This window comes from Mixophyes fleayi, chromosome 4 (genome assembly GCF_038048845.1).
Source record: "Mixophyes fleayi isolate aMixFle1 chromosome 4, aMixFle1.hap1, whole genome shotgun sequence".
Taxonomy (NCBI): Eukaryota; Metazoa; Chordata; class Amphibia; order Anura; family Limnodynastidae; genus Mixophyes; species Mixophyes fleayi.
Window position 1 is genome coordinate 79,244,491 of NC_134405.1, and position 69,820 is coordinate 79,314,310.

At 43.1% G+C, this 69,820-nt stretch overlaps 1 protein-coding gene across 9 annotated transcripts; it reads right to left on the reverse strand.

The window, feature by feature from the left end:
- Positions 1-15,543: 15,543 nt before the first annotated feature.
- Positions 15,544-39,461, reverse strand: KIF23 (kinesin family member 23). Of its 9 annotated transcripts, none has more exons than XM_075207535.1 (24): positions 39,357-39,461; positions 35,362-35,425; positions 34,719-34,847; positions 33,646-33,751; positions 33,427-33,563; positions 32,998-33,113; positions 32,749-32,919; positions 32,426-32,458; positions 32,101-32,213; positions 31,234-31,355; positions 28,137-28,239; positions 27,436-27,515; positions 26,868-26,987; positions 26,614-26,773; positions 26,362-26,529; positions 23,100-23,257; positions 22,838-23,011; positions 22,296-22,484; positions 21,579-21,833; positions 19,436-19,669; positions 19,032-19,120; positions 18,761-18,842; positions 18,441-18,511; positions 15,544-17,044 (listed from the first exon to the last, which is right to left on the reverse strand). In XM_075207535.1, exons 1-24 carry the CDS (start codon positions 39,368-39,370, stop codon positions 17,029-17,031), a joined length of 2,904 nt encoding a protein of 967 aa, XP_075063636.1. In that variant the 5' UTR covers positions 39,371-39,461; the 3' UTR covers positions 15,544-17,028. The 9 variants fall into 9 exon arrangements, with proteins under 9 accessions (XP_075063636.1, XP_075063638.1, XP_075063635.1 ...); XM_075207537.1 differs by having other exon boundaries at positions 22,332-22,484; positions 35,362-35,428; XM_075207534.1 differs by having other exon boundaries at positions 35,362-35,428.
- Between the last annotated feature and the right edge of the window lie 30,359 nt (positions 39,462-69,820).

Here is a 69,820-nt window from a genome sequence, read left to right on the forward strand (position 1 = left end):
ATGGACAGAAAGTGAACAATGTATACAGTTTATGTACAATTCTTGTCTGCTTACAATTAGTTTGTGCTATTAGAGTTATAGGGTGTTACAGGTTACAGAATGTAGCATGTTATATAAAGCTAAATATCTTTACATTTTTACAGACTATTGTTAGAAAATTTTTGCCATTGTTTTTGGACTGCTTGTTCACACAACCATAAAATAAATGACGCTGTATTGAAATGCCTTGGTTTATTATATTTACACAGTACAGATAAGATGCTTAATAGAAGCTTTGCCACCTGACTGAAACATGAGCATAGAGAAATGTTAGTGTAAACACTGCTCAATATGTATAGCCTGGTGTATGTCTCTAATGCAGAAGTTGGCTGTGTCAAGCCTGTGTAAATAACTGTGCTATCTACAGACGTTCCCAACCAGACTGGAGACCGGCCTTATAATTAGCTAATACTCATTATAACACAGAGCAGACAGTGGTATGAGCAGTATCTGACCTGTGGGCCTTGTTGTATATCTAGTAGCAGTAATTAGCTGGCCTCAGCTCATCTAGAGGTCGGGAATAAGCTATTTCTTAGCACAGTAACTAGTATATGCAAGGCTATATTGTTGGCTTGGCATTAATGTTTCCAGTATTTAGGGTGTCTGACCTAATACTAAATAGTGCTTGATCGGGATGGGGGCACTTCCTCAGCTCTGAAATCTCTACTGAAGAGCGATCAAGGTTCTTAAATCATTGTCCACACCTGGCTACGATGGATTTTCTGCCCAGTATTGTAAGAAATTTTAGATGTGCTGGAGGCTAAGCTCACTTCAACCTTTTAATAAACCGTTTGAAGGAGCACACTGAGCCAGCCACCACAATGGCCAAGCTAATTGTTATCCATATAACAGGTAAACATACCAGCCAGTGACCTCCCTATCTTGTTGTTAAATGTTGATCTTCAACTTTTTGCAAGTCTTGGTGACCAAGCTTGATCAGGGTATATAAAGCCAACCTGGGCTGAGTGAGCTGCTACTATTCCCTTAAAGCTGCTGACAAAATGAGAACAGTTGATCTAATCCACTTGGCCAATAGAAACAAAATCCCTTTGCTAAACCTTACCTTGGATGATGAGAAAGCATTACATAGAGTGTGATAAAAATTCTTACAAAAACCCAGCCTGCAATGGGTTTTAATGGTGTAATTGTCTATATCACAATCCATCAGAGATCAACATCTTATCTACAGCTCGATTTCTAATTTTTAACGTTAGCTGGTAAAACTGTCTGCTCTACCTGTTAATTTTCAACCTCCTCATACAGCCTTTAATGACTACAATAACAGAATTTCCTGCCTGGTATGCAGTCATAATCCAGTTCCTGATCTTTTACATTCCCTCTCTGGTTTCAGAGATGTTCACTCACGAAAAGTGAAGATTCTATCAATATCTCCAAAAACAGCATTTCACTCAACCTCATATGGATGTGACCTCAATGGGCTGGATTCATTAAGGAAAGTCAGGCAAAAAAGGTGCAAATTAGTTTATTATTTTGCACATAAGGAAAATACTGGCTGTTTTTTTTTTTTAATGTAGCACACAAATACTTGATAGCTTATTTGTACACTGACATTAAAGTTTATCTAGGACATGCCCAACCCCAACTATAAATCTGCCATCACATTTTAAATTTAGCTCCTCCAATGCAACATGGTTTTGCATTACTTACCTTTGCTTAACTTTCCTTAATGAATCAAGCCCAATATGAGAGAAGAAAGGAGGCAAGGGGCTGCAGAGCCATAAACATTTAAGAGTCATATGTTTAGTGGTACAAATGGCTTTCACTTCAATTCAATCTGTGGGTCAAGATTAAAAAAAAAAAAAGAGGATTTTTGTACTTATGTTAAATCCGTTTCTCTGATTCCGTCTAGGGGACACTGCTTACCATGGGTTGTGGAGGGGAGCTCGGGAGTTGGCACCTAGCTAGTTAACTTTAGCACTGCTGACAGACCCCTCCCCTCTACAATCCCCCTGCCTCTTCCCCTTAGTTAATTAAAAAGCCCCAAGGAGAAAAGGCCAATCAACCAAGAGCACACAGAAGAAAAGCAGAAGGGAGGGATCGCAGTGTCCCCCAGACGGAATCAGAGAAACGGATTTAACGTAAGTACAAAAATCCTCTTTTCTCTTTCATCCAATCTGGGGGGACACTGCTTACCATGGGGACGTTCTAAAGCAGCCCCCTAAGGTTGGGTCCACTCTGAAAGCCCGGCCCGTAGAGCAGTACGGGCAAAATTTGCATCCGAAGACGCAAATACATTAAACTGATAGAACTTTGTAAAAGTATGGACAGAAGACCAGGTGGCTGGTTTGCACAGTTGGTCCGCAGCAGCCCCATTTCTCGCTGCCCAAGACGCCCCCACCGATCGGGTGGAATGGGCCGTAAGTCTCTCTAGCACAGGACGGTTAGCCTTGATATAGCCTGTGTAATTGTTACCCTAATCCATCTCGCAATTCACTGCTTAGAGGCTGGGCAGCCTCTATGAGAATCCTTAAAGGACAAACAGAAAATCGGTACTCCGAATTTTGGAAAGCTCTCTTAACATAAATGCGGAGAATCCTATCAAACATCTAATTTCTCCATATACACCCGATCAGACTGAGAAGCTGTCTGAAAGACCGGAATCACAATTTCCTGGTTCAAATGAAAAGCTGAATACCCTTCGGAACAAAGGGAGAGTTCTCAATACCACTCTGTCCTCGTGGAACAACAATTATGGTTGTCGACAGGACAGAGCTCCCAACTCTGAAACTCTATGAGCAGATGGATAGGGAGGACTCCTGGGCTGACCAAAGACCCTGGAGCCTGAGGTGAAGGGCTACCGCCCCCCCCAACCTTTTAGGCTGGCGTCTGTTGTGACTATGATCCCTGACCATGGAGCAAAAGACCTGCCCACTGCTTGTGATCCGGAATCAGCCACCCCTGAAGCAACTTTCTCCCATCTGGAGACAGAGAGATCTTCAGGCGGTTCAAATGTAGGTGGGATCCCGACCATTCTGTCAAGAGGTTCCAGTGAAATACCGGGAATGAGCACAACCAAAGGGGATCGTCCTGAAGGAGGTCACCATCTTCCCATGAAGATGCATGCACAAGTGAATTGAAGTAGTGGGAGAAGACGACATGAGATGTTATCCTCTGAACTGACCTGATTTTCTCTTTTGGCAGAAACACCCTCTGTTGTTTGGTGTCCATGATAAGTTCCAGGAAGATCATGCGTTGGCTCAGAACCACCTGGGATTTCTTTAAGTTTATTAACCACCCATGGCTCTCGAGAAAAACTGGTGAGGGACAAATGCTGTTGCAAGCAAACCTCCGAGGTGGATTTTATGAGAAGATCGTCTAAGTAGGCCACAACCTGAACTCCCACTGAGTGAAGACAAGTTGCCATAACCGACATGATCTTTGTGAAAACCCCTGGAGCCCTGGAGAGGCCGAAGGGAAGAGCCCAAAACTAATAGTGTAAGGTCCCCACCCTGAATCTCGGGAGAGACTGATGACGGCTCCAGATAAGAACGTGAAAGTATGCGTTTTTTATGACTATGGAAGCTATAAACTAATTCTTTTGCAATCCAAATATTACTGACCTCAGGGACTCCATCCGAATTTTGTCCGCTGTTAAGTGCACATTTAGTTTCTTTATATTTAGGATGGGTTAAAAGGAACCGTCCAGCTTCCTGACAAGAAAATATTTGAATAAAACCTTTCCCTTTCTGGTTTTCTGGGACTCTGCAAATAATTTCTTGCTGAAAGAAGAGAGGCGACACAAATCTATATTGCCTGTCTTCTCTGATGATCTCGGGTAGCGGGGTTACAAGAACTTTGTGGAGCAGGACCCAAAAGATCTATCATTTACCCCCTTGTTATAATGCCCCGAATCCCAGGGTCCTGAGAGGACGCTGTCCATTGTTAGGACCTACCTCTGTCTGAGAAGCCTCTAGAATATGTTTGTTTGTCTGTCCCTGGATGACTGGCCCCTAGGAAGGAGGTCCCCCGAAAGGACTGCCTTAAGGAGCTGAAACACGTGGGGCGGCTCTGCCTACTTTCACTGGCAAAAAGGTGTCTTTGCCACCCTTTGCCTGAGAATGATACTGTTTAATTCCGGCCCGAACAAACCTGATGGTGAAAAAGGAATGGTTTCTAGGGATTCCAAAACAGCCTCCCAGGATTTCAGCCATAAGGTTTTTTTTCTTGCTGAAATTGCCGAAGCCTGAATTAGAGGAAGACACAGACGCTGTGTTCTGAGCTCCCTCATAAGGATAACCAGATGTCTCTTTTAAATGTAAAGCTAGGAAAAGCAATTCTGAATACTGCAAGGCCTCAGCCAGCTGCTTTGCCCATGTTTCCATGGCTCTAGCGAACCAAGGCAAAACAAATGTGGGTCTGAATGAAGACCCCCTGCTACCAAATTAGACTTTAGCTGAGATTCAATTTTGCGGTCAGTGGTGTCCTGCATAGTTGCAGTGCCCGGGACCAGCAGGCTAATGGGCTATAGGAGTATCCACCCTAGGGATTCCTTTCCAGCGAGCCAGATCCTCTTCTTGTAATGTATCTACGTAGGACCTAGGTTCCCAAACTGTGCGCCGCGGCTCCCAGGGGTGCCGCGGCGCTGTCACAGGGGTGCCGTGGATAGGAAGAAGAGGAAGGAAAAAAAACAAACAAACCCAAAAAACTACTTACCAATCCGGCGGCGCCCGGGACCCAGCATCCTCCTCCTTCCTCGCTTCTCACTGAATGCCGGGTGTGATGTCACGCCCGGCATTCAGTGAGAAGCGAGGAAGGAGGAGGATGCTGGGTCCCGGGCGCCGCCAGATTGGTAAGTAGTTTTTTTGGGGTTTTTTTTCTTCTTCCTGTCCACGGCGGGGGCACAGCAGGGGGCAGAGGGGGCAGAGGCTGAGGGGGGCAGAGCGTGAGGATGCAGGGAGCACAGAGTGCGTTAGCTGTAAATTATTCTTTGACAGAAATATAATTGAAAAAAATATACATAAATAAATTATTTTCCCTTGGATTTATGTGTATTATTTTTGTATACAACTAAAAAAGTATTTCTGTTCTGACCTAAATACTTATTACGTCTTTTTGACTACTTATAAAACGGGACTGCTTGGTAATTATTTTGGAGGGGTGCCTTTAAAAAATTATGGAGACTCTAAGGGTGCCGTAAGCTGCAAAAGTTTGGGAACCACTGACGTAGGAGAATCTTTTTGGTATAGAAAACTTTTAATCAGGTTGTTTCTATATTCCCTCAGCAATAACTCTCCATTCCACCAAAGGAGGAAAACTAATAACCTTTCTTCTGGCTTTTTTTAACGAGACTTCGGTTTATAGGACTAGGATCCTCTGTCTCTGGGAGGTCCAAGGCCTGCCTCACCGCTAATACCAAATCATCAATGGCCTGATATCTGGCAGTTTCTTCCTGATTAGATACGTGAACCTGGTCAGGATCAAAATTTGCTTCCCCTTCTTCATAAAAGGATTAGTGGATCTAAACCGCTTTCTTTTAGTAGGGCCCAAATATGGGGATTCAAGTAACTGGTTTAGCCTGTCTAAACCCTTTATTAATGATGAGAACCATGCTGGTTCTGCCAAGACAGGGGTCTGATCGGTTATCAAAGAAGAAGGGCCTACTATAGCCGTCCCAGTAGAAGCAGCCACAGCAGGACCCCCCCACAGTTGTGACAACCTTGTGCAATACAGAAGAAAACGCTGCCGAGCTTGTCAATAACTAAGTAGATTTAGTGAGAAGCTGGTTCCTCCGACAGAGGCTAAAATCTGCTGTGTTTGCGCAGATGGGGGGCCCCTTCGCAATCAGAAGACAGCGCCAACGGGTGCCTCTGCCCATATGTTAATTTAACCTTACCTCTATAACAACAGGTAAAATATTTTTCAATAGAACCTTTTCCTTTATCTAACATTTTACAAAGGAAAGAATCACCAAGCACACCAGACTTGAGGGAGACGGAGAGAAAAACAAGTAATCAACTAATCTACAGTAAAAGTTGCACTTGTCTCTTTAAGTAAACAATGTGATTTTAGGCAAGTAAAGAGTACAATAATAATACCCCTACTAGCCCCATTTTGTCAGTAAACAATATACAGTTTTTATAAATGCTTAATAACAATAGAATACTTAACCAAAAGGCTAAACAAAGGAGAGAAGTCCATCAGCGATGGCTGCCTGCCTGCCTGCCTGCTCCCACAAGGCTGTCTCTGTTCCCGGGCTTCTTCTTTAGCTCGAGAAGACCATAATACTGCCAATAAATTGAAGTGCAGGGGAGCTCTATATGATATTCTGTCTCCATTTTATTTTTTTTTTAACAGAAAAATAAATAGTTAGCAGAGTAATGGAGACCTTGAAAAGCTTAAGGTCTCCTGCAGCGGTTGGACCCCGATGCCCCCTCCTATTTCTGATGGGGGATCTTGGTCTGCCCCCTTCTATGGCTGTTTCTGGCCGGGTCCGATTTCCAAAATGGCCACCGGCTGATGCTCTGATAACCGGCACTCTATGTCTGCAGTGGCAGCGCCAGTCAGTTATCGGGGAGGCTGAGTGAAAGCGGTCCGGAGAGACCGCTTGTCACTCTGATGTAAACCCTGCAAAAAAAACTCAGTCAGTGAGAGCCCTCGGCTCTCATCTGACAGAGCAGGGTCTATGCTACGGTCTTTTGGGAGTGTGATCTCTATGATAGAACACACTCCCAAATCTGCTGTCAAAATAAAAATGTCTAAACTAAAAATTAAAAGTTAAATACCTGAAAAAATAAATAAATTAAATTAATAATTTCACTAGCTAAAGATCTACAGCCCAACCTATTTGGGCACCTAGAAAAAACAGAGGAAGAGGAAGAGGAAGAGGCAGGGGGATTGTAGAGGGGAGGGGTCTGTCAGCAGTGCTAAAGTTAACTAGCTAGGTGCCAACTCCCGAGCTCCCCTCCACAACCCATGGTAAAAAGTGTCCCCCAGACTGGATGAAAGAGAAATCATATTAATTCTTCACATTTCATCATCACCATTTATTTATATAGTGCCACTAATTGCGCGGCGCTGTACAGAACACTCACATCAGTCCCTGCCCCCATTGGAGCTTACAGTCTAAATTCCCTAACATACACACACAGACAATTGTCAATTTGTTAACAGCCAATTAACCTACCAGTATTTTTTGGGAGAGTGGGAGAAAACCGGAGCACCCGGAGGAAACCCACGCAAACACGGGGAGAATATACACATTTGTATCAACTTTGAAAAAAGACGATTTTTACTCACCGTAAAATCAATTTCTCTTGCTCCACTGGGGGACACTGCGACACATTGGGGTATAGTAGTGGGTATGGGAGTTCAGGCACTAAAACTCTATGGTTTTTACTCCCCTCCTCTACTATGTCCCTCCTCTCCTGGAGAACGCAGTTTTGACTAACCAAGTGTACTATAAGGAGAAGCCCTAAAAGGGCAAAGAATAGAGGCATAACATAACCAACTATTTACAGAGCAAAGGAGGGAGCGCAGTGTCCCCCAGTGGAGCAAGAGAAATCGATTTTACGGTGAGTAAAAATCTTCTTTTCTCTTTCCTACCACTGAGGGACACTGTGACACATTGGGGACATACCAAAGCTGCCCCTAAGGGAGGGAACGCTCTGGAACTGCTGCGCATAAAACTTTTCGGCCAAAACTCGCATCTGAGGATGCGAATGCTTGCAATCTGTAGAACTTAGCAAAGGTATGAACAGATGACCAAGTGGCCGCTTTGCAAAGCTGTTCAGCCGAAGTACCATGACGCGTTGCCCAAGAAGCACCAACCGCCCTGGTAGAGTGCGCTCTCAACAAATGAGGAATAGGCTCGAACATATGCAAGACTGATGGTGTCACGAGCCGCGGCGGTACTCTCAGCCACCGCGGCTCGCTTCCTGTCGGTCCCAACATCCCGGCCGTCACCATGACGACCGAGACGTCACTTCCCTCCAACTCCCGACCGTTGCCAAGGCAACGGTCGGACGCCTCCTCAGCGCCACGTCCCGGCAGCCAGGCGCGCATGCGCCCTAGGGACAATCAGTCAGATTGAGCCTGTGGCTGAATTAGCAGGCATTAGCCTGCAAGTGTGGCTATGTCTAGGGGCAGGTTCTGATTGGTTGTGGGTTGTATTTAAGGCAATGAGGTCTGCTGCCTCATTGCCGGTTATAGTCTCTGTATCCAGTCTGCTGTACCTGCTCTCTGCCTTGTTCCTGTCTATTGGACTTGCTGTTGTTTACCCGTGTCTGACCCTTGGCTTGGATTTGGACTTTGCTTGTGTATCTCGTGACCCTGACCTCTGGCTTGAATACCGACCTCCCTGTCTGCTCGTGACCGTTTGACCTCAGCTTGTATACTGGTACGGTTGTCTGCTGCCGGCCCCTGACCTCTGCTTGGATTCCACTCCACTTGCTTGGGTTCTCCCCAGCTGGTACACACTTCACGACCCTCTGCCAGTCTGCAGCCCAGCCTGTCCCCACCATCAGGGGCTCCAGTGAACACCTGACTGGCAGAGTAGATTCCGGGTTGTGTTGTGCCGGCTGGAGGGGTTCCTAACATTATAACCAGCCAAAAAACAGACGTTCCGGAGACAAAGTTTAGAGGGAAGGAAGTGGAACTTCACCGTCTCCGGCGCAAGCCCTAGCTGGTCATGTGGAATCCCTGTACCAAATGATCCAGGGATTGTCTGAGCGTTTGTCCACTCAAGAAGAAGCTGCGAAATCTTCACAACCCACTCCGAGTTTCGTCTGCGAACCTAAGATGAATTTACCGGATCGCTTCACCGGAAATAGATCCCTGTTCCGGAATTTCAGGGAGAGCTGCAAGCTTTATTTCCGGTTGAGACCCCGCTCCTCCAGTTCAGAGCAACAAAGAGTCGGGATTATCATTTCCCTCTTACAGGGTGACCCCCAGTCTTGGGCCTTTTCCTTGCCGCAGACCAGTCCTGCCATGCAGTCAGTAGATGCTTTCTTCAAGGCGTTGGGTCTACTGTATGACGAGCCGGATCGAATGGCCTCCGCTGAAGCTCATCTACGGGCCTTGAAACAAGGCCGGCAGAGGAATATTGCGCGGAATTTCGTAGATGGTCACCTGATAGTGGATGGAATGACCCTGCCTTACGCAGTCAGTTTCGTTTAGGCCTGTCAGAATAAATCAAAGACTCTTTGGTGCAATATCCGTCTCCTACCTCATTGGAGGATCTGATGCACCTCTCCATTAAAATTGACAGGAGAATTAAAGAGCGAAAAACTGAAAAAGAGGCATCTTCTCCTCCATCTGTTCTGATTCCTGTTTCCACAGATGAGGAGCCTATGCAATTAGGAGCATATCGTCTCTCTTCTGGAAAGAGACAGGAGACGTTCGCAAGGTCTGTCTCTACTGTGGCACAAAAGGCCACTTCTCCCGTTCCTGCCCAAATAAGAAGTCGGGAAAAGACCATGCCTAGGGAATGAGGGGAAAGTTCACCTAGGTCTGCAAATTATCTCCCCGAAAAAATGCTGTATTAATCCCTGCACAGCTCACCTTCAGTGCTCACTCTGTGGACCTGTCGGCCTTCATTGATAGCGGAGCTGCAGGCAACTTCCTTGATATCAGGTTTGCCCGCTCTGCCGGAATTCCGATGGTAAAACTCAAATCTGCTTTTACAGTCTGTGGCTTAGACGGAAGTCCGTTGCCTGGTGGCAAGATTTCCTGGGAGACCCCGCCACTACAGTTGAAGATCGGAGCTCTCCATTCTGAGTCAATCACCTTCTTCCTGATCGATTGTTCGTCGGTTCCCTTGATCCTGGGCCACCCATGGCTCTCCCGTCATAACCCTGTCATGGACTGGATGAAAGGAGAGATTGTTCAGTGGAGTTCTTATTGCACACAGTCTTGCTTGTCACTGCCTCTGGGTATGATTCAGTCTATTCCGGAGCAGCTTCCCTCACAATATCATGAATTCTGGGATGTGTTCTCCAAGAAGGCTGCTGATACCTTACCACCGCACCGTGACTTTGACTGTGCCATCGAGCTTATTCCTGGTTCCAAGTTACCTAAGGGTCGTCTGTATTCCCTCTCTGTTCCCGAGACCAAATCCATGCAGGAATACATAGATGAAAATCTGGAGAAAGGCTTTATCAGGCCATCGAAATCTCCCGTAGGAGCAGGATGCTTCTTTGTATCCAAAAAGGATGGAGGGCTAAGACCCTGTATAGATTACCAGGGATTGAATCTTATCACAATTAAGAACACCTATCCTCTCCCGCTCATTTCCGTACTTTTTGATCAATTGTGAGGGGCTACTGTCTTCACAAAAATCGACCTTCGTGGAGCGTATAATCTCATCCGTATCAAGGAAGGAGATGAGTGGAAGACGGCATTCAATACGCACTCTGGCCACTACGAGTATCTGGACATGCCATTTGGCCTTAGCAATGCACCTGCAGTGTTCCAGGACTTGATCAATGAAGTTCTTCGGGAATTCCTTGGTTGTTTCGTGGTCGTCTATTTAGATGATATCCTCATCTATTCCAGATCTTTGCCCGCCCATCAGACTCACGTCAAACAAGTTCTACAAAAATTGCGAGAGAACCACCTTTACGCTAAGCTGGAAAAGTGTGAGTTTGAGGTGCAGAGGGTATCCTTTTTAGGCTATGTAATCTCTTCTGAGGGATTCTCCATGGATCCAGCTAAGGTCCAGGCTATTTTGGATTGGGTGCAACCCAACAATCTTAAGGCGGTGCAGAGGTTCTTGGGCTTCTCCAATTATTATAGGAGATTCATTCACAACTTTGCTGACATTGTGGCTCCCATTGTCGCTCTGACCCGTAAAGGAATGGATCCAACTAATTGGTCGTCCCAAGCAGTAGCCTCATTCGAAAGCCTGAAAAAGGCCTTTGTTTCCGCTCAAGTCCTTAGACATCCGGATCCAGCTAGGAAATTTGTTCTGGAGGTCGACGCCTCGGACATCGGTGCCGGTGCCATCCTATCGCAGAAGGATCCTCATATTAATCGTCTGCACCCATGTGCTTATTTCTCCCGTCAGTTCTCTTCAGCGGAAGCCAACTATGATGTCGGTAATCCTTTCCCGTACAGTCTGGTGGCCATCTATGTCTGCTGACGTCAAGAGTCATGTCCTCTCATGTGAGGTTTGTGCCAGAAACAAAGTTCCTAGGATCCGCCCAGTAGGCCAGTTAGTTCCTTTGGCACCACCTGCAAAACCATGGACCCACTTGTCCATGGACTTTATAGTGGATCTACCACCTTCTGCAGGACACAATACCATTTGGGTCGTGGTAGACCGGTTCAGCAAGATGTCACATTTCGTTCCCTTAACCAGACTGCCTACTGCTCGGGATTTGGCTGTCTTATTTATTCAACATATTTTCCGGCTCCATGGACTCCCTACTGACATCGTTTCCGATCGGGGTTCTCAGTTCATAGCGCAATTCTGGAGATCTTTCTGTACCCTTCTCGGAATCAAGGTTAGTTTATCATCCGCATACCACCCTCAGTCAAATGGGCAAACCGAAAGGGTTAACCAGTCCTTAGAGAAGTTTTTACGATGCTACACATCGGAGTTCCATGGTAATTGGTCTTCCTTGTTACCCTGGGCGGAATTTGCCTGTAACAATTCCTGTCATTCATCTACTAAAACTTCTCAGTTTTTCTGCAATTATGGTTTTCACCCCAGATCTAACTCCTTGTATTCGCTCAACCCAGTTGGTGTCCAGGAGATCCGTTCCACTGCAAGAGATCTCAGAGTTATCTGGAGGAAAGTACAGGCATCTCTGAAACAAGCTTCATTTGTCGCAAAAAAAATAAAAAATAAAAAAAAAATAAAAAAAATAAAATCGGATCAGATCGCCACCGTAACATCTGCTCCTTCAGGGTGGGCCAGAGAGTGTGGCTGTCTACATAAAACATTAAGCTCAGACAGCCTTGAAAAAAGTTAAGCCCTAAGTTTATCGGTCCGTTCCTTATCATCAAGCAGGTGAATTCTGTCGCATTTAGGTTAAGAATTCCGGGCTCGTTGAGAATTCCCAACACATTTCACTGTTTTCTATTGAAGCCGGTATTATATCCTACTCAAATCCAGTCTTCAAATTTGCCTGAGAGAAATTCAAACAGATCACCAAGATACGTTGTTCAGAAGATCTTGGATTCCCAAAAAAGTGCAAGGTCAGGTGCACTTCCTAGTGCAGTGGAGGAATCGTGGGTTAGAAGAACGGTCTTGGATTCCACGGAGACAACTCCATGCTCCTAAACAGCTGAAGGAGTTCTTCAAAAAATTTCCAAGGAAACCTGGATGTCGGGGTTCCTTAACCCCTCCTCAAGGGGGGGGTACTGTCACGAGCCGCGGCGGTACTCACAGCCGCGGCGGCTCGCTTCCTGTCAGTCCCAACGTCCCGGCCGTCACCATGACGTCACTTCCCTCCAAGGCAACGGTCGGACGCCTTCTCAGCGCCACGTCCCGGCAGCCAGGCGCACATGTGCCCTAGGGACAATCAGTCAGATTTAGCCTGTGGCTGAATTAGCAGGCATTAGCCTGCAAGTGTGGATTTCAGGGCTAAGCCCTGATTGGTCTTGCTAGGTGCTGGCAATTAGCCTGCAAGTGTGGCTATGTCTAGGGGCAGGTTCTGATTGGTTGTGGGTTGTATTTAAGGCAATGAGGTCTGCTGCCTCATTGCCGGTTATAGTCTCTGTATCCAGTCTGCTGTACCTGCTCTCTGCCTTGTTCCTGTCTATTGGACTTGCTGTTTACCCGTGTATGACCCTTGGCTTGGATTTGGACTTTGCTTGTGTATCTCGTGACCCTGACCTCTGGCTTGAATACCGACCTCCCTGTCTGCTCGTGACCCTTCGACCTCAGCTTGTATACTTGTACTGTTGTCTGCCGCCGGCCCCTGACCTCTGCTTGCATTCCACTCCGCTTGCTTGGGTTCTTCCCAGCCGGTACACACTTCACGACCCTCTGTCAGTCTGCAACCCAGTCTGTCCCCACCATCAGGGGCTCCAGTGAACACCTGCCTGGCAGAGTAGATTCCGGGTTGTGTTGTGCCGGCTGGAGGGGTTCCTAACAGATGGTAGAAGTGATCCACCGCGCAATAAGCTGTTTAGACGCTGGCCAGCCGCGCTTTTTTTGCATTATACAAGACAGAGATCCTTTGTCTTGCGAACCGAAGCTGTACGGTCTATATAATACCGTAGAGCCCGAACTACATCCAGCAACTGTAGTCATAATCCAAGGACTCAGAAGACGTGGAAGGAGAAGGTGAACTAGGCTGGAATGCCAGAACTACAATCTCCTGATTTAAATGGAACCTAGAGATGACCTTTGGAACAAAGGGGGGTTTTGTGCAAAGCACCGCCCTATCCTAGTGGAACACCAGGAAGGGAGAAGAACAAAGAGCTGCCAGCTCCGACACTCTCCTAGCAGATGAAATAGCTAGGAGAAAAACCATCTTCCAAGTTAGATGGTGTAACTCTGCCGTCTGAAGAGGCTCAAATGGCGGAAGGCAAAGAGCCCTGAGCACTAAATTTAAGTCCCAGGGTTCCACCGGATGAGTAAACGGTGGCTGAATATGAAGAACCCTCTGCAAGAAGGTCTGGGGGGTGCTTGCCGGCTAGTCCGTTGGCGGGGAGAGATGGATCCCTTATCTCCCCCACGCAACTGAATTATACAGTGCCCCAAGCTATATAACTGTATGGGCACCTAAAGCCCTAATGGCTGCCAAAAATACTAAAATATCTTTAAGCTCGTGTCTATGGGATTGAACTGCCGGCAGGAAGGTGCAAGGAAGACATAGGGCACAGCCACTTCTTACCTTGTGCGGGGATCAGAGTGAAGAAGTCCAGGACTGTTCACTCCCTCTGGGTCTTGGGATCGATCCCCACGGGCATCCTGATAAGAAAAAATTAAATAAAAACATGTACAAATCTAACTAAACTGGGTATAGGCAGGAGCCTATACCCCAATGACCTGACTCCTAAGGCACTAAAAAAAACCCCTAAGTTCTCCAGGAGAGGAGGGCATAGCAGAGGAGGGGAGTAAAAACCATAGGGGCCGATTCAATTAACATTTGACCGGGTAAAACAAATCCAATGCTATTTTGGAGGACGATAATGCTCCCCGCAATTCAATTGTCCTTCAAACATTTTTTTTTTTTTTTTTCCCTGAAAACTGTATCGCTGCGAGTTGGATCCCGATACAAATGTATAGGCTAAAGTACAATTGAGCAATTCAATTGTATGTTAACCCGGCGATGGAAACTGTCAAATAGGCAGTTTCATCTCGCACCTCTCCTGGCCGGGAAAAAAAAATTGTAAACCCCAGAAAATGAATGAAATACCCCAGTATGTATTAGAAATGAGACAATTGATTATTTTCTTTAATAAAATTACAAAGAACTGTAAAAAAAAATAAAAAAATAAAAAAACCATGATAAAGCAAATATTTTTTTTTTTTTAAAAAAAAAAAATGCAAATTTACCCTATTATGTATATGTTTGTAGTAATTTGTTGAGGTACTTTGGTATAAATATAACTGGACATTAGTGTAATGTAATTAAAATATAATAAAAAATGGGTAGTGTAATGCAATTTACATTTTAACTGCAAAAATTGCTAGAGCCTTATGAAATCACCAGAAATCCCAGAGATGACAGTGATGTTGCTGGAGATTTGTGTGTGTGTGTATATATATATATATATATATATATATATATATATATATATATATATATATATATATATATCTAGCTTTAATCCACTTGCATAAATAATTTACTAATCAGTTACAGGATTCTACTGCTCCGTTTAGGAACACTGGATGACTGCGGCTGGTTCTTTTTTCCTACTAAGGAAAAATATAAAGAAAATAACCTTGTTTTGTACAAAAAAAACTAGACCTGTATCCCATGTATCCCACTGCTCTGTCCTGTTACAAAGTATGCTCCATACTAATGCAGTGTGACCATTGGTCTCCGCAGCCAGGCCTGTGCAGTAGCAGCACTTGGAAGAAAACGCTGAATTTACTGAAGAGTATATTTAAGGCAGTGGCAGACTATCAGACAGCAGAGGGTCGGCATCCCCTGAACCTGAATTTGGGCTTGTCTGGGAAGCAATTCTATTTTTAGCAGTTACAAAGTGCTGTGTTCAGCTCAAAATACTCTCCTTTGATCATAAACCAATTTAACAACTTCAGCCTATTCCTACCCTCTGGTAATCCGACCACCCATGTAGCAACAATTTGCCGTTTAAACCCCGCTGGGAATATTTGTGTCACTGGTGACAACTTTGTCACTTCAGCTACTGCCTGGTGCCACTGAAGTACATTCCAGGATAGAATATCAGCACAGAATAGCCTGGTGGTCACAGTCAGCGGCTCTGTCAGACAGTGTTTGTGACAGTGAAGAAACATGGTTTATGATGCTCAGAGTATATTTATTCATATGTATTGTGTTAAACACACACAATAGAGCAAAGAACTAAGGGAACAAAAAATAAAGTCCAATACACATAAAAGGGCTTACAAAGACAATTTATTATTGCTCCATTATAGCAGTCTAGGCTAGCATGATTTACAGACCTTGATTGTGCTTTTTGCATTATAAAGTGTGGATCAGCCTCATAGGCAATAACTAAAAATTAATTCATAATGATGGGAAGTCCGGCATAGCATGTGTCATACAAATATCTTACAAAACGTTGTCAATGTCTTAATGTTACGGGGTAGACATCCCAAAGTGTCCATTCTAAAAAAAATTCAGTCTTGAACTCCACCAACTGGAGTGTTTCGAATATCTTCCGAAGCGTTTCACACCTTGTGAGTAAATCTGGTGGACAGTCTGTTGCTGTAGAGCCTTTGTAAGTAGTTCCGGACTGGTAGAAAAGACAGAGTGCAGCATATGGTGTGTTACAACAGGTCTTTACGGGCACTTAAGTCATCGCTCTTCTCCATTTCTAAGATAGGTTCCCCAAAATGTGCAAATCCATATAAGTTTGTACAATTTGTTTGTTTAAAAACACGGCAACACCACTAGGACTGCAGGACTCAACATGGGAAAGCATATGTAGGAATATCACAGTCTACAAGGCTTCACAGAATCATCCATTTACACAGTGTATGTTTAAAACACCCCAAGTAATTGCAGCGATGACCACAATCCCATATCCCTGTGGAGGGAATCTCATCACATCTGTAGTGTAACCTCTCACCCCCATGAAATGTGGTGTGATGGGGTATTTCATAATGTTCAGTTACTTAACTCTTCCATACACCATTACCTGCATCACCTACATGTGGCCAAAAAGTCCCATTTTTCAAATGAAACGCCGAACAGAGTTTTAGATCAATATGAATGAAACACACAAGGTCTTGGTCTGGTTTTTCCTCAGCTACAAAATTCACAAGCAAACCTATGAAGGCCATAATTGATCATGAAAGCTTTTGTAAGTTTATTAAAGTCCTAAAACCAGCCTGTACAGTGCAAACTGGTTGCTAGCTCTCAATGTCTCTATAGACACATGTACAATATCTGGGACACATTAAATAAACAGTGTTTCTTGTTGAAAACTTTGGTAAAGTGCATTCTTGCTACTTGAGGAATAGCAGCAGTTTTTGTTTTTTTCTAGACAGTAAACAAAAAAAATAATTCCCAAAACAAAAAACAAAATATGTATAATAAAAAACCCTTTCATGTTCGTTTAGAAAAAATGATACAGTTTAGGTCAATACCCAGAGCCACTGGTGCTAGGATAAAAAAAAACAAAACCCATTGACCTCATGAAAGGATGCATAAAATACACGCAGCGAAACTGTAAAACAAAGGATAAAGTCTGCCAGGTAGTATACAAAGGGTGGGCAGGCAGCGTAACAGCTTAAAGTCTCACTCAGACCGGATATCACATCTAAAAGGGTGCTCTTCTTGCTTCATATACATAATACACACAAGTCCGTCTACCCAGAAGTCTTGGAGATGAAGAGTGCCCAGGATCAGTGAAAGATCTTCAAGGTTTTCTGCGCCTGGGGGAAAAAAATAAATAAAAAAAAATAAATGATAAGCATCAACTTGCAGCTTCCACGGGCAAAAAGATATACATCGGCTATTTCCTCAAGGATAACAATATGTCAGTCACTGCATATTTATTAAAAGGTCTTCAAGAATGTCATTCTAATTCAGTAACTAAAAGTACATGTTATACCAGTGATGCACAGATCTGTGTGATGGCCATAATGTGAGATAACTGTGTGGGAGTGTTGCATTACAAACACTTTTACAATTCGCCCCAAACAGTAATCTTGAGGGCAAGTTGTGGACATAAAAGGAGGAAGGGACATGGCCAAAGAGCACAAGGTGGGTAAAAGGATCACATCACCTTTCAAACCACTACTCTGGGCTCAACAACTTCTTCAAAATCAGCCAACTCCTTAAGTTAAGAGCAAAGACGACACTTACAGTGGGGACGAATTGTGGTTTTACCAAATAGCAGGCCGGAGTTACCCAAAAAAGGGGTATTACAATAATACTCCTCCTCCTATGCTAGCTTAACCTCCCCACTTCTAGGCAGGGCCAGATAACATAGCAAATAGAAGAGGGGGGACACATTTAGAAACAGAAATCTGTTTCTTTTGTGCTTTAACTGCTCAGGTTTCCTAAGGATCAGGCCACTTGTTACCTTTGTGTAAAACAATACTGTAAAGCAAGTACTGTAGGACAGGTGTGTGTATTCTTAAGAGAAGGAACCCAAGAGAGACCAAAAGGTGACAATGTTGGCAGTGTACAAAATACTACTGATTCTATAACAAAATGAGGTAAAGCCAGACTATAGCCATCCCAGAACCTCTCCTTGTCAAATCACCTGCCAAGAGGAAGACGCAGTCCAGGACAACATAGGTAGATAAGCTATGGTAGATCCAACGGCCTTTGGGAAGTATTACAGCGCTCAACCAATTAAAAGTAATGCCTATATTTTCAAGATAAGCTCTACGGGCAATGTAAGATGCTCCAACCATATAGAGTCAATGACAGCCTGGCCACTATCAGGTGCAGACTGGGATTACTATACACAAGGGAACGCGGCTTAACATCAACAAGGAGACAACAGGAGTTCAATCACAATAATCAAAGACAAAAAAAATAATTCTGAAGGGCTTTTTTTTTTTTTTTTTTATTACACCCTGAAGTGATCAGTTATAACATTGAAGTGCAGTAATGTATTATATTTAGGACAGGATATTTCAATGAGACATACCAAATGAAGGTGACCCTGCCAGGAGAGAAGAGTCAGATCTTTTACTCCACTAGATTTTCAAATGTTAGTTAATGCAGGTGATCTTTATCTGGATTACCATGAAATTTGTTTGAATAACATCCGTCGGGGTAAAATACAATAAAAATAAATGAAGAGCGGTGACGTACTTTGGAAGAGCATGATGTTGGTAACTGGGTCCCAAGTTAGATCCAGGTCTCATTTCCACAGCAACAGAACACTGTAAAACAAAGGAAAAAATGCCAGCAAATAACCTATATTGTCACAGAACACACACTTCATTTGGACACCATTGTTTCACACAAGTCTTTGCTTTTGCCTTAACTCAACTAGATATTTCCAAATAAGCAAACAAGAAATGCATGAGAATTTAATTTATGTTTAATGTGTAATATATGTTATGGCATCAGTGTATAATTGAGGGTGATGGGAACAAAACAAAAATCAAACAACCCTGTATCATACTCACCCTGGTTTCAACATCTGTCCACTCAGATTCTGTGGCGTCGGGCTGTGGAGGCTGATTAGATCCAGAGGACCTGCGCTTGCGGCTATAGAACAGGAAATGATCGCGTTATGTGTCACCAACATAGGAAGGGGATCTTTATTGTAATGGAAGCTACAGAAAGGAATGCCCCCTGCCCTCCTCTCCATGGCAGGGGGCATTTATCAATTCCTAGTGGGATTTTCCATGTGTAGATTTTCAAAATGAAAGCCTTTAAAGAGAGACAGCAACTTACCCACTACCGGGAGGGGATTCTTGCCGGAGTGTTTCAATGTCTGTGAACTGTACAGACTGTCCACCTCCTCGAGTCCGGAACACGTCCCCCTGAAAAATGGATGTACAAGTATTTACCCACAAGTTGAAGAGGAGTCATTCACATACACCACACGGTGCTCACCAAAATGTGACAAACAGAAGAGGGCAGCAAAGGAGCTCCTACATCTTTATCTTGTATAATGTAATCTGGACAGATGCAGCAGAGTCATTTATAGAATTGTCTGCAGGGCTACCATAATTGTGCATGGTACATCTGAACAAAGGGGACACTTTTTGGAACCATTATAAATTCTGCCTCATCTCCCCCCCGACAATGAAGGATAAATGCCCACAGTGCCCCGCCCCCAACCTTTACTCTGTTACCTTAATAAGTTTAGTCTCAATCTCCCCATCCGAGGCCAGCTGCTGGTGTGTCAGCATGTACTTGTCACACTTTGCCAGCGCCTTTTCACTGGCAACCATTACTTTGATGGCGTTGGGGACATGAGGCTGCATGACAGTGTCCGTCTCCACATTACCGGGCGGCTTATGGTCTACCCATCTCTCCGCCCCTGCCGAGCGAGAGCGACGGTGCTTGGCATGCACCGGGGGAACGTTCTAAGCAGGACCAGAAATCAAGTCAAGACAAACAAGAAAAATCAGTCACCAAATTACTCAAAGACAGACAGGAGCAGTCAACAGGCCTGGTATGTTCACTACAAGTTACAGAGCAAATCACTAAAGGAGCTGAACTAATAAACAAGGAGTCCCTAAACCGCTACATATTAGCAGGTTCATGAATCACACAGACTGGAAGTGGTCAGCCCTCATACTTAAGGGAAAAACGGAACAAGTTTTAATATAACCTTACTGCTGTAGTAAGAACATACACCAGTCGGGGCGCTTAGTTTATGGGGGTTTTTTTTTTTGTTTTTAAAGTGCGCCTGTCATCTACACATGGTGGAAGCAGACATTTTTTGGTAGGCCGAGTCCCACGAATTCACTAGAAATCAGCTCCTTAACAAATACTGACCATGAAGTGCCTCACCGCATCTTAGTGAGCAGGTAGCAATATCATGAAATATCGGTTCAGCCCATAAAATGGCTGCCTCTATGATGTGTAGGTCACCAGCATTCTTTAAAAAAAAAAAAAAAAAAGGTAATCTGTTAAATTTAGTCTATGGCTACCAGGCCTATTGAGCAGCACTGTCCAACTAGGATTCATATTTATTGTAATAAAACTGAATTGGCATGCAGCATTTCATTCATTGAAGCAAAGCAATAGATGGCGTAGCTCTACATTTAAAGCCACCACAGCCCAATTCCCATAATTGAAAGATGGTCAAAGTCAGAACCCAATGCAAAGCAACATGCACAAAGCAGAACCATTCCCAAATGATTCTCCCTGTGCACCAATGTGGAGAGGAATTAGGGCAATTATACCAGGAACTGGATGGGCAACTACAAGTTTCCAGGATAAAACACACTTTGGTATATACAAAGGGTTCCTTACACAGCAAATGTTCTAATTCAGTTATGGCAGTCCGACAGCAGGTGTGTAAACCCCCGTTACATCACAAGATGGGAAGAAAAACTACCACGGCAGAGGATGGTTTCATACTACAAGTTTAGGGTCTTTAATTGCCTCACTGCTGGAGGGCACACGGCTGGATGCAAAGTTTCCATGGAATGCCCCAAAAAGCCCTGTGCTGTGTTAAAGGCCACTCCAACTACAGGGCAGTGTGCTAGAGCCCTCTGCAGGACCTGCAACCATCTACAGCGCACTAGACTTACATAGCAAACAAGACAAACAGAACTAGGATACTGCAGGGCAGTGTGCCCAGCCACAACACTCCAAGCAGCAGCATATGGAGGCTCAATAGAGAACATGATGTAACATGCACAGAAGTGTCACAACCTGTAGGTGCCAATAAGTTTCGTCTGTAATTTTCTAGACTTCCAAAAATGAAAGTAAACATTTGATTGTGGCGCATTACAACACAGCTCTGCACATAACACCATGCTATTAAATAGTCTCCATGTGTTAAGTTTGGTAGAAGTGTAATATAGTACAAACTACTATATTAAAAGATTAGGATTGAAATGGATTTATGAACAGCAAGTAAATCTATCCGGGGATTTCGAGCAATAGGTAGAAACATTGTTTGGTGGTTTTACTCTACAGATTGCACTGATATAATTAACAACTTTGGCAAGTCGTAGATATTTTATGCACTGGGCTCGGACCATGCCTTTCGAAGAATTGAGCTTTCCATATACCGACTGCAATTTCAAAAATCCATTTCAGCAGCAAGGCAGACCTTGATGACTGCTGCTTCCTGTGACTTAGTCACAGGACAAGGCCAGTTACATCATGCTTAGTACTGCTGTGTACTATACGAGCATGATGAAAGCAGAGCTGCAGCCATCAGCGCGGTCCGTTTTAAAAAGCAAATGTTCCTCATCTGCAAGCTTTTGCCACTTTTCCAGAGAAAACGTTGGACTCACTAAACCTGAGATGCTGTACCTCTTCTAGCTCTGTCTGTACGTTGGATGCATGATAACCTGGCCTGTTCTCTGCTGCATTATATTTTCTAGCTGCCTCTGGCTCCCACCGCCTGCGGTTAGGGCCCATCCTGCTGTCTGGGTTGCGCTGTGGAGTCTTCTGCTCCCACTGTGAAACGCAGGAGGCCACAGATAGGCTGCTGCAGGAGTTTGAGCGCCTGTGCAGTTGAAGAGGAGCAGGGGTGGGAATGTTGTGGTGTGGCTGGGAAACAGGGAACTAAAGAAATCAAACAGAATAAATCAACATCTGAAAGGAAAATCCACTTAAAGGCTGATGACAATGCATCCAGCACTGAACTGTATTGACCGGCTGAGAGATTGTGCTATGTAATGATAGAGACATCAAGACAGCAGTACATAAGGCACGCACCATTTAAGACTAATGTTCTTGTACATATAAAGGACTCACTAATTAAAAAAACTACTACGTGCGTAAGATAACTGAATGCTCACTGCTTTATTTGGCAGTATCTGCTAACACCTAGTTTTCTATTAAAGGAAGAAACGAATATGGAAGCAGTACAACAGTATGTACAAATGTTGATCAGTAGAGACCCTGTGTCCTGCACCACCACCCAGACACAATGTGACAACCTGCCCACATGCTGAAGACTCCCAGGTAAGACGCATGCTCATAACTCCACCACCCAACAACTTAGAAACTCCACGTGACACATACAGATACAGGTGATGGAGAGGCTGATCTGATGTGAACCTTCGGCTCACGTTCCCGGTCCTTTTCTCTAGATGGTCTTTGTGGCTTATCGACTTTGGTCTCCGTTACAATTGCTTTCAGCTGTTTTAGCTTTTCATCTTTCACCCACAGCTTGTTTTGCATCTCCAGCTGTTTGGCCGCCACACGCCTCTCCTATAAAGGAGCAGAATACAGAAGCTTGGAACACGAGAAATCTGGACATTATCACTAGGAACAATACAATAATATAATGAAATTATTAAACTACATCGCAGTGGATCTGAAATTGAAAGATATAAACACCCAGTGTTTCCAGGATAGTGACACCTGGAACACATTTTGACAAGATATATATATTTTTTTTTTTAGACATTAGTCAAATACAGATGAACACAGTAAAATCAGTGAAGGTAATCACTTCAACTCTATAATCGGCCAATGCTAAAGAAGGAAAGTATCCTATTCTATACCAGTTGACTGCAGACAAGTCAACGGAACACGGGTCATATTTAGATATAGTCACTTACACATTCTTTCTCCCATTTCATGGCGTTCTCATTCACCGCACCCTGTAACCGCGCTTCTATCCGTCTCTTGTCTGACAGCTGCCGCTGTAGTTTTTGGCACTGGTTCTCCAGGTCATTTTGCAAAGTGCGCTTTTCCTCCTCATAAATAGTAGTTGTCTTCTCTAGAATATCAATCTATGAAAGGCGCAAACAAAATGATTGTCAGGATTCCTTTGCAAAGTAACTGCTGAAGGCCAAAACGGGAAGTAGACGGATTATTCACCTTGTATTCAAGAGTTTTTATTTTCTTCTCCATGCGCTCTATTTCAGACTTCTGAGACATTATTGTCCTCTCCTTCTCAGACATCCTCCCCTGGGCAATGGTCTCTTTGGCGCTTACTACACCATTGAGGTCTTGTAGCGTGGCTCTGAATGAGGTGGCTGTAGATACAGGGACATGTTAGTGTCTTACAGGAATATAACCACTTCTATGTAAATGGCAGGTTTGAAGAAATACAAAGTTGGGGTTAAAAGAAACCAGTGAGGTATTAGCGAAGTCATTTTTGTGGAAGGCTGAAGCGAATTGAGAAAATAAAACAGTGAAGTCCTGAAATATCTAACTTCAGAACACTAGCTAATCTCCAGTTTGACAAATTAAGATCAGGAATTACATGAGAAACAATGGGAAAGTATGGGGGAAAGGTATAGACTAGACAGGAGCCATTGGCAGCATCCCAATACTTCATGATGGGCATAGATCCCGGTTAGCAGCGATTACCATTACCGGTGGTTATCATGTAATTAACCAGTGAAGGGAACTGTAGGGAGTTGTGTGTTATTATATAGCCACCCCTGTAATTTATCTACTATGGGACAGTCTAATGGCAAACTGGAACAAAAATACATGTAGTGGGGAAGATCAGTTTTTGGGCAAGACTCTCGAGTATCTTTATTAGAGCAGAAATTAAAAGGGCGACGTTCATGAAAGAGAATGAATATAAAACAGGTAATAAATGCAAAAGTTAGAGAGAAATAGTAGAGACCGAGGGATAAACCTGGAAGTCAAGGTTAGTCATTCCTTGCTTCATATAGGATAAATGGCAGAGGAGGTAACAACAACATGGGTAAGTTTTAGGTCAGTGGAGAGGAAATCAAGTTAAGAATTTGCTGGTTTAGATTGTAACTATTTGGGATTGTAGCATACCAGTAGAGAAGGCCTCAGAGCCTGAACATTGAGTAAAAAAAAAAACCACAAAAAAACCCCACAAAGAAACAAAAGCTAGGTATTTTCAGAAAATTAAAATCTAGACATGGTTAGTGGGGTTGTGGCCAGATGGGCTCTTTTCTGCATATCTGGTGGTCCTGCCCTAAAATATCCTCCTTTTGGGACCGAGTTAGGACCCTCTTCTCCTCCCTCCTTCCATGCCCTGTCCGGAAAGACCCATGGTCTTTTCTTCTCTGTTACCCTTTGATTGAGGATGATAGACAGTCTGCAAAATTGGCCTCCCATGTCCTGGCTGCTGTGCGTTGCCTAGTAGCTAAGTCTTGGAAACAAGTTGATCCCCCCACTATGGCGGCCCTGCGATCCTATATCTGGCTTATTGCCCGGATGGAACAGATTACATACCACATGCATGATAAATTTCACCAGGTTTGGGCCCCTTGGCTTTACTTATAACCCCTTACCTCCTGTACCATCTCCTTTCTCCTAAATAGACTCCCCAGGTGCATAGGTGGCCTGACTCTTGATGTTGTTTCCCTTTCCAGGGAATCTAAGCAGTAATCTCCTCTGAAACTCTCATTGCCCCTCTTCTATTTATTTGTTCCTCCTCTTAAAAGGGAAGGATATGGTTGGGGAACTGTGTGGATAATTGGGAAGAATGTTCTTTTTCTTTCAGTCTCAGTGGCGACCAGTGCTCCCCTCCCCCTCCTCCCCCCACACTATATTGTTATAAAATGTGATATTGTCTTGAGTATTCTGGATAACAATTGTATACTTACCCGTTTGTTTATTGACAACCTCTGGCTATTTTATATATTTGCTACTGAAATATTTTCAGCTTCTTTGACTTATGCCCATGACATGTACTGTTCTCTGTTTTGGTCTCTTGTCCTGCAAATGTACTAATTGTTGATTCTTATCTGTACATGATTGCTATTTTTCAAAATAAATAGTTAAAAAAAAAATCTAGACATGGAGCTGTCTATAATTTAATAGCTCTGAGAACCTCATCCACCTGGCCAACTTTGATGTCTAATTTTAGGTCTCTATAGGTCTGCTCTACCAAAACACTTATCCACACTCAGTTAGGAGAGAAGTTTGCAGTAGTCTGACATTCCCCTCCCCCCACATGTAATCTTAAATGCCGCAGCAATACAGATCATAGTCTCTCGCCACTCCACATTGCAAATCCCTACACAGATTCCGTGTCCTGCAGAATCCATTTCAAATTATTCAATTACACCAATTTACACCATTTTAACCACCACTCCTTCATACATTTAAAAACAAACTCACACTCAGATCGATATCTGACCCGAATCTTGCCTTTGGAAACCACCTCTCACTCCCACCTATAAGACATTTCACATACCACTATACGCTTATGGAATTCCCTCAAACAAAGCCTTCAAAATCTTTAAACGCTCTCTGAAAACACATCTGTTTAGAGCTTACGCTACTCCCACTTATGCTACCAGCACTAAAAGCACACTCACAAGTGTCCCAATCTTCAAACAGAGCCACACTTCCTCCTCTTGTTTCAGCTTTGCCCTCTTCCAAGTAAAATGTAAACTCTCGTGAGCAGGGTCCTCCATAGCCTTTGTTTTCAAGTCTGAATTTATTTTGACTACTTTTTATGTCCCTCTTTTTATGCAAGTCCTGTTTTCCCAACTGCCTGGTGCTGCTGAACACTGTGGCACTTTTCAAAAACAATTTCAACTCTTTAAAATAGTGCAGAAGCACAATTGGGTGTATGAGTATAGACCGGTGCCATCTTGGTCATGAGGAAAGCAGGGCTGCTGAAACCGACATAGGAACGTTTGTCCTGAATTCCTACTTCTAATCTCTCCCAAGCCTATCCCATCTGTAAGAGTATAGGCACAGGGCTGTAGGATATTACATACTGGTAGGTTAATTGGCTGCTATCAAAATTGACCCTAGTCTCGGTGTGTGTGTGTGTGTGTGTGTGTGTGTGTGTGTGTGTGTGTGTGTGTGTGTGTGTGTGTGTGTATTAGGGAATTTGTAAGCTCCAGTGGGACAGGGACTGATGTGAATGAGGTCTATGTACAGCACTGCGGAATTAGTGGCGCTATATAAATAAATGATGATGATGATATTAGTTTGTTTAGAAGTGGTTGTGTCAGGGCTTGCCTAGTATGTAGTTTTTGGTTTTTTTTTGTTTGTTTTTTTAAGCCATGTAATACATTTTCACCAAACCAAAATCCTGTGTATATTTTAGTTTGTATTGAAGCATTAGTGGAGGAAAAACAAAATCAGGAGAAGGTTCGTTGTGTAAAGCGTGAAGTCTTTAGTTACAACTCACCACTCTTGTTGAATTCCTCAGCCATCATCTGGCGTATTCTGCGTCGTTTCTCCAGGGCCTCAATAAGCCGTGGAAGAGTCTGATCATCATTAGCGTCCAGCAGCTCACAGGATGGGATCGGTGGGAAGCTTTGAATGAGCATTTCCATCACTGCCTGCTCATCGGCCTCTATGAGAAGCGCGAGAAGGTAAGAAAGTCAGAGGGAGCACAAACTGACATGTACAACAGTAGCAGAGTTATCTATGTACTTGCCTACATTTACAGGACCACCACGTTCCTCCAGTCTGCGAGTAAGTTCATCCTTAAATGCCTGGTTCCTGTAGCGGCGCCCAGGAGTGAGGCCACAAATTGGTTTGTCCACAGGTCGGGCAACTTCAACTTCCTGAGTCATCTCTGCGAACCGCATAACTTGCTGTAACAGATATTACAAGTCACACAGTAGTAATGGAAGCCCTTGGGACAATTCTATGCGACTTCTCCCCATAGCACTACCCCTCACAACTCACCAGACTCTCCTCGTGATCATCAGCCTTGGGGTTAACACATACGATCATTCTAACCTTCCCTTCCCCATCAAAGTAGTTCTTGAAGAGGTGAGTTAACTTGGAGTCTCGGTAAGGCACCATCTGGGGATACAAGTAAAGACAACGTAAAACAACAAATTAAATTAGAACCACTAATTAAAGAAAACGTAACAGCATAGATTGGAAGAGATGAAGGTATGTCCCCATAATAAAAATTCTCCCTGCCTAACATCTCCCCTCAGACTATAAGATTATTTCTGAGCATCAATGAACCTTCAGGCTAAACAAAACTAGCGAAATGGCACAGCAGTTTGCAGGTCAATAAAATTATTTAAGAAAAGAAAAAAAAAAACAAAAACACAAACCGTAGGTGGGATTGGGATGGCCATTTTAACCACTACCTAATTGGCAGCTATTAGTAGCTATTAAGCAATTATATAAAGGAGCACCGACAACAACATTTAATCACAGCGACATAAGCAGGCCTCTAGCTATATAAAATCTAATACACCTTCCAATTTAGAAATTCTGCTTTGCAGGAGAATATTACCTTACTTGTACCACACATCTGGTTCTCTCGTAGAATTTCTATACATGTTCGTAAGGTCATCAGCGACTGGTTAATATTTCCTGTAATGGGCGACGAAATTGTTTAAATACAAAACAGAAAGTTAATTATCTTTTGCTCATTTAGTTTATTGTAACTGACCCAGATTTACAGGTAAGCACAATTTTCTCATGTGTCCTATAATGAACCCTCAAAGCTATTATTATTATTTATTTGTTAGGCGCCACAAGGTATACGCAGCGCTGCACACAGTACTAACAGTAGACTATACAGGGTGAAACCATACAGAACAATGAACAAAAAGTACCAATACATCAGAGACTCCGGCTAGTCATATGCAGTAAAGACAGAGCGGAAGAACAGGTATGGAGACAGGAGGGGAGGGGGCCCTGCTCATACGAGCTTACATCCTAAGGGAGGGTAAACAGACCAGGCACAAGAGGAGCCAGTTGAGGCAAGAGGAGAGAAGGGAGGACGAGCTAAAGGGAGGAGATGGGGGTTAAGTAGATGGTTGGTAGGCTTTGAGGAAGAGGTGAGTTTTGAGTGCACTTTTGAAGGAGCACAGAGTAGGAGAGAGACGGATGGAACGAGGGAGGTCGTTCCAGAGAAGGGGGGCTGCACGGGAAAAGTCTTGGATTCTGGAGTGCTAAAAAAAACAACTATTTCAACTCTTCATACTCTACCTGCTTCACGCAGTCTGTTGCCCTCAGCCTTTGTGCGGTTTGTTCTTTCACTTCCAGCCAAATCAACAAGGGAGAGCTGACTGACTGTGACTTGCTCCTTTTCCTGTACAAGCCACATAAATACATTTTAAAAAAAGAAATTACTGAGTTTTTTTTTACTTTTAATTGTTAATCAGAAAATTTTTCAAAAACCATACATAAAGGAACACAGCCAGCAATGCCTTTACTAAAATGCAATGGAAAAGAAAAAAGGGCTATACAATGTGTATTTACCATCCAAGATCTAGCCATCACCTTAAACAAAAGAGTTCAGGTTCACAATTAAACAACCAGAAACTAAATATTGAGGGGCAATTTCATACCATATGCAGAAAGAAACCAACAAGGTAATCACAACTAGGGCACATTGCAGAGGATCGCGCCTATCTATCTAAAATAGGCAGCGTGGTGCAAGAGATCAGATAAAATACATAAGGTAGCAGCCTTGTCTTGCCCAGAACCTGTCCCGCTCTTCATCTACAAAATACCTGAAAATTACTGCAATTTTACCAATGACTGTACTAAATCACATGAAAACCTCCCCAATGTAAGGTCTGGTTATGAGGCAAGAGGCAGCTACCATGGCCTTATCTGTGTGGAGTTTGTTATGTTCTCCTAGTGTTTATGTGGGTTTCCTCCCACACTCCAAAACATAGTGAGAGAGTGTGTGTGTGTGTGTGTTACAGAATTGAGATAGTAAGCTCCAATGGGGCAGGGACTGATGCGAGTGAGTTCTCTGTACAGCGATGTGGAATTAATGGCGCTATATAAACAGCTGCTGCTATGAACAGTTATAGCGCCCAACACAAAGCAGTCACACCAAGTGCAATGATTTTCCATCATCACTCAGCATTGTCCTTTAAATGCTAGCCTTGGAATATCCCTTGTAGCAGGTTTAGCAGTGTTAGGAGTGATATCTAGGTCTGTCATACCATATATCTTACATGCAAGTCTCCTAATAGAAACTTTCCACATAACTGTTAAACATTGCAAGTGTTTAACTCCACCTGGATATCTCAGAGCACCGGTTATGCTTGCATGCTATAGTGGTATATGAGCATCTCTCTCTGCTGCTGCTTCACCACCAAGCCCAGGTTCACAACACACTGAAAGAAGGCATAAAACTACCGAAAAGAACACATGGCACCGGTACTCCCACCCACAGAATAGAACTATGTGCGATCATGATCCAGCAGGAGAGGAGATAGTGGAACACGAAGAGTGCCGCTTCGATGGTCTAATATTAAGGGCAAAAAGAAGAAATTGAACTCCCGAACCCAGGATGTACAGATCCAGAAGTCCATCACCATGACAAAAGAGTGAACCCCTGCTTCCTTGGAACTGCTAGGGTGAGGTTACAGGGATGGTACCAATTACTGGGTGCTCCAAACACAAGCAATACTTTAGGTTATAACAAGGGAACCATGTACGGGACTGCCTTCAATGGTAAACCAGTTAAGATTTATGAAAAAGATGACCTTCAATTGAGAAGACAAAATGAAGAGAATGAGCATCACACAAAAATCAGGTGTCTGGCGTCATTGAGATGAAGAACTGAAGGCTGTCAAGTACGGCCACCCCCTAATAAATCCAACATCTGGAAGCAGTGCCAGCTTACAATGACATACATACACGACCCACCAACTTAAGCAAACTTGTCCTGGCTCCTCAAGAGGAAAAGTAGTAAATGACAAATATTAAAAGTTGTGTGGCAGAAGACACTATTCCGAATCCTATTCTAGCAATGGGACGAAGAAAGGTTCTATGCATGTAGCATGGTCTAAATCAGGCCTGTACAACCTGCAGCCCTCCAGGTGTTGTGAAACTACAAGCCCCAGCATGTTTTGCCAGTAGACAACCAGTTGATAGCTGGAAGGGCATGCTGGGACTTGTAGTTTCACAACACCTGGAGGGCCGCAGGTTGGACAGGCCTGGTCTAAATGATAGGCTCCCTCCCAGTACAGGGAACACCATTCTCCATCCCAGAAAAATGGCATCTACAGCAATGACCTGCCACACCTTTGAAAGAGGCGACAGATATCTCGTCACAATCATAGGGAGGAAACCAACCGGTGGAGATAGCCAGTTAAGACCTGCCCTGAACTCCGACTTGACACTGCAGGAATGCACAGCATTCAAATCCCTCCTTATCCTAGTCAACCAAGGGTCCACTTGACCACCACTGAGGCCAGAGAACAGAGCAACGCAAGCACTTGAAGCAATTGGATTGAGAGGTGAACTTCCCTCTACTACACCCTAGGAAGCAGCAGAGGATGACAAAAGTGTAAAAATTAAACATTTATAAATAAGAGGAAAAGCACCATCTCCACCTGCTATTAATAATAGAGCATGCTGGATAAGTGGTTAGCACTTCTGCCTCACAGCACTGGAATCATGAGTTCAATTCCCAACTATGGCCTTATCTGTGTGGAGTTTGTATGTTCTCCGCATGTTTGCGTGTTTCCTCCGGGTGCTCCGGTTTCCTCCCACACTCCAAACACATACTGGTAGGTTTATTGATTGCTATTAAATTGCCCTTAGTATCTCTTGGTCTGTTTATGTTAGGGGATTGTTAGCTCCAATGGGGCAGGGACTGATTATTATTATTATTAATTTTTATTTATAGGGCGCCACTAGGTATCCGTAGCGCCGACTGATGTGAATGAGTTCTCTGTACAACGCTGCGAAATTAGTAGCGCTATATAAATGATGAAGAGGAAGGGGCAATATCCTGTCTGTTAGGGGAGAAAACTGCTGACAAATGTTAATTAGCTACAAAAAAGGTGAAGTTCCCTATTAACTAAAAACGAAATCATACTAGACACAGCTCACATGGCTGTAAATAACATCTGCCCCAGTTCTGTTTTCTAAAGGAAAGATCAGATAGTGCTGGACTCATTAATAGCCTCATACTTCTGACAATCACTACAGAGCTGTAGGAATGACAAGTCTTGTCCGCTTATGGTCCCACTTCCTGCAGCATTTTGTGCCATGTTCAGTAGAAAGGAGAGTTCATGATGTTCATGTTATATTTCAGTAAACACAAAAAAGAAGCTACCTGCAGAACATTATCACCATCTGCGTCAAGGGGGGCCTGGGCCAATTTGATCATAAAAACGCTGTGGGAGCGACTAGACTCGCGGTTCAGCTGTGTGTTGGCAATTCTTCTCCTCTTCTGACCTGGAATAAGATTTGCAGAGACATCTCACCACCTTCTTTCCACTTATCGTGTAAAAATAGAACATCTGTACTTTAAAAGCTACTTGCAAACAAATGTACCAAATAGACTACAAGCAAGACAGCAGTGATTATTGCAGGAGTTGGTTTTCACCAAACACCACTATCCCTAGACCTTATAAAGGTCTACTTTAGGACCTTTCTAATGAAGCATTAAATATTGTACAGACTAGAGAGAACAAATGCTTTCCACAGGTCATAGTTTCTGCAATTCATTGCGACATAACTGCCCTGCACCCCTCCCCAATCAGACTCTAATCCTTAAACAAATACCACATAACCAGTGTGTCCTTTAGGACTAAATAGAAAATCATGGAAAGAGCAACACTAGTTTTCTACATTTGTCATTCACATGTATGTGGACTTTTTAAAACTGATGAGTCTCACTCTAAGGGGGGGTATTCAATTGTTAGGGGGGTATTCAATTGTTGCCGTTAACGCGCTAAAACAAGAAAAAACGAGCGCTCTAAAAATATTAGCGTTAATACGGTAATTACTCGCTAAATTTCATCTCGCAGCTCCCTGAGCTGCGAGATGAAATTCAGCGAGTAAACTACCGTATTAACGGTATTTACGCGCATATTACCGTATTAACGCTAATATTTTTAGAGCGATCCTTTTTCCCCGTTAACAATTGAATACCCCCCTAAGTGTCTCCAATTAAATTTCTTTGAATCAATGGTCTCACCTCTCCAAAACACATCAAAGGCCTCTTCTGTGGTTTTAACTTCAACTTCTGTGCACCCCGCAATGTACATGTTGTGGGTCTGGTCTTCACGTAAGATCTTAGACTGTGGTGGTCTAAAATATGTTATGGAGGTTAGAGGGATCGTGAAGCGTGAATAAATACAATACTTGATATAAAGGATTGCTGAGCAAAGCAAACATGCAGGATTATGTCAGATCTATGAGTTAGACATATGAAGAGCAGGATAATGGTGAGCATGCTCTACAGAACTAGAATCAGGTAGAAATCGGGGCAACAAGGCACAAGCTATGTAATGTAAACATACATAAACTCTGCATTCTTTCCCGGCGTGTTCCACCTGATGAAGGAATAGCAACAGGTTACAATCTATGTTGCATCGCCTCCAATAACTGTAGGTTTATAGATCAGAAAAACTAAGGAAACAAAGATACTTTCACCACACAATAAAAGCATACAGAAACAATTGAGCAAGCGGTCCTAAACGGGAGTGGTTTAATGCAATCGCTTGCGATATAGCAAAACAGAAGGCATTTTTGTCAACAGCAAAACCCTCAGAATTGACATCGGTAAATTATAAAAGTTAGACACTAGAGTACTTAAGGCGCTGCATTGAAGCTTTTCACTCACTTTGGTTTAATGGGATCTATAGGCACCTCCTCCAGAAGATCATAGATGTAATTATTGTAGATTTCGATGTAAGACACAAAAATGCTGTACACACTGTCTTCATCCACATCCTCCACTTTGCAGTTATCTTCAATATTAATCATATCTGCAAATTCCGGTTCTACCCTCTGCCTGCAAGACACACACATATGAGTAACAGTAATAGGGACAGGAAAAGGGTCAAATCACACACACAGCAGATGTATGTACCTGCTCAGAGGAGTCCTGGAGACCACCTGCAGCTGAGCCTCTCTCTTCTGCCGCTCTAATAAGGCATCTACCTCATTCTGCACTTCTATACCGTTCTTATCATCAGTCTTAAAAACCTAAAACACAACACAAGATCAAACAAGTACTTACACTTCATATGGCTGCCAGGTGAGATGTTAATCACCTGACATGGTCTATGCAGGCTACATAAACACATTAAAATAGAAGTTTAAAAAACAAACAAAATAAATCCACAGATCCTGCAACTAAAAACCAGTTATCATTCCACATTGGAAAACATATCTGATGTTAGAGCCTCAACCTATAAATGCATACAGGAATATGACAAAAATACAGAATGCAACCCTCCCTCCCCTCAAAAAAACCTCAATGCTGTAATTGCTTCTTACTGGTATACTGAAAACTTACATATCTCTTGGCCTGGAAAGTGCTGATGCTATTGAAGATCATGTTGAGACATCGCGGTAGCAGTCCTCCTTGCCCAGGTGATCCAGTCATTGTGAAAGTTTTCCCACTTCCCGTCACCCCATATGTGAAGAGTAACCCTAAAAGCAAAACAGAAAGCTCAGGAATACAAGGCTACATCACAACAGACATTGAGACAGTTTGGCGTCCAACAAGACGTACCATTTTTTCCACGAACGAGATCTTCCACCAAGGGCTTAGCAACATCATCAAAAAGGTCTTTTTGTGTCACCAGCATTCCAAAGACTTGTTTAAAGGAATACTGGGTCTATGGTAGAGAGAAAGCAAAATAATAGGTATATAGTATTACTTTACAGATAAAAAACAGTATTTTTACAGCAACTGTCTCTATATGACTCTGGGATATAATATTTAAAGTTATTTTTAGTTAAAGATTCTTGTGACAATTTTGTAATCACAGGGCTTATCTTCTACAATTATTTGCTAATTTATAAGTTTAAAAAAAGTCACCTCTGGACGCACCAATAACATTAAAATAAGCTGCTTAAAAGTGACTGCTCTTACAATGTATTATTTGCATATGATCAATAGTTAGTAGCTTTAACAAAATCTCCCTAACCACTTTTAAAGGGGAAATCAATTCCCACCAAAGTCCCGCCGCACTAAACTATTATCGTTATTACGGTAATAGTGCGCGTAATTACTATTATGGTAATTCGAACGGTGGCTTTTTGCTCGCAGCTCCCTGAACTGCGAGCAGAAAGCATAACGCAGCGGTACTTCGGGGGGATTTAATTCCCCCTTTAGTTTTTTTAATTAAGTATCAGTATTCAATATATCCCTTGCAGAACAGGTTGCTGGATGAAAACAGTAAGTATGGAATTTAAGATCATGTAGGTGAATAAGGCTGCACAGGAAAAAAACAAAACACCTTAATAACAAGTAACAAAGCAAGAGAAATGAACATATAATAAGCCAAAATGAACAATTTCTGACCATCTACTGCAAATTATGTAACTAATAATGAACTGGTGATGTCAGACGAGAACATCACACATTAAAAAGTACAGTAAGGAATAAAACCTGGTCACTCTTGTTATGTTTTAATTGCATTGTTTGAAAACTTAAATAAAAATGTTCGACTGATGAATGAATATTTTGAGTCCCTGCAATCTACTACATTTATACAATGTTTGAATATACCTCAGTTACATAAGGGTCTTGCAAAGCCATCTACAATAAGGTTATATATCCAGCATGAATTACGTTCTCACCTCTTTATATTCTCCATTTCTGGTGACTTTACCGCCATCTGGAGGGTGCAGTTGTACAGTGGTCTCATTGATCACTTCAATGCAGCATTCCTGGTCTGAGGGGCTGAGAGGTCGCACCCTACAGTAAACCTGGGGAAATAGTCACGTCAGAACATATCAACACTGTAGGAACCAGAGTCCATCATCGCAAAATTTATTTTAGAAATGAGATACTTTAATTAGAAGAACAGCTAAATGTAGTAATATACAGTAGATGCAAGGTCATAAAACTATAGAGCTGACCAATGCAAGAAACGATCAGCTCCTAAATCCAAGAAGAAGCCAAATCTGTTGGTTAAAAGGTAAATATAAAGATTTCATATCAATTGAGATAGTTCATTTTAAGCTACACCAGCTAGGAAGAAATTGTCCCCTCAGCCAGAACCATTGGGACTGCTACATTTTCCCTTCTCCCATTTAATGATTCATTTGTTGGCAAAGCCTCTGGAAAAATGGCTGTGTGTAGCAGACCCAGGTCCTCCAGCTAGGAGTGGGAGCCACTTTAGGAAGATATCTTCATAGGTAATAGTGCAAAACATAAGTTTTAAAAATATATATATATATATATATATATATATATAAACACAAAATCAGGAAATCTTACTCCAACTGGCTCTTTCTGACCGGTGTTTGGTTTCTTGGGAGGTGGTCTCCAAGGAGCTCTGCTTCTGCTAGAGACACAAATCCATAATGTTATCTACAATAGGTATTTTTTAGTATAAAGTGGAACAAATGCAATAGAAAATATCCAACAACAAAATGAGGCTATTGTAAGATTCATAAACAAACCCCATCTAAATATACATTTCTATAATTTCCCACGAGATACGCTCTATAGTCTGAAACTAGCTGGACAGATTTGATGCCTTGGTTAACAGGACATCCTTCGCAACACCACAACCCCAGAAGTGAGTGATGGCAGTGGTTGTGTACAGCACACCTCCCACATCGAGCTGAAACCTCAGCGTGCATGTAAAGAATGTAAAGAAAATGTGCATGTAAAGAAAAAGTAGGAACACACAGTAACAATTTAGAAGAGAATATTCACAAATGAGGTGATATGTTCTGAATGTTATAGTCATACTAATCTCCAGTTGAGAATTTTGATAGCAGTAACAATAACCAAACATATGTTCAAATTATTGATAGAGGTTAGCTACATATTCCTCTATTTCCTATAGAGCCTGTTTATACTATAGGTGTAGATCTATAAGAGATGCAATGATCTCTCAAAGAGGGCTATAGAATTTCTATAGCAATGAAGATCAATCTAAGAGGGCTACTAAATTACCTTAGCAATAAAGGTAAAACATATTTTCCCCCTTTTTTGAGTGAGAGACTGTTTAAAAGAAAAAACATCTACATTTGTCTTGGATAATAAACGGCTATAGTATGGACAGACACTCAAGACCGAGGGTGTGTGTGCAGCTATCCGTGCAATACATGACACTGGCCACAGAAAAGGACAACTGATCCACTCAGAATAGCCTCCAGATACAAAAATGGAAAGCATATCAGCAGTATAAAAAAACAAAACAAACACCTTCTGTTTGTTTTTATTTGCTTTGTTTATCCACAGGTTCAACACTGGAGCCGCTAACCCTTTGAGCTTTTTTCCCCCAACCAGAAAAACCACAGCGTTCTGAAGGAACAAAACAATCCCCTAGTGAGGAAACGCAATGAAACTGTTCCCTTGCCACATGTGAATACTTTAGCAGAGCTTATCACGATTAGCACTGTATGATGTGCTCAAACCATCTTTTCAAAATCACTTTCCCACTTCACGTCAGCCAAGTTCACTGAGAATGTGGGCCTCATACAATGAAAGCAGAATGGTGGAATAAAAATACCTCCCTGCTATGCTCCAGTGGACGCCTGTAATAAGGAGCGAAAATTTTTGTGCCCCAACTCCTAAACAGGGCACAGGAAAATAACTGTTCTGGCACACAGGTGGGTTATAGAGAAGCAAGGTATTTTTCCAGTACCATGTTACAAAGATTTGAAATTAAATGACAGTGTCATCCTACTGCTGAAGGAGAAATTATATATGGAGATATTCATTTTTTTTAAAAATCTGTAATTATGGAAAGTTTTCTGATAACAAAGATTACATTAAAATCCTACTAGACAATCACAGAGCAAAGAGTCACTAAAATTAGCTAAAAACACACACCAAGAACGGGCAGTCACTGCAAATCAGGCCATGGAAAAACAACAGTCCATGATCTTTCACCTTAGTTTAATGTAGTTCAACAAAGGACACTTATGGAATCAAAAGTGTCAAGCACAGCCAGCCAAGAATACACAGATTATACTTTGTTGCAAAAGTAAATAATGTAGTTATTGCTGCCAGAATCAGCAACACATCCTCTTGAATATCCAGGACATTCATTTTTCTATAGTAATGACCAGTTTGGAACAGATTTTAAACCAAGAGAGTAGTGATAAAAGCGGGATTTTTTTTCCCCCTCTGTACACCTATAACCAGCACATTCCTGTCCTATGAGTCTCAACTGGTTATCAAAACAAATGCCTAAGTTGACTCTAACTGCAGAAAAATAGCAGGCTGCTCTGAACAGTACACCACTTCATAAACCATATATTGCACACAAGAGCTATTTACTTTACACTGGACAGACAAATTCTTCATATATATCAGAGAATGGGATGCTGGCTTTTATACTCAAATTCTTCTCCAGAAAAAATGCACAGAGTTTGACAAATGCATTTTCTTCGCCACATATCTAACCTTTGGCTTTTATACACAAGGGACTTTGATCTAGACATATTAAGGTATTTTATTTTGAAAACTAGACTAAACAAGTATTCTTTACGAATTAAAGTTCCTTTACATTAGGAGCCTATTAAGTACACTGTTTAGATAGCAGGAACTCTTGATTAGAAAACCCCATTAGCAGCTGCTAAATGACAGAATTCAACATGCAGATCAGTCATTTAGGTTACATTTGCTTTCCCATAACTTATAAAGTTTAAAGCAATATCACTTCTGCCTATTCAGACCAGCTTCACACAAAAAGAGTGCAACGAAAGCCTTAATTAAGAAAAAGGCACAGCAAGAAAAACGTCACCACTTATGACACTACTTAGTTATCCCACTGACTGAGGTGTAGCTCTAATCCACAAAATTTAAACAAAAACTATACCCCACAAGCCTAGAGCTGCCCATTCTCAGACAGTGCCAGTTGCTGAGCATTGTGTGTGCAGTTGGGCAAGACACACATTCAGTAAAACTGGACAGATACAGATCAGGGACCCAAGTAATGTGGCTGGCCAATGACCCATCAAGTGTTTTGCAGCCACTGAGTGTAACGGCACATTCAGACGGAAAACAGGAGCAGAGTAACCAACGTACAAAAGCAAACTAACAATTCCATTTAAAACAGTTATGCTGCAGACAGCCATATTAGGATTATGTGGAAGCAACAGGTGCATATATAAGCCAGATACCCAATGCAATTAAACACACAAAACAAAACACATCTTTACAAACAGTTTTTAACTCCTATTGGTTCCAGTTACCCCATACCCACTTCTACTTGACATGCAGTCAAGAGCACCACCACAGTCTTTTGGACACTTCCTGCTCTATTTACTCACATTCACTACAAATGAAGGTAAAGGAGTTAATGTTCTCCATTACACCCTCAACCACTGATGTAAACACGTTACATTCAAACATTTCAAATCCAATTGCGTTATTAACAATCCTAATGATTCACTTTCGCAATGAGTACCTAAATAGCCCACCTTCACATCACCTACTTTCTAGAATAGCTGTCAATTACTTGCACATCCATCCCTGTCTCAAAGCATCCAACGGAATAATGTTAGTGACTAAATTGCCATATGAAATACAACAGTAGCAGCAATATTGTAGTTAGACAAAACAGATTAATTTAAACAACTAGTGCCTCAGCAGAAGGTTCATAGAAAACAAGCACAAGCAACTAGTTAAGACAATCACATTTAATGAGCACAACAGCTCTTATGTTTTGGACTTATGTCATTGCAGTAGTAGATGTCCACAATAATTTAAGAGCATGACAGCTGGGAAACTAAGTCTGGGCTATAGCAAAAACAGAGGTGGAACCTGTGCACAAAGCAGCAGACACCACACATTCATTATACAAAGCAGGGATAAGGTGTGGGGATCCTTACACTTTAGGTGGCATTAACCTGTTCCAGCCAGCAGCACAGATTAGGTCTAGGAAGTATCTTCATGACCCACAAGCCAGTTTTTAAATAAACATAGTTTAGTTTTAGCCACTTGATAACTATAACTCAAATCACTTTATTAAAATGGGACCTAGGAGAATAGGAACAACAGACTTCCTCCCTCCCACTTCTAGAGACCTGCAGCTCCATTAGTACTGACTCTCCACCTTATAAGCCTGTCACATTCAGCCCCCTATAATCAGTCTCTGCAGCCCCCCACCTCCTTCATCTCACATAGCGCCCCATACACTAGCGCCCCATACACTAGCGCCCCATACACTAGCGCCCCATACACTAGCGCCCACTGCTCCCTGACCCAGCTGAGATTACAAGGCTCCGAGTTGCCCTCTCCCTTGCACTTACGCCGGCTTCATCATGACTGCTCCGGTAACTGGGCCTCTCCCTGGGCCCGCGTCGCACTGCTCACCGGTTTCGGTTACACAATCTCAGCTGTTAAACTTCCGCTTGGCGCGCATTGTATTTTTTAAAATTTAGCCAATCACAGGGCGAAGTGACGTCATCCAAGGTACTACGACAGAGCGCGGCCGTGAAGTATAGACAAGCCCGAGTATCGGTCGGTTAACAGCGCCACCTTCGGCCAAAGCGGGGCATTATTTGTTAATAAAATAATGCTAATAGTAACAATAAAATATTCATCATCAAAATTTACTGCCAAAGTGATGTGCAGCGTTTGACAGTGGGAAAACAGCATACATAAAAAACTGACATGCATGGCAGCAGCAAGATGAGTGTGAATTTGAAATAAGGATGCAGAGGACCCTGCTCCTGAAAGCTTACAACCTAGTGGGGACAGGGGTACAACTGAGGAACCAGTGTCACTTATGGGCATATTCAATTAAACCCAAACTTTGCGGCTACACATTTTTATGCTTAATACTGTACTGCAACATCGTGGATTTTCCTGCGGTAACGCGGAGTGCCTTCAGATCCGTTCAGGAGGCACTTTGCGCGTAATTGAATATGCCCCAGTGATTGAATTTTGGGACAAAACACACCAATAGCAAGGAGAGCTTGAAATTATGCATGAACAAGTAGTATAAATGTATATCTAAGCAACTACTCCGTATAATATAGACTCAACAGCCCTTTAATAAATAATTTGATGATATTATATAAATAATTTGACATTGCATGCGATCATGTTTCTATTTGGATTTTGGGACAGCAGGGTATTTGTGCCCATTGGGTGTAAGGGATGAGAGGAGAGGATGAATCAGGTGATTGGTGAATAAGATTCAAAGAATAGGTGGTTTAACAGGGGACATTTAAACACAGGTGTAAGCGTTACTTTCGATTGAAAAAGTTGCACACAAGTGTATGTCTGCTGTATTCAGAGTCAAAAACAGATGAATCCAGGTCTGAATGAGTAGCAGATTGATCTGCTTGACAAGAGGCACACCACTAAAACACTCATGTCCAACTTGCAAACATGTAGCTTTTATTTTATTAGTTGTGAATATAATTGTTATGAGGTATTATTTAAACTTTAAAAACCTCGCTTATACACCTTATGCACCTTGTAAATTCCTCTAGGGAATTTAGTCCTGTGGTGACAGGCCTAGGGTTAGTTAGCACAATTGCAGGGTGATGCCACACTGTGGGCTTCCCTGCTATAGAGGTACCAGCTTGGGCCAGCATAACCTAGTGCTGGTATTGGCATTTTTGTCTATACCAGCCTAGGCTGGCGGCACTAGAGCTCGTCACATATTTGAGAGGTTCCCACTGATTTTTTCTTTCGTACATTTATCTTACAGACGAAGCAAGATTCGTGCTGATGATCATCCTCAGTATTAAAGCAATGAATGAATGTTTATACCAACAGAACCAAGAACATTCAAAAGAAATAAAAGTTTTTTGTGGCAAGAGCCCGCTACTGCAGAAGCACACGCGTACAACTTCTTCCTTTTTATGGTTCTTTATTGTCAGGATGGTAATAATGTTTTGACACCGTATACTTGCACAGCAATTATGGAGACCCTCAACACTTACTATACAGAGTCCGGCTCTCTGTCCAGATCAGCCAGCTAGCCCAGCGTTGATCTCCCTGAACAATGAAACAAGCAGAGTTTTATACCTGACACTCCTCCCACAGGCCTAGCTTGATGGACAGGTGACACACCCACCTTCTCTTTAAAAGGAAACGCCCATCCCTGGCTCTGTTTAGACTATCAGACCCACCCTGTCTGTTTGCTGAGAGGAAGCAGCTTTTAAATCATGTAAGTAAACCAATTTTAAACTACACATATGTTTTTACCTGGTTTAATCTCCACCTAGGTACATAACTGTGCCAATGTTTTACTCTACTTCCCTGCTTTCTCTGCATATTGTCAGCTAAATGCCTCCTTTTGTTACATATCCCTCCCCCTAGCGTCTCCAAGTAGGGGGACGCGGACTTCGCGTGGAGCGCATATTTTCGTGACAACGCATCTGCATTTTTGTGTAGAATCCCAGGCCTATGTTCTACTGAGAACTTGAAAGGTTGTAGTGCCAAGAACCAGCAGGTTACCTTGGCATTTACCTCCCGGTTGTTTTGCATCCATCTTAATGGTACATGGTCTGTTATTAGGGTGAACTCTCTGCCTAGGAGATAATAGCGCAAAGCTTCTTTAGCTCATTTTATGGCGAGACATTCTTTCTCCACAGTGGCATATTTTTGTTCCCTTGGAAGCAACTTACGACTTAGGTACAGGACAGGATTTTCTACTCCATTCTTTTCCTGTGACAAGACTGCACCTAAGCCAACACCAGAAGCATCAGTTTGGAGGAAGAACCTCCGGGTAAAATCTGGTGCTTGTAGAACTGGAGAGGAACAAAGAGCTAACCGAAGATCAGACCAGGCGGTTTCTGCAGAGTCAGACCAGGTTAATCTATCTGGACAACTTTTTTTTTTAACATGTCCGTAAGTGGAGCAGCTCTAGTGGCGAAGTGGCTTACAAACCGCCTGTAGTAACCTACGAAGCCTAAAAAGGTTCTTAACTGTGACTTTTTCTCTGGTCTTGTCCAATTTTTGACTGCCTCCACTTTGTCTAGCTTGGGTTTTACATGCCCTCGACCAACAATGTACCCCAAATATTTGTCTTCTCTCATGGCTATGGCACATTTCTCTGGGTTAGCTGTTAACGCTGCGGACCGTAATGAAGCTAAGACCGCCTCAACTTTGGCTAAATGTGATCCCCAATCTGGGGTATAAATCACTATATCGTCCAAGTAAGCAGCTGCATAAGCTGTGTGAGGTCGTAGCAATTTATTCATAGCCCTTTGGAAGGTGGCAGGTGCCCCATGCAACCCAAAGGGTAGGACTTTATATTGATAGAGACCATCAGGGGTGGAAAATGCAGTCTTTGGCTTGGCTGTGGAAGTCAGGGGAACTTGCCAATAACCCTTTGTTAGATCAAGGGTTGTTAAATAATTGCTACCAGCAAGATTTTCCACTAGTTCATCAACACGTGGCATCGGATAGGCATCAAACTGCGACATACTGTTTAGGCGCCTAAAGTCATTGCAGAACCTAATTGTCCCATTGGGTTTCAGGACAAGCACTATGGGACTATTCCATTCACTAGTGGACTCTTCAATTACATCTAACTGGAGCATCTTCTCGACCTCCTTTCTCACGTCCACCCGTCTGGCTTCTGGAATACGATATGGCTTCTGCTTGACAATGACTCCTGGCGCAGTGACAATGTCGTGTTCGATTAAGGTAGTGCGCCCAGGAATGGAAGAGAAGACATCCCTGTTCCGGCGAATCATTTCTTCAGTCTGTTGTCTCTGCTGAATGGACAAGGCTGGCTCTATGGGCACTTCAGACGTTTCAATGGCAGTACTCCCTACCTGAGGAGAGGTTTCCTCATCATGCCATGGTTTAAGGAGGTTCACATGATATATTTGCTCCTCCCTTCTCCTACCTAACTGGTGGACTCTGTAATTGACAGGACCGACAGCCTCTAAAACTTCATATGGACCCTGCCAATGGGCGAAAAGTTTGCTTTCCTGGGTAGGAACCAGGACTAGGACCTTGTCCCCAGGCTTGAAAGATCGAACAACAGCACTTTTGTCATAACTTTTCTTCTGTCGTTCCTGAGCCTCTTTTACATGTTGCTGCACAATGGGCCCTATCTTTCCTAGCCTCTCATACATTTGGGACACAAATTGTACCAGATTTGGCTCCCACCCTTCTTTTAACATATCCAAGATACCCCTGGGCTGTCTCCCAAACAATAACTCAAAGGGACTAAACCCTGTTGATGCTTGAGGTACCTCACGGATGGCAAACATCAAATAGGGAATAAGAGTGTCCCAATCTTTTTTCTCTTGAGCCACTGCTTTCCTGAGCATGTGCTTTTATGTGTGGTTAAAGCGTTCCACCAAGCCATCTGTTTGTGGATGGTATACAGAGGTGTGCAGCGCCATAACCCCTAGCAACTGGCACATGTCCTTCATCAGTTTAGACATGAATGGAGTACCCTGGTCTGTGAGAATTTCTTTGGGTATTCCCAAGCGTGTAAACATCAATACAAGTTCTTTAGCTATGGTGCTGGACTTTATGTTTCGTAGGGGAATTGACTCTGGATACCTGGTTGCATAGTCAAGCACCACTAGTATATATTGGTGCCCACGTGCAGATTTTTCCAGGGGCCCCACAAGGTCCATAGCTATCCGTTCAAAGGGAACTTGTACTATTGGCATTGGAATGAGAGGTGCCCTGTACATGGGTTTGGGACAGGTTCTCTGACAAATGGGACAGGACCGGCAATACTTTTTCACTGCCATGTGTACACCGGGCCAGTAAAACCTAAGCAGAACTCGTTCCCGTGTTTTATCCTCCCCTAGGTGTCCCCCACAGACATGTGTATGTGCTGCTTTTAACACTAGGGTTACATGGACCTGAGGAACCATTAATTGTTCTACTTTTTCCCCCTGTACATTAGCAACTCTATACAGGAATTATTTTTAACAATAAAATATGGTTTACCTTCTGCAGGCTGGGCGGCTTTCGCTACCCCATTTACCTCAGTCACACTTTTAAAGGCATGTTCCAAAGTGGCATCATTAAGTTGGTCTCGATCAAAGTCCTGCAAAGGAAATAAAATTGGTATTGCGGACCAGTCCGTATCCTCACTGACAGGCGGGGTGGGCTTATCTGCGACATCACCGACCAATGCTAGTTTGGACTGTCCACGTTTCCCCGCAGGTGGATGCTTTTGTGGAACTCCTGCTATGACTCCCAGGATGGCATTCCGGTTTGGCGGTTCCCAAAGATCGATGTCCAGATGTTGTGGATTCTTAGGCGGTTCCTTTAAGACCGGGCTTCCAACCGTTGCATCAGTTGCCGGCATGTCCGGCCGGATCCCCTCACCGAGGACATCATTAAACAGTGGGAAGTCTCGCCCCAAAATGAGTGGATATGGGAGTTTAGGTGCTATGGCAGCTACCACCATAACAGTTTTGTCTTTGAGTGTGACTGGTAGTATTGTACTCTCATACTCCTCTGTTGTGCCATGTACGCAAAGAACTTTCACTTTGGGCAACCGAGAAGTTATGGTTTCGGGTAAAGCAGAGCTGGAAACCAATGAGAGTTCACTCCCCGAGTCAACCAAGGCCAGAACAAGGTTTTGGTTGATTAGCACAGTCACCCGGAACAAACAAGGACTTCCTGATGTGGGACTCATGGTAAAACAGCTTGGAAATGCAGGTCCAATATGTGCTACAGAACAGTCCATGGGTTCCTGTAGTTTAGGACACTCTGCCTTAAAGTGGCCTGGCTCACCACATTCAAAACACTTCAGAGTAGACAGCTTTGCACCTGGCCCTCTGTCCGTAGCAGTTTTGCCATTGGGCCCTGTGGCAAGGATTGTCAAACCTGGCTTTTGGCGTGGCAGCGGCTTTGGCACAAATGCAGGTTCTTTAGTCATTTGCTGTAGCGCACAAAACCTTTCTACCACAGTGGCAAGCTCTTCATAAGTTTGTGGGTCTGATTGCAGAACCCACCTTTGCAAATCGCGGTTCAGTCCCCGGATGCAGTGATCTATCGCCAGAACTTCAATAATCCGAGAAGGCGAATTCTCCTCATGCTGCAGGCATTTCTTTAAAATTTTAGAAAGCTCAGCCACTTGCGCTCTGACCGGTTTTTCTTTATCATAGCGCCATTGGTGATAGCGCTGGGCTCGGCCTGGCCCGGAAACTCCAATGTGAGCCAATATCTCAGACTTTACACACAGATAATCAGAGGCCCGTTCCTCATCTAGATCCATATAAGCTCACTGAGCTTCACCAGTCAGATATGGCGCCAGTCTCTCAGCCCAATCTTTAGGAGGCCATTTTGCCCTTTTTGCAAGTCTCTCGAAAGACACCAGATATGCTTCTACGTCATCAGCTGGTGACATTTTCTGGAGAACAGGACCAGGTGGTTCATTTCTGTCATGCCTCACCTGGCTTAACTCTTCTCTTAAGAGCCTTGTGTTTTCCACCTGTACCTCAGCGACTTGTAGCATCTGAGCTTGCTGCTGTTGCTGCGCAGCGGCCACATTCACGAGAGTTCTCAGTACTTCCTCCATGTTGACGTCTGCGCGGGTTGGGTAGCTGAAACTTGCTTCCCAGAGTATCCCACTCCTGACACCACTTGTGGCAAGAGCCCGTTACTGCAGAAGCACACGCGTACAACTTCTTCCTTTTTATGGTTCTTTATTGTCAGGATGGTAATAATGTTTTGACACCGTATACTTGCACAGCAATTATGGAGACCCTCAATGCTTACTATACATAGTCCGGCTCTCTGTCCAGATCAGCCAGCTAGCCCAGCGTTGATCTCCCTGAACAATGAAACAAGCAGAGTTTTATACCTGACACTCCTCCCACAGGCCTAGCTTGATGGACAGGTGACACACCCACCTTCTCTTTAAAAGGAAACGCCCATCCCTGGCTCTGTTTAGACTATCAGACCCACCCTGTCTGTTTGCTGAGAGGAAGCAGCTTTTAAATCATGTAAGTAAACCAATTTTAAACTACACATATGTTTTTACCTGGTTTAATCTCCACCTAGGTACATAACTGTGCCAATGTTTTACTCTACTTCCCTGCTTTCTCTGCATATTGTCAGCTAAATGCCTCCTTTTGTTACATCTTATTTACACAAATAAAAGCATGTCATATGAAGTCATATCTTAATGGGCAGCACTGTGGCTAAGTGGTTAGCACTTATGCCTCACAGAACTGGGGTCATGAGTTCAATTCCCAATCATGGCCTTATATGTTCTCCCCGTGTTTGTGTGGGTTTCCTCCGGTTGCTCCGGTTTCCTCCTACACTCCAAAAACATACTAGTAGGTTAATTGGCTGCTTTCAAAATTGGCCCTAGTGTGTGTGTGTTAGGGAATTTAGACTGTAAGCTCCAATGGGGCAGGGACTGATGTGAGTTCTCTGTATAGCCCTGCAGAATCTGTGGCGCTATATAAATAAATGGTGATGATGATAATGATACCTTGTTTCAATCCTGAAAGTAATCTACAAAGTTTTCCTATGAACAAATAGCTTTATCAGAGTACAGAGAAAGGTTTAAAACAATGTCAAGGCATGGCATGGCCTGGCAGCCATGATTAGGCAGCGTTCCTACTGAGCTCTGGGGACCCAAGATATAAAATCCATAACCATCAGAGGTCTTTTTCATCCCAAATCCCACATCCTGAGCCCCATAAGCCCCTTAACATTTTCAAGTGTCGTAGATACCAAATGGTCGCTAGGATCTGCAGCCCTCACTATCCCATGGTCCCTCCCGCTTCTGACTAGGCCTGTTGCATTGGCCCAAGATTGATGGGCAGTCCTTCTAAGCCTCGATTGCCCCTACATCTGCCGCAAGCAGGGTGCTGCTATTGGATTCTCCAGCTGCTTCCAAGAGGACATCGCAGCTGACCAGAAGTCCAGTTCACTGAGTGTCATTTCATCCCTGCATAAGAGCAGTGCTAAACACAAGAGACCGCTTACCTGAAGAGGAGGCTTGGTTCTGAGGTCCCCTCTGTTATTGGGTCAATGCCTCCCGGCGCTGCACTCCTGGATCCCCCTCTGGTGCCAAAATGTGGTGACTACCACCAAAGCTAGAGCTGTGGTACTCGCTGACCGGGGTAAGTTTTGCCTCTTGCTGTTGCATCTGCGCTCCCTGATGAATCTCTGCTGTCCTTGGTGAACTTCTGGTTGAGGCTGTCTGCCCTGGTGGATCTTGGAGGCCCTCAAAGCTGTGGGGTGCTCCTCGGACCCTCCCAGCAGTCCAATCATCATCTGCTGCAGGACTTGCCCTTCTGCACCCTGTGAAGCCACCCTGGGCTCATTTGGCAGCTATGTGGGTGCTGCTCGGTGTCTGGGCTCTGCTGTTGACAGGCTCCTGTCCAGGGTTATCTGGTTGCCATATTTCTGAAGTCACCACAACTGAGTCCTCTGCTACCATCTAGTGGAAGTTTTTGAGTCTGCACAAGCAATATATATTATCCATTCTCTCTAGTGCTATTTGCAACTGGACCATCAACTCAACAGTTCTCACCATAGCACTATTCTCCGCAATGCTATAAAGAGTTGTCACTCTGAGTCTGAGTTTTTCATGCTATTTGATATCAATTTTCAGTCTCCATGCCTGGCTGGGCATACCTCCCTAGTGCTGTCTTGTTAACATACCCTCATGGGGGTGAAGGCTGGAGCATCTTGAAATTGGGCTTATTATGTAGTAAAGTCAGGTAGTTAGATTCAACCAATGGAACCAGGCCCGGCGCTCCCATTAGGCAAGGTTAGGCACTTGCCTAGGGCGCCGGGCTCTGGAGGGCGCCACAGAATACTAAAAGACTTTAAAACTGTGCGGCGACCGCTGACCATACCTGTAACGGCCACCGCACAGCATTCAGATGCACGGGGAGGGGGGGGAAGAGGCTATTTTGTCACCACCGCCGCCTCTCTGCTCCGTCTCCGCCCCTCCACTTACTAGTGTCAGTGAGTGGAGGGGAGGAGACGGAGCAGAGAGGCGGCGGTGGGGAGACAAGGTAAGGAGAGGAGGGAGAAGGGAGGAGGGCGGCGATTTAAAAATGCCTAGGACGCCGTGGACCCTAGCACCGGCCCTGAATGGAACCATGAGTCCAATTCAGATAAGGAAATATTATGAGCTAAAAAATCACTCTTCACTTGTATTACTGCATTCATATAATGATCAATTATACTTCCTAGATTATCTGTATTATTTTTAACATATGTACAATATTGTGTTCCATATTTTAATTGTAATGTCACACAATAACCACCAGTTTGAACTTGATAGATAATTCAACACTAACCTGTTCGGTATGAATTCAGTCTTAAAAGCTTGTAGTTCTTTTGCAACATAGCAGAAAGTTTTGTCATAAATATTAGTTATATTATCAATTAATTTAGCTTAACTTTGTATATAAACCCAATTCAAATTTGTACGTGATATACCTGATAAATCCAGTCCAACTTATACTTAAAAACCTGGCGATTCATTAATAAGTTGTGATGTTCTCGGCACATTACTCCCCTTTTACTAACGACAGATTTGATTATAGTGTGGTTATCTTGCATCACCTTCTTTAAACCATTATGTGTAAATACATTAACTGATGGGATAACTTTTCCAAGATAACATATTCCATCTGAATTTAAAGGTAACCATTTGAATGCTCTCTTTCCACATATGTAATATATATCATCTGGTAAAATGCAAGACATAGGAACTTTGAATATATTGGTACATAGAATATCTGTCTGTGATCCATAGTTCATTTATATTCGTTATTTACAATCTTCACTCTATAAAGTTATATTACAATATTTCTGGGGCACCATTCCTAATAATAACATTTCCTATCATTATTAAATCTTGGATTACCAAATGCTGGACTTCTCCTTCTTTTATTTATATATATACTCTATCAGCTCTAAACCCATCAGGTCTGTTGAAAAATGTTACTACCCATTCAAGCCATTTTAAATCCCAATTACTACTTACATTTTCATTTAAAACACGTGGTAGCAATTTCAAATAAGTGTCCGTCTTTAATTGTATTCACCAGATGTGGGACGTCCTTCTGGTAAAATAATTAACACATCTATTTTTAAAGGTACAGGTAACAATCCAAAATTTTCATGTTCATTTGGTGCGTGTGAACATATCCAACAATAAGTTTGAATAACTACATGTTAAATGCGTATTGTCGCTAACCAATAACGATTGTCGAACCTCGATTTGTTTCCAACGCACAAAGATTTACTCGCAAAAAGTAGTATAATATGTTCAAGCGAAGTGATAATAAATACAGCCGTTACTTATCGCAGGCGCTCTGGATCCAGTGTGCAGTCATTCAATCCTGAAGTCTAGCGACAAGATGTCTGAACACTAGATGAGAAGCTGCTGCTTATATGCACACAGAAATACAGTAATACCATGGAGATGGTATAGCTTGCTTCTATTGGTCCGGGTTTCAGGAAGGTCCAAGGAGTTGTCATCATTGGCTAGTTCATACTAAAGAATCCAAAGGAGGGGGTCATCTCTCCAGGGGGTATGCTCTGCTCTTCCCGCCAAGATTCCTTAGTCTTAAGTAGTCCATAATTCCCTACAATTCATAACTTGTGTATGCACTCTGCGATTCCTTCGCAGAGTGAACCAAACAGTAGCAAATGTTAAGAGGTTTATTATGATACCACACATGATATGATTCCTTCAACCTGTTCCATATATTTCACTAATATGCATATAACTTTAATATAAAACATAAATACTACTATATTTCGACATAACTGACTATGTGTTGCAACTAACATTAATGTGTACTATTTTACAAGTATGCGTGTTTGTGCGAATGAATGGTAAAAGACCAAATACTGTTGCTGCCACTTGTAGTAGCTGCGTACGCCCTTCCACGCCGTAGCGTGCCCTTGTACGCCGTAGTGTACCGTACGCATCTTTTCAGACAAAGACAACCAAGTTTGCTCGATTTTAATTGAAATGACTTTATCCAATTTGCTGACTTCGACAGCTCCACCCTTTGATAGTGTAACAAACTATCACCCAATCACCGTTTCAAGTTCAGGATTATACAATACTTCTTCACAGACCATGATCTCGGTATCTGGTACCACCCTTTCAGTCTCTTTCTCAGTGTTACTCCTATGAGACCTTTTTTCACACTTCAACACAGTAGGAACACATTTGACAACTAAACCAATTGCTAAGATGACACCCAGTATAAGGAGAAGGAGCTTACCTACACTAGCAACCATTTCCTGTACCCATTCCCCCAGACCAGAGAACCATTTCACAGGGTTCAACCATGAGAACCAATCTGCCACCTTTTCCCCGACCTCATATAACGAAGACTTATGGTTCTTTCGAAATTCCCATTTCAGTTGCAAAATTTCATCCACCTTCCGGTCTATAACCTCTTTAGGGTCATCCGTATTATTGGTGATGTACGTGCAACATTTGACACCGAACTGGGTGGCCAGTGTCACACAGTACCCACCAGTAATAGAGGTGAGATAATTTAGTACCAATCTATGTTGCACCAACTCCTTCTTGTACGCTTGTAGCTCCCTTCCAGTATACCTGAAAGTGTCATCATACATCTCGGTGATATTATCTATTAATTTAGCTAGGTCTTGGATATATTTAAAGTTTAATGTTCCCCGAGCGGTCCTGGTGAGATCTAGGGCTACTATAACTTGAAAACCAGCAGTTTCACTAACCAATTTTGTAGCTATGGGTTCCTCACCAGGAATATTTCTCTTGCCATGATGTTCATACTGTGTGTGTACGTATGGTGGTGATGTAGTCTTGTGAATACCAACCATTTCTTCATGAGTAATAGTCATGATTTCAGGAACCGGTTTAGCTAAGAAACACAAGCCCTTGGAACTCGGAGTCACCCAGGAATAAGCTTTCCTTCCACAAACAAAATACACGTCATCAGGGAGAACATAAGGAACAGTATGCCCATTAATTATATCACACAGAGTTTTGATAAAACTACCCATGCCCAGTGTCTCCATTTGCTCCAGACACGTGTCGGCATGGATGACATTCTTACAATTATCTATAGAGACTTTTCCAATGGCTACTTTCTTATGTTTGGTTATACGCCCTAGTTTGTGACTTCCATCAACATTCCTACCTATTGGTGACCTTGTGAGTCTCCCTCTAAAATGAGTGTGGCGAGCCATTGTCTGATCTGATGGGTCAGCTTCCCAATTCTCCAGACGTTTTGCATGAGAGATATTTAGACACAGCAAAGATCTGTCTATGGAGTATTGTCGAAGCGTCAGACTAGAGGACCTAGTGTTATTGTACCTCCCGTCTATGGGCCTCCCACCCCTCAATTCGAGTACTTCGGATATGTTTAGAGGGAATGGCACTAGTCCTATATTATGCTGCCCTTGCGGCACGTGAGAGCACACCCAACACTCGGTTTGGTTTAGCACCTTACCCACCAGGGAGTGATAATCCTCCAAAGGATGCCCGCCTATATTCAGAGTACTGGGGGACTGGCATCGTTGGATGCATCTCTCTTCAACTAGGGAGTCGCAGAACTTGCAGATACAATACTCATCAGACAATAGCCCCTCACACTGCCTCCGAGTTCCTGAGCTAGCAGACCTTTTCATAACCCCCGGACCCAGCTTGATAATGGGCTGCTCTGAGTATTCTAATAGCTTTTCCTCTGCCTCCATCTCATCCGTATCACTACCAGAACTCTCCTCCGTCCTCCATCCTCCTTCACAAAAATAGAATGTCCTAGAAAGAGTAAAAACAAGGAAAATCCTGGAACAAAAGAAAAACAAAAACCGCCACTCCATCGCTGGATAGTTCTGGGGCAACGTCTCTGGTTCAGGTGTCTCGACTGCAGGCTTTAGGTCTCCCGGAACAGACTCACAAGTGACAGATCTATGTCGTCGGTCTCAGTTTTATCTTGCACTTTCTCCGGATTATGGACTCTCCTGCAGTGGGTGGAATGGACCCAAGTGTCTCGCTCTGCAACCTTCAGTGATGTAGTACTGGTCAGCAGCACTTGGTACGGGCCTTCCCAACGGTCTGTTAAACAACCTGAACGTAAGAAATTGCGGATCATAACATAATCTCCAGGTTCAACATCATGACAGTTCGTCTCTGGCATACCAGGTGACAGCATTTTTAGTTTTTGTTGTTGTTGCTTTAGCTGTCTACTCATTCTTATAAGATATTGTACAGTCACTTCATTATTACACTTCAAGTCATCTTGTGGACTCACGATCAAATGAGGTTGTCGTCCGAACAGTATCTCAAAGGGGGACAGATTAAGAGGAGGTCTAGGAGTGGTCCGAATGCTATGGAGGACCAATGGCAAAGCCTCTGGCCATGCCAACCCAGTTTCAGCCATTACCTTACCAAGCTTGTTCTTTATAGTACCATTTACTCTCTCCACCTTACCACTGGCTTGTGGTCGGTAAGGGGTGTGAAGTCTGCTACCGATTCCCATGAGTTTACACATATTTTGGAAGATATCACCAGTAAAGTGGGTACCCCTATCACTTCCAATGATTCTAGGGATACCGAACCTACATACAAAGTCTTGTACAATTTTCTTTGCAGTGAACACAGCAGTATTAGTGGCTGCCGGATATGCTTCTACCCAACCGGAAAAGACATCAATACAAACTAACACATACTTTAGATTCCTGCACGATGGTAATTGGATATAGTCAATTTGTATTACCTGAAAGGTCCTTCTGTAGGAGGGATGTGGGATGGCTCAGTTGGAATAGTTTTCCCGACATTTTTCCTCAAACAAGTAAGACATGACATTGCCTTCTTACCAGCCTGAGAGGAAAATCCGGGAACACACCAGTAAGCTCTCACCAGTTTGCACATACCTTCTTTACCCAGGTGAGTCAGGCCGTGTGCTGCTTCAGCCAGGCTTGGATAGTACGTTCGGGGAGCTACAGGCTTACCTTGTCCATCCCTCCAGAGTCCTGAGGACTCTCGACCACATCCCTTCGCCTTCCAGACCGCCTTTTCCTGCAGAGAACACAAATCTTGCATTTCAATTAATTTCTGCATGTCTAATGTCTGAAAAACCATCATAGTCTCGGTCGATACAGTCATAGGTTGCCCTGCTGCCCATTTAGCAGCTTTGTCCGCCCTGTTGTTGCCCAATGACACTGGGTATTCTTCAAAGGTATGGGCTTTGCACTTTATGACAGCTACTGTTCTGGGTAACTGTATCGCTGTCAGAAGTCCTTTTATGTGTTGAGAGTGTGCCACTGGCGTACCTGCCGCTGTCGTAAAGTTTCTAAGACGCCAAAGGGCCCCAAAATCGTGCACTACCCCGAAGGCGTACCTAGAGTCAGTATATATATTGGCTGATTTACCCTCTGCCAATTCACACGCTCTCCTTAGTGCTACTAGTTCCGCCACCTGGGCTGAGTGAGGTGGGCCAAGGGGTTCAGCTTCTACCACATCCTGATCGTCTACCACAGCGTAACCAGTACATAGCTCTCCCGTCTCTGTCTATGACAACTTCAGTCTGTAAAAAACGTAAAATCTACATTTTCTAAGGGGGTGTCACGTATGTCGGGCCTTGCAGTAAAGGTCTGATTCAGGTGTTCCATACAGTCATGCGTGTCAGTATTCTTGCCTAACTCATCATCAACCAGGGTCTCCTCACCTCCCACCCTTTGTGTCTCTCGAGACACATATGGAAGGTATGTAGCTGGATTTAAGGTGCTACATCGTTTGATGGTGATGTTTGAGGGTGCCATCAGGGCTAGTTTCCACTTTGTGAATCTAGCTGAAGAAACATGTCTGGTTTGGGCTGAATTTAACAGAGCTGATACAGCATGGGGTGTATAGACAGTTGAATTATGTCCTAATACTACGTCCTCGCTCTTACTTACCAGAAGAGCAGTTGCTGCTACACTTCTGAGACATGTTGGGAGTGATCTTGCCACATTGTCTAATTGTGCACTGTAGTATGCTACCGGTCTGCTAGCGTCACCATGTTTCTGTGTGAGGACACCTGCTGCACAACCATCAGCTTCTATACAGTATAGCTCAAAAGGCTTTTCATAATCAGGTATTCCCAATGCAGGTGCTCTAGTCAGACTATCTTTAAGATTAAAGAACGCTTGCTCTGACTCTTCTGTGTGTACAACACGTTCTGGTTTTGAGGAAGAGACTAGCTCCTGCAATGGTAATCCAGAATAGAAAAACCTGGGATCCAGGATCTACAGTATCCACACATCCCTAGGAAAGTACGAATCTGCTTCTGGCTCTGCGGCAGAGTCATGTGTTGTATGGCCTCAATCCTGTCGGTTGTCAGGTGTCTTAGCCCCTTAGTGAGGCAATGTTCTAAGTATTTGACCTTAGTCTGACATGGCTGTAATTTATCCTTTGCCACCTTGTGCCCTGTTTGTGAAAGATGAAGCAACAACAATTTAGTATCATGTAAACATGACATAAAAGAATCAGAGCACAACAACAAATCGTCCACATATTGAATTAGAACAGACCCATTGTGGGGTTGAAAGGATTGCAAACAGTCATGTAAGGCTTGGGAGAAAATACTGGGGCTGTCAATGAACCCCTGGGGTAGTCTGGTCCATGTGTATTGCACTCCCCTGTAGGAGAATGCAAAAAGGTATTGGCAGTCAGGGTGAAGAGGGACTGAGAAGAAAGCAGAACATAGATCAATGACAGTAAAATGACTAGCAGATGGTGGAATCTGCATGAGGATGACAGCTGGATTCGGCACTACGGGGAATTGGCTCTCAACAACTTTGTTAATTCCCCTTAAGTCCTGGACTAATCTATAGCCCCTCCCCCCACTCTTCTTCACAGGGAAAATGGGACTATTTGCTGTACTGGCTGTACGAATTAAAATCCCTTGTTGTAACAGCCTTTCAATAACAGGATATACCCCTAGTTCCACCTCCGGTTTTAATGGATACTGTGGGATTTTTGGAGCTATCCTACCACTTTTTAGATTGACCATGACAGGGGCTACGTTTGCCATCAGTCCAGTGTCCTGTCCATCTTTGGTCCATAGTGAACCTGCTATTTCCAGCAACATCCCCTTTACTTGAGATGGACTGTGTTCTATAACAGTAGAGTGTAACATTAACCTTTGAGGGGTGTCCAATATGTCCTGTACCTCATGAGCGACCTTCTCGGGTATATCTAGGAACACACCATCTGAAGTACAGTATATGACACATCCCATTTTACATAACAAGTCTCTCCCTAGCAAGTTAGTAGGAGCCCCTGCAGCCAAGAGAAACGAATGCTTGGTATGCAGGGGCCCGATAGTAATTTCAGCAGGTTTAGTTAGAGGATAATGTAACACTCTTCCCGTTACCCCCATAGCTGGAATAGTTTTACTGGTCACCTGTAGATTAAAAGGAGAGGTTATCACAGATCTGGCCGCCCCTGTATCTACAAGAAAAGTTTGTTTTCTACCAGCTATGTCAACTATCATTGTTGGTTCTTCTCTCTGACTCTCAGTAAACCTCACTGGCTGTAGACTACAGGTATGACCTGACCCCTAGCGCTGACTATTGCTTTCCCGCACGGCATGTGCTGCTGTAACATGCGCGGGCAGGTGTGAGTCTTCTAGTCTATGTGAATCCCTCCTTGGAGGATATCTATGTGACCCTTCATTAGGATTATACTTTCCCTTTGTACAATCTTTTCTTATATGTCCTTCTTCTTTGCAATTATAACATCTCAACATTCTGCGTTTCTTGTTATGTGGGTTATGGGCTGGTGGTCATGTATGTATTCCCTCTAATGCTTGTATACTCACCGTCATCAACTTGTCACTCTTTTCTTCTCTTTTTCTAAAAATATTTTTGTCGTGTTCCACAGCAATCTAAGAGAATCTACCGTGCTGCCCCTCCAACCAGGGGTTGAGGTTTGTACTCTTGTTTTTAGATTTTCCTTTAAACCATCCATCAGTACTGTTACCGCTACTTCCCTATGATGTGGGTTCTCCCTTATATCTGATACCCCAGTAAACTGTGTCATTGATGCAAGAGCTCTACCAAAATAGTCCGCTGCAGTTTCACTATCTTTTTGTTTTATGGTGAAAATCTTACTCCAATTTACTATTACTGGAAAATAGATGGCTAAGTGTTTGACAATTTGTTCTATATTTTCTTGGTTAATCTCGTCAGTCAAGGTGTCATCTTCGTCCAACAAACAATCTCTAATAAATTTTTGTATGTCAGTATGGGGAGGAAGACACGCCCTCAACACTACAGGCCAATCCTTATTGGTTGGTTCGTGTGCGTTACCTAAGTCTTTAACACATTTCTGACATTTTGCCAACTCTTTTCTAGGATCTGGGAATTCAGTCCTAATGGAACGTAACTCTGATCTAGTCCAAGGACAATGCATTGTAACATTTCTTAAAGGAACTACACCATCCTTATCTGGTTTCCCATTGGGAACTGATATTGTGCGGACTGGGTACGCACCCACTGGTTCACTGGTTTTAGAAGTCACTACCGGATCTGCTGTTTCAATATTTAGAACGCTATCACTCCTAGTGATCACACTACTCTCACCTATCTCAGCCATTGCTTCTTTCCCATACTTACGCTGAACCTCTAGCATATTAACAGCATGAGCAATGGCTGAAATCACAGTGGGTTCATCTTCATCTTCTGATACATTTGTTTTGAACTGACTTAAAACAGGATATAACTTAGCAATTTTTCTTTTTCCAGTTTTAATAACGGCTGTACTTACCCCTCCCGCCACATAAGGGGGCGGGGGCGCGCTTGCGCTGAGTTCGCCACGCTTCTCAACGGCTACTTCCGCCGTGCGCGCGCTTTTCGACACGCCTACTTCCGTGATGCATTCGCTGCTCTGCCACGTGTTACCTTCCATTTGCCACAGTTTTAAACAATCATTATGTCTATTTCTCACTTTCGTTGACTTAATTAACCATACTTTATCTTTTACAGTATTTAGTACCTCTGCATTAAAACTCCCTATTGTTGGGAAAGGCCTATTACAATCTTTGGTCATCTTGACCCACGTGTCGCAATACGCAGTTGCGTATGCACCATATTTCTTACACATGAGAAATCTCGCTGAACCAATAGGACCTTTCTTAGGCAGTACCTTGGCCTTCTCTAGCGTTTGCTTAGCACCCATATTGAACAATAGGGTCCCAGAAATATCACAATATTCAGCCACTAATTTTCAACACCACCGCTAGAGATATTTTACCGGCCTGTGGACGTATTTGCTACAAGCCGCGTCCACTCGCTTCCTCTCGTATTAAACAAGGACCCCTAATACAGAAATATCAATGCGGACTAAAGGGTTATCAGCTCCCTGATCACCCCTGACTCTCCAACAAAATCTGTTGAGTTTATTACGCTTGGCAGCATCCGGTGAAGTCAATTACCAGCCTTTCCAACGTAATTCCTCCCCGTTACTCCCAAGTCACACTCACGGCTTTCCTTGCCGTGCAGTGCAATCGCAACGTTTAAAGCTAATCTGTAAGCGATACGATTACCCTTGGGTGCACGTCGCGAAAACTTATTTAGTTTCCGCCCCCGGTATACCTGCCTTGTATACCGTACACCAGTTGGGCACCTGCCTCGTCAAACAGCAACTGACACTCTATTTTACAATAGATAAAACCTTAGTGTATTAAAAGTCAACAAATCACACGACATACACCTTTTCTGCGCAGAAAATAAAAGAATTCCCAACAATAGTAATAATGTCCCAGAGGTTTTCACAGCCGGAAATACACATTTGCTATGCAATGCAATACAGGTAAAACGCACAGTAAAAAGAAACAGTTTTCTCTTTTGTCCCTAGGTTCTAGTTAGCGTGCCCTAGACAATGCAAAAACGGACATTCGGTTTCACAACACAGAGTAAAATTCAGGTTTTGAACACATTGCGTTCTTACCCGTTTATGACGCGTCTCCACCCTTTGTTGCGGAACCGAAATCCGTTGGTCTTGCGTATCATCAGCAACGAAACCTCCAAAGCTGACGAGCCCCCAAATTGTTAAGTGCGTATTGTCGCTAACCAATAACGATTGTCGAACCTCGATTTGTGTTTCCAACGCACAAAGATTTATTCGCAAAAAGTAGTATAATATGTTAAAGCGAAGTGATAATAAATACAGCCGTTACTTATCGCAGGCGCTCTGGATCCAGTGTGCAGTCATTCAATCCTGAAGTCTGGGGACAAGATGTCTGAACACTAGATGAGAAGCTGCTGCTTATATGCACACAGAAATACAGTAATACCATGGAGATGGTATAGCTTGCTTCTATTGGTCCAGGTTTCAGGAAGGTCCAAGGAGTTGTCATCATTGGCTGGTTCATACTAAAGAATCCAAAGGAGGGGGTCATCTCTCCAGGGGGTATGCTCTGCTCTTCCCGCCAAGATTCCTTAGTCTTAAGTAGTCCATAATTCCCTATCATTCATAACTTGTGTATGCACTCTGCAATTCCTTCGCAGAGTGAACCAAACAGTAGCAAATGTTAAGAGGTTTATTATGATACCACACATGATGATTCCTTCAACCTGTTCCATATATTTCACCAATATGCATATAACTTTAATATAAAACAAATACTACTATATTTCGACATAACTGACTATGTGTTGCAACTAACATTAATGTGTACTATTTTACAAGTAATACTGTTGCTGCCACGTGTAGTGGCTGCGTACGCCCTTCCACGCCGTAGCGTGCCCTTGTACGCCGTAGCGTACCGTACGCATCTTTTCAGACAAAGACAACCAAGTTTGCTCGTTTTTAATTGAAATGACTTTATCCAATTTGCTGACTTCGACACTACCCATCCTATCATACTATGGTACAAACCTATAGGATATTGATTTAGAAAATGTTCTAGATCCTCTATACACCAATCAGGAAGATGGTATGTGGAGGATGACCACAATATCAGCAAATACACATTACAGCTGGCACTTTCTCACCACAATCTTCCTTTTTACCATCAGTCACTTGCATCTTTACTCGAAGATTCTATATTTCTTGATCGAGTGGAAACCCTTCCAATTTTATGAGTAAAGTATATGATGGACGCAGATCTGATACCTTATTACCTGTTGAAAAAATACTCAGTACCATTCAAAGGTCTTACCATTGAGGAACGTTTAGCAAAATGTTCATGAAGAAGATTATAGGAGATAAATATTTAATGAAAAAGTCAAACCTCTTATAATAAGAACTAGAGTAACTAGAGCAGATGGGGGCCAGGGAGTGGTTCTGCTACTGTGCATTACCAGAGGTAAAGCCTCTGGCCAAGCAATTCCTGTGTCCCTCATCGCTGTACTCAGTTTATTCTTGATCATGCCATTACATTTTTCAACCTTAGCACTTGCTTGTGGTCTATATGAGGTGTGTAATTTATTCTCATTTACTAATAATTGACACATTGTCTGAAAAACTTGCCCCATGAACTGTGTACCTCTGTGACTTGCAATCACCTGAGGTATACAATATCTACACACACTTAATCACTGCTACTTGCACATGGTAGCTGTCACGATCTGCATCATGATTCACACCTGCTTCTGGCCTACAAAGCCTGTTTTCCCAGCAGTCTTGGCTAGATCATCTGTTGACACATTGTGCATTGATGGTCACCATGTACCCATGTTAAAACTCCAGCTGCACATTTCTAGAAAACTGTGCACTTGTCATTTATTTAGTGGCAAGTGCATATCCAGGATAACTTGCACTGTTTCCGGGGAAAGATGTCTCAGTCCTTGGGTCAAGCAATGACCCAAATACTTAACCTGAGTCTGGCAAGGTTGCAATTTATCTCTGGATACCTTGTGGCCAGTTTGATACAGGAATGTTAACAGCAAACTGGTTTCTGCAAGGACTGTAAAGAAGCAGAACACAAAAGTAAGTTCTCAACATATTGGATCAATACAGAAACATATTGCTGTATAAAAGCCTCAGGACAACCAGACAATAAAACGAATGGCTCAATATCTGTAGTTTCTGAAGCATCTAAACTCATTAAAAATAACAGGTATGATCATCATATCATTAATTAAAAGAAAACTGCAGCTTCTGCCCCACAATCTGCATGGAGTTTTTCAAAAGCTATTGTTCCTTCTTGCTGGTTGTAATCTAAGGACAAAAAAGGCATAGCACTAGGATTGAGAGTTTTTGGGGATGTGTGAGGACCTAAAAAAAATTGTGGTTGATCACACCCCCTACTCACCTACATATGGGCAGGGAGATACCCCCTCATCATTTTAATACCCCCTCTTCCTCAGGCTCACCCTCTCCCAAAAGAGTGACAATTATAATAATAATCTTCTCCACCTGCGAAACAAAGAACAGACATTGCTATGTGTTGTACCAGAAAAAATATTTAGATTACCTGGCGCTGATAAATATCAACCCCCTCTATACAATGACTCTAAACGCTGCTGTAATGGGATAGTGTCACTCTCCCAAAAAAAAAGTAACCACAAAAAATAAAGACAATAGCAGCGCAGAAGAGAGGCACGTAAGAGGTGGAATAATAAGCAAGGGACACCTAAGAGGAGAAATAACATGGTTATCAAATCCACAACGATTGCAAAAAATAGAAAATATTTATTCCATAAAACTAATAATAATAAAAAAAAATTATACCATACACAAATAAATGTATAAACATTGAATAAAACACCATACAATATGGGAAATCTGAACCTTTGTATTGCAGACCTAATAAAATAAATCCATATGTACTTAGAATTTATAGATCCAGGTGCAAGATAATAAAATTGATAATGGTCCTAATAATAATTTTTATGTGTTGTTCCATACCAAATGGGATATTATAATTCCTAGGCGTTGCCTGTTACTGTAAAGTTTGTTTTATAGAACCTATGCTAAAATTCTTCCCTTTTCTTGGCAATATTGAAAACTTGATTAATAATCAAAGTTTTAATTTCCACAAACATTTTGTCTCTCCATTCTGGAGTAGCAATTTGAAACCTGCTTCTCACTGCATCAGCCATTTGCCTACGGTGTGCTATGTCCACAACATCTGCTATACCCTTACATTGTGTCATGTCAAACGCAGCCCTTGCACGATAAGACTCAACGGATTCACTATTCTATTGCTTAATCGTGAAAAGTTTGTGCCAGTCAACTCGCGGGTGGAAAAGACCCCCTCAGCTTCGTAATGAATGATATTAGTAATATTAGTCTGATTAACAGGCATCATTCACGCATGGCAAAATATCATTCACAAGTGCAGACTTTTTCCCAGTGGCGGATCCAGGGGGGGGCGATCGGGGCTATCCTCTCCCCTTTTAACTCTTTCTACTATACTAGGGGCATATTGTACTCTCCAATACCAGCCTGCTCAAGTGTAGCTGCTGCGCCACCTACTGGTACTGCTGGTATTGCAGCCACTTCCTTATAAACGATTTGCATCTGCAAAATCCGCTCAATGGCTAATGCTTAATTCTGTGCTAGTATAATTTTCCAGCCGTTCTAACGCTACTAAGAAATGCAAACTTACAGGCTGAGAAGGCTGGTAAAGAGGCAGAGATTTGGCCTGCTGTGCAATGAGACTTAACTGCTTAGAATTAACTATTGCAGGTTTTTTTCTCTATCTCTATCTCTTTCAGCCCTTCACCATACAAAATAATACGTCATAAGGAACTTTGTTTTCTGATTTGTAAATTTATCAATTTCCGTGTACACATTATTCAAAATCACGTTATCAAAAGAACCATCAGTTGGAGAATGGTCTGGCACTGATCATCATCATCATTTATTTACATAGCGCCACCGATTCCGCAGCGCTGTACAGAGAACTCATTCACATCAGTCCCTGCCCCATTGGAGCTTACAGTCTAAATTCCCTAAAATACACACAGACACAGAGAGACAGAGAGAGAGAGAGAGAGAGAGACTAGGGTCAATTTTGATAGCAGCCAATTAACCTACTAGTATGTTTTTTGGAGTGTGGGAGAAAACCGGAGTATCCCCAGGTACCACATCTGGTAAAATAGCCCAAACTCCTCTTCTTATTGGCTATTATTATAGCACTTATTATTTCACTATTATACATGCTTACACCAATAAGCGCTTTCCGGCCCAAGTTCCTTTGACTCAGGCAAATACAATTCGACGCCTATATTCTAACGGAAATCTATATGACATTATTTAGCAAAAGTGGCTGACAGGAATATTACACGATTTAATAAATGAATTTAAACATAACAATTATTATTAAAGGTTCATTTTTCTGCAACACAGAGTTCAGTGGATAAAAGGTAACTGGTCAGAAATGTAAGATGTACTTTTGAAAAAAAAAAGCCTTAAATTGCTTACCTTTATCAAACAGTCGGTCATTCATTTTTCATACAATATTGCAAAGCCAGCATCTGAAACCTTTTCTTCCACAAAAAACTGTAATGTGCTAAACAGAGATTGTGGAGAATATTGATTTACCTGAGCAAGGAGGTTTGGTTTCTTGGGAGTGTTTTTATCAGACATGTTGGTCTCATGAGTCTGTCTGTTTTTGCTGAATAAGACGATTTAGTCTGCAGACATATTGGTACAACAGGCTTATGATATGTCCACTTGTGGTTGTCATAATGCATAGTTACCAGCAGCCCCTAAATTACAGGAATATTGAGGGTTTGAAACTTTGTCCTTCTTATTTTACACTACTCTTGTGCATCTTCGATGCAATTCTCAGCACCTTATTTTTAATTTGTATCAGTGGTGAAAGTGGGGTGTATACGGTGGTATGCCATACCGCCGCTTCTCCTACAGCCTTCATTGTAAAACTATGACATTCCATTCACTTACATTCCCATTACATTTTTCATACCACTACTTCTAAATTTCCACTTGGACCACTGATTTGTATCATAGTATACCTGTTGTCTACATGCATACAGCGCAGGTGGTCAATTTGTAGTATGAACCTTTATTCAGCCAATCGATTCACTAGGAACTAGTGACATCACTGCCTGTATTGTCCTGAATATCCACCCACGCAATGGTTGCTGTTACTGTGAATAGGCATCAGGACATTTTAACATACAATACACGGATATTACATTCTTATTCAATAATTACCTGTTGCTTGAGCAACTAGACTGAACTGGGTGTTCTGTGAACTGTGAACTGTGTTCATAAGCCTTTGCACCTTTAAACAATGACAACACTGATTTCATATATATATATATATATATATATATATATATATATATATATATATATATCCTGTGGAAGTCAAATAAATGGATGAAGTAAGCTAAATTGATTAATATTGTTTTACTGTGCGATTGCGATTAGTACGCCACGTGTGACGCAATTGCATGGATTAATAACACACACATTTGCATTCAAACTTACACTTGTAAATAGTACACATTTATTAAGGTTCCAATCCACATTTATTAGTAAAATGTATTAGAGATTATTTATACATAGATAACACTACAGTAAGGGTAATTATGTTTCAGGTCTACAGAAATGTGTGGCGTTTGGTCTCAAATGAAAGCTTATTTCACCAGCATTAACCAGGTTTAATAGTTTTTTCAGTGGGAAGACAACAGTTTGAGTGAGTTGCCCCCACCCTTGGAGAGGAGATCAAATGAACTGACCTATGACCTGTAGTCTACTGGAACATCGTTAACTCTGGACCAATGAAGACTTCTCTTAGAGTTATCTGTGTATATTTGTGACATCATCACAGATTATGTTAATTCAAACTGCATATAAGCAAGTCCTGGGCCAGTATTAAATCTCTCAATTCCTGACTGCAGACTACATGGACCTAGGCCCAGGACACGCTTGCGTAACATAATGAATTCAGTTTTATATTTGACAGATGATAGTTGACCCCCAGACACCAGCTCCTCCAGTGACAGGTGACTAACACTCCTGTTGCTTCATAGCTAAGCTGTCGTTCCAATTCTGCAGAGTGCATACACACAACGATAACGTTCCATCGTCAAACGAGATTTTTAATTCACTTTAAAAATCTCGTTCAATGATATGAAGTGCTTTGGAATGATAATCGTTCTTCGTTGCAGTCTACACACTACAGTGATATTGGGTCAGTCAGATGTTTATCATCGGATTGGCCCGATAATCATCTGAAAAGCCTGTAGTGTGTATCCATCCTAATTAAACATATTTTTTTTTACTGAAAGCCTGCTAACAAAAATTCAAAAGTACCCAAAAAAGGTGCAAAACCAATAAAAAAGTGCACTAAGGGATGCGAACATGGCCCTTACTTTAAAAAGAAAAGGCCCTAAGCCCCCAACCCCCGGAACCAAAAGGTTCCTTAAGGGGCAAGGGTCTTCAGACCCGCTTCGCCGCAAGGCTAGGGGGGCCCCTTTAGGCCCTGGGATCCGCCAAAGCTTCACCCAGGGCTCAACAACATGTCCAACCCCCGGAAGGGAAGGACCAACGATGGTTTTCAGGGGGGCCGGAACCTCAGAGCCACACACCCCCTCCTAGATCTTCTGGGGATGGAGCCCATAAGGGCCTACCCGCACCCAAAAAAATCCAGAAATGTGAAAACATAAAAGTGAAAGTGACAAAACGTGGAGAAAAATTAAATAGTGGCGAGTGGATACGACCCAAGCCTAATGGCTGAGCTGGTAGTAAAAAATTTCTCGCCCAGCCAAAAGGCCAGGGCAAAGAATATAGCGAGTGCTGTATGAAAAGTGGTCAAAAGTGCATGGGTGCCAACAAAATCACGTGATATGTATATTAAGGCCTTCTAGCCCGTGATTTATGGCACCCCTGGGGTCGCTACTCCCGGAGGCACATTTGTCCCAGGCTTTCAAAGCGGCCTACCCGGCCCCTGGCCTGAGGACCAAGTGCAGCTCTGCCACAACTGCACTTGATCTTAGCCAAAAGGCCGAGAAGCCTAACTATATGCAATATTTGCTGTGTGTAATAGCTAAATTTGTACATGTTTGTATTACGTTCATCTCCTTGGCAGCTATAAAGATTCATGAGTATTGATGAGTGTGAACTTCCAATGTACTGGTAGGAGCATGCTCCGTGTGCTCCTGGGAAACGTTGTGTGACCTCAAATTTTTGCCTTTAATTTATTGACTCTGAATGATCAAATGATATTCTCCTCACACTAACCTTTAAAAAATGAAAATAGTATATAACAATGCTTATGGTATAGAACACTGGCAAGGAGCCACAGTTTTGTAGACAATGTTTTAGAAGCATGGTATGGGCCGCCAACAGGTTCCGGAAGTTCTGGAGAAGTTACGCCAACATCACCTCTACGCGAAATTGGAGAAGTGCGAGTTTGAGGTCTCCAAGGTGGTCTTCTTAGGTTATATTATTTCTTCATCCGGTTTCTCCATGGACCCCAGTAAAGTTCAAGCAATCCAGGACTGGGTCCTTCCTACAAACCTCAAGGCAATTCAAAGATTTCTTGGCTTTGCCAATCATTATCGGAAGTTCATACGCTCATTTTCTTCCCTGGTGGCTCCTATCACTGCCCTCACCCGGAAGGGCGCAGACACGGCTAATTGGTCTTCAGAAGCCTTGACGAGCTTTACTGCCCTTAAAACCGCCTTCACATCTGCACCCGTTCTCAGGCACCCAGACCCTGGGTTCCCGTTTACTGTGGAAGTGGACGCCTCAGATGTAGGAGGGGGTGCCATTCTTTCACAAAGAGATCCACAAAGCAAAAAATTGCATGCGTGTGCATACCTATCCAGAAAATTTTTGCCTGCTGAAATTAATTATAATGTCGGGAATCGTGAATTGTTGGCCATCAAGTGGGCCCTTGAAGAGTGGCGGCATTGGTTAGAAGGAGCAACCCATGTTATAACAATCTTCCCTGACCACAAGAACCTTCAGTATATTCAGACTGCCAAAACTCTAAATCCTCGGCAGGCCCGCTGGGCTTTGTTTTTCACCTGGTTCAACTTTCTCATCACTTACTGTCCAGGATCAAAGAATACCAAGGCTGACTCTCTGTCCCGGAGCTTTATGGCGTGCCATCCTCAGCTGCCTGACCCACAAATTATTATTCCTTCAACCTCTATTCATATCGGTCTAACCCAAGATCTTGGGGCCACACTCCGCCACTTCCAGAAGATTGTCCCAGCTCAGACTCCTGCTAATAAATTATTTGTTCCGGTTCATCTGAGGAAGTCTGTCCTTATTGAATGCCACGATAATCACTCGGCAGGTGATCCTGCAATCCATAGGACCATAGAATTACTTTCCGGCTGGCTTGGTGGCCCACCTTGTCTTCCGATGTGGAAAGGTACGTCCGCGCCTGCCCAGAATGCGCCAGGAACAAATCATCCAGAATCTGTCCTCCTGGTCAACTGCTACCCTTGCCAACTCCAAGCAGGCCTTGGACCCATCTTTCTATGAACTTTATAGTCGACCTTCCATTGTCCTCAGGTCATAACACCATTTGGGTAGTCGTTGATCGATTCAGCAATATGGCACACTTAGTTCCCTTACCCAAGTTGCCAGATGTCAGAAGTTTGACCCTCGTCTCGGACCGAGGGTCCCAGTTCATTGCACAGTTTTGGAGGTCTTTCTGCAATTCCCTTGGAATCAAGATCAGTTTGTCCTCAGCTTACCACTCTCAGTCAAATGGTCAGACGGAAAGAACAAATCAATCCCTGGAACAGCTCCTGAGCATTTATGTTTACAAGTTCCATGATAACTGGTCCTCTCTCTTACCTTGGGCAGAATTTTCTTATTACAATTCTTGCCATTCTGCAACACGTACCTCTCCTTCTTCTGCATTCTCTGGTTTCACCTGAAAGTTAACTCTTTTTATTCTGCCGTTACCGTTGGTGATTCCGGGACACCTACTTTTATATCCCAAATGAAGTCCGTCTGGAAGAAGGTGCATTCTGCACTATGTCATGCCTCTCTCAGATCCAAAACCTTCGCTGATCGTCACCATGGTTCGTGTTCATTGAAAGTGGGGGATCAAGTCTGGCTGTCCACATGGAACATCAAATTGAGGCAACCCTGCAGGAAACTAGGGCCCCGATACATTGGACCATTTACAATTGAGAAAAGAATAAACCCAGTGGCATTCATGCTTAAACTACCACCTTCTTTAAAAATACCCTGCACTCTCTTCTGAAAAAAGCTGCCTCTCCTAGCAAGTTCAATCGGCCTTCTTCAAATAGGCCTCGGCCTCTTCTTATGAATGGAGATCGTGAGTTCATCGTTGAAAAAATTCTGGACTCAAGGAAAGTTCGAGGGCAGGTCCAGTTCTTAGTCCATTGGAAGGGTTATGGCCCAGAAGAGCGATGTTGGATACCACAGAAGCGTCTCCATGCTAAGAGGCTCCTAAAAGAATTCTTTAAGAAATTTCCCATGAAACCAGGGTGTCGGGGTGCCTTGACCCCTCCTCAAGGGGGTAGGGGGGATACTGTCACAAGCCACAGTGGTACGCCGCATCCTCGCGTGATCTAGCAGCCGGGCGCGTGCAATAGTTACTATGCTCTGTTATTATTCTTTGGGATTATCTTTGTGGCATAGGAGTAGGAGGGTGTAGGGACATCCTCCAACTCCAGGGGGAGCTCTCGTATGATTTAAACTGGTTCATTTATATATTTATACATGTTCCTGGTTTATGGTATTACCTACGCCAGTTCTAGCTAGTAATTAATTAGCAGCCTCCTGAGGCTGATTGTCAGCCCTATCCTCCACTCCTGAGGCGGATTGTCAGCCCTATCCTCCACTGTCCTGATTGGCTCTTAGTACTATTTAAGGCAGTGAGGTCTGAGCCTCACTGCCGGTTATAGCGTTCTGTTCCCAGTATTGCTGGCTGCTTCTCTGCTGTGTTGGTGTTTAACCTCAGATTGTTCTCTCATGTATGACCTCTGCCGGTACCCGGATTCTGAATATTTGCCTGTGACCCTGATCTTCTGCCTGTACCCGGATTCTGAATATTTGCCTGTGACCCTGATCCTCTGCCTGTACCAGGATTCTGAATATTTGCCTGTGGCCCTTATCCAGCTAGCACCTGTCATCTCCACCTGTGCTCGGCCACTCCGCAGATCTCCGGCCGGTCCCTAATCTGTGTATTACCTCCTGTTCCTGTGCGCCACCGTGTGGACATAAACTTGTACTACACTGAGTGTAAGTCCTGGGGGCATCCGAGTACCTGTGAGCATAACCAGTCTCTACGGGAAAGGCGGCTGCTATAGGTGGAGACCTCTTCCGCTAGTTCTACAAGTTTATGATGCACTGGCGGCCATAACATGCACATGCACATACACATACACATTCAACTGCACACTTTTAACAGTTAACATGTTTTCTTTAGTCGACTTGTCTGCCATATTAAAAAAAAGTGGTAATATCATTAAGCATTTAAAAGTTACCTTTGTATTAACCATTGTGCTCTTTCGACAGGGAACACCTTTCTTTTTATAAACCAGTATATTGTATTAAAATTCTTGATGAATGGGTCACTTAGTTGGGACCACATTTTTTAGGAATATTACTACTGTGCAGGCACCAAGGATTCAAACCAAGAACCCATGGCTTGTATGAGCATGCAACTATCCACTTGTGTTAGTAACTAGCAGCCTTATGCCTATGTGAGGAGATCCTGCAAACCAGCACTGCTGCGGAGTTCTAAGGTAGGTATGAAGAAGTATGTAAGGTGAAAACATTTTATATTACTACAGTAATTACATAAATTCTATTTATTGTGCCAATTTATCAGCAATGAACTTAAGGATGAAAGTTGCCTCCCGTTGCTCTGTTATATACATTGTTTTTTATTTTATATCTGTAGAAATAGCTTTTTGCCCTCTGAACAATCCACATGCTCTCATTAGTGGTAGTGACAATTGCTCTAGATTTATCATCTCTGGGATACCTGCTCCTACTTTTCTTCCATATCCCTTCCCATAGTAATTAATTTAATTACAAAAAACTAGGCATTCTTGGATATGCTGACTCCTTGGGGTGTCTGTTCTGCTCTCCCGATTGTGGACCTAAACCTGCTGTACTTACCGCTGTTAACAGAGATACAATTGTTCAGCTTCCTATGATCTCCTGCCACCATAACTCATCTATAATGTGCTGTAATCAGCTACTGACTACGACTTGTTGCAGATATTTTAGCCTCAGCAATCAGCACAGTACATTGTACTCGCTCTTAAAGTGTTCCAATTATTTTTCACTTTGTAACACCTATAGAACTAAACAATAGCCAGGCCCGGCGCTCCCATTAGGCAAGGTTAGGCAATTTGCTTAGGGTGCCGGGCTCTGCAGGGCGCCTCAAAATTAAAAAACAGTGGCTATTGGCGTTTAAAACTGTGCAGGAAGTCGGCAGCGGTCCCGGACTTTTCAAAAGCGCCAGGCGTGATCAGCAGATCGCCGATGAGAAGGAGGCGGAGAGTGAGGGGGGTGGAGAGCGGAGGAGGGAGCAAATCAACGCCAGAGAGGAGAGATTCAAACACAAACAACTGGATGGGCACCTTCCCCCCGCCGGACACCCAGCACCAGACACAGGCCGCACGCCGTGTCCTTGAGTAGCCGCATCCGCCGCCAGCAGCGCTCCACCCTCGGCCTGCGCTCCGTACCCCGGTGTCAGCCGCCTCTGCTTTTCCCGCTCTTTCCTGGACTCCTCGCCGCGGCCTTCGCTGACCTCCGCCATGTCCCTCTCCAGCAGACAGAGGGAGTACAAGTGCGGGGACCTGGTGTTCGCCATGATGAAGGGTTACCCCCACTGACCCACCCGGGTGAGTCTCTGCTGACATAATGCGGGTATTA

Excerpts from the sequence above, each read along its gene's own strand:
- KIF23 (XM_075207534.1), bottom strand. Across the intron at positions 21,834-22,295 it reads CCTCTCCATCACCTGTATCT|TTCCCTGTTTCCCAGCCACA; the intron begins GTATGTGTCACG and ends TGATTTCTTTAG. Across the intron at positions 18,512-18,760 it reads GGACAGATGTTGAAACCAGG|TGTTCTGTTGCTGTGGAAAT; the intron begins GTGAGTATGATA and ends TTTGTTTTACAG.